We start from the raw sequence: 72,089 nt of genomic DNA, 5'->3' as shown, positions 1-72,089 counted from the left end.
TCTGCTGTGTCCATTCCCATTTTGATGTCGTCTAAATTACTGAAACGTAATATCTTTTTACGGATTAAACAGATACATGTTTCATTTTTTAAATAACTTTCCTACATGTTTATAGTATTTTTCCATAATAATTCAGTATCTGTCAGAAACACATTTCAAACTCTTTCTTCAATAAATAGATGTATTATAAATGTAATGTATGTCAGTACTTATTAGTGAATTTCTCATGGGGAAAATGAGTTCGTGTGTTTGCGCTATATATGTGGATATGTGTGTCCATTCTGATATTAACAGTAACATGTTAGGTTCACTAAGTTAGGATAAATTCTCTAAGTTAAGCTCCCAAAGCCTGTTAGATAAAGGTGGATTTTTCATTTATGCAATAATACAGTTATTTATAAATTTTATATTGGAGAGTTTGCTCAATGCTATACTCAAGGAATTTCCCTCTTCATAAGATCTTATCGTGTCTCAAATGTTATTAAACAGAGAATCAATGTATGTATAATTTTAAAAATAATTTAATTTTAAAGCAATTAAAATTCATTTTTGGTTCCTTGATGTGAAATTTGTAAACACATGTTGAGGGTTTTTTATAATAATTTACTCCCAAAGGAATTCTATAAATCTGTTGGATTTTTTTTACTTCCTTGAAAACCTGTGAATAAGTGAGAAAGTGACACTTTCATCTTCTTCAGTTTTCAACTAGTGGTGAGGATTTAACAAATAAAATTTATCAAACAAAAAACTTAAATATTTAATTCCTGTTGGGCAATGTTCTCACTCATATTACAAAGTAAAACTGTAAACGCTTTAGGAATAGTCAATACAAGTTATTTTTCTCTTCCCTCTTATTTAATAATAGCATAATATGACTCACCGAGATGAATATCTTTGCTTAATAATTCATGGAAAACAATTATTTTAATTCTAATTTTCTGTACAAGTACAAATATTGTCAGTCCAGAGAGCCGGGTTTATAAAGGATTAATGTCACCTACTCAAGTGCACCCTCACGCGCACCTACTAACGGTCAGACCTCTCTGTATTCCCGTTCTGTATGCAACAACCTTTTTATGTATACCTATTTAATTTATTATTATTACATATCCTATTGTATTACAAACTAATTATGTTGGTATGCCAATTATTTTTGTGGATTTGGAAATTCTTATGATAAAATAAAGCAAACATTCAAATGTAAATCCACTTGACTCCAATCGTAACTGGTACCAGGCTTATCAACCATATAATCTAAGTATACTGACATCAGAGTCACAGCTGCCATTTATGTTAATGTGTACACCATGCGTTGATAACTCCTACTGTGTTGTGGTATGTACGGGTTCTGTCATCCTTAAAGAGCTAACGGTTTAGCGTTTGTCTCAGAATAACAGTGTTATTTAACCCTAGATGGTTCTCATTCTGAAAAATGAGCAAGATATGAGTATAATGATTGGATGCATTGACACCCATAACTTATGTTTCATTTTTAATTTGTCTTTTGTCAACAACATTCCTTCGAACAGAAGTTTCAGAACTTTTAATGGGTACTAAAGCACCTGTTTTTACATTAAACAGGCAGAGTATGACAGTTGTTTTTGTTGATTTAGTAAGTAAGGAAGCGAAGATGCTCCAGTAAAGTGGTCAATGCTCATTACGAGATTGGGAAGTTTTAAAACATAGACGGTTAAGATCCAATCGTGACTTACAGACTTTACTCAAAAGTCTCCCTGTCACATTTCTTACATATAAGTTTGTAACCATGACACTCCGCATGTTTTTAGAGGCTTGACATAGAAGAACAACTGACTTGTTAAGAATAACAATTGTTGCCAAATGCTTATTAATGTGTCTGGAGCTCAAACCAATCGTAATTTTCCGTCTGATACTAATAGAATAATCTTAATCTGAATTTGAAATTTATTTATTTTACAGTGTTGTTTACTAAAATATTCCAATTAAGTTTGCACCAATTTTAACCGCGATAGCTCTCAAAGCAACCATCAAAAAATGGTACTTCAAAATCAAAGATCGTTTGTATTGAATCAAAAATCCAGTTATCTTTCTGATTCATCACAAATATTATGATTTTTACATTTTTAACCGTTAAATGGCCTATTGTACTCCTTCCATTTTTATAAACATTGACGGGTCAACTGGTTTCGGCACACGAGTATCGGAATGTCTTGAGAGTATTCATTGACTACTTTGTTCAGTGTGGCTAGCTCTGAAATGTACTTGTAAACGTACCTAATTAATTAGTGAAACGTAGTTTAACTTCTTTAGTTGTTGTGTCTGTAGAGCACCTCTCCACAAAGTTTGTAAATGTCTGGCTCCAACTTAACTTATGTACTGCTCTTCTGTGTTTACATCTTCAGGATTAACATTAACATGATTTGGCTCGAAAAGATTATTAATAAGCTAAACAAATTATACATAGCTTCAGGATTAATATTATCAAACACAAAACCAAATACAAACAATAAGTTTGCTCTATAAAACATAATGTAAAACATACAAAAAATTTATATTTTGTTAATATAATTTGTGACATTGATAATAGTGAGGAAAATATTAATACACGATATGAATGCAACAATGATTTTGTCAATACTAACTGTCAAGCCCCTACGCATATGTCTGGTGTTTGGTGGAATGTTAAAACGAACAATTCTAAATTTAACCATTAACAATTTATACAACCTCATAATATTATAGCAAGGCTACATTCCTTAATATTATTGACCTTTCTCCCAGCTGTGCCAGAATTAATGTTTCAAAAATTGATTTGCTTCTATTCATTATGTTGTTTACTACATATCAAATTTAAAGGAGAATATTTTTTTTATTTTAAGTGAGGCTCCACTCATACCTACACGGGCTAATAGCTCCTGGATGCAATATAATAAATGGACACAAAATCTATCACATCACTTAGCCAAATTATTGATTGTAAATACCTCAATTATCGAATACAAAAACATTATAATTACTATAGTATATTTGCTACTTGTTTTAACTTCTTAAATAACAATATTGTTTAAAATTAATAAATAAAGTAAACATTGGTGTGGTATTTGAGTAATAGCTGTAAGTACAATTACTATGAATCATGCATTATTTTGTGTCACACGATCCTAGACACGTATACTTTTCAAAATAGTAAAAAGTAAGTAAGTTGTAAAAAGCTTTTTTTTATTTATAATTACATATAGTTATTGTTTAATTCATCATTCAATTTTAATTTCCTTAGACATAAAACCATCGCTAAACTACACTACTAAATTGAAATATCTATAAAGTAATTTGGTTCGACATTTTGGTTTTTAATGTCCGGTAATTTTTATAATCGATCGTGGTCGCCGTTTATTTATACTGCACCCTAGCTCCGACTAATTAAACTTTCGAATAATAAAGTGCCAAAATATGCCATCCAAAAATGGTTCTTCAAGTACACGAGTGTCTGAATGTCTTGAGAGCATTTATGAAACAAAGAGCAAATTAAACACACCTGTGTTTCATACAAAACTGTAGGTGTGTATATAAGTTTCTTGTGTATACCTGTTCCTTTAAAATTTCATTCAAGGTTTTGTAATTTACTAAATTGTAACTGTAAACCTTTAGAAAAAGTAAGCAATATTAAATACTTAGGAATTATATTGGATGAAAAATTTACATGTGAATCTCATATTACGAATCTGCATAGTAAAATAAGATTGTCAATTAGAAAGTTTTATTTTTTAAGAAATTTTTGTAGCATTGGTCTTCTGAGAGCACTTTACTTTGCACTTTTAAACTCAAGACTGCAGTATGGGCTGGTATGTTGGGGAGGTACTTATAAATACTTAATAGAAAAATCACGAACAACTCAAAACTATTACTTAAGAATAATTTTAAACAAACGTAAAATAGAAAGTTCCTTCCCCCTTTTTCAACAACTGCACATTTTACCAATTCAACATCTTTTCATTTTTAAAGTTCTTAGGATTTTCTTTATCAGAAGTGGAAATATGGGAACTGACAACTTGTATTATAACACTCGATATGTTTTAAATAAGAATTTTCGGCTTCCTAAGGTAAATAAGTCAATTTTTCGTCACTGTTTTCTTTATTTAGGCCCTAAATTATACAATCAACTTCCACCCAGTGTAAAGAATAGCTGTTCCGTAAGCGCATTCTGCAGGAATACAATTACCTGGCTTTCTTCTATTCATGATGTTAACTTCCTATTTAACGTTATTGCATAAATGTATCCTTTCTGTAACTTCTAGTAATAATTTAAGTATTTTATTATTTGCTCTTCATGGCCATCTTTTGTTCTACTTTTTTTGCTTATGTTATGTAATTGTCCTTAGTTGTTTTTATTGTCTTTTACTGTCCATGATTTGTCCTTATATAGAAGCCTACATAGAATAAAAAATAATCAGTTTTCGCTTATTACTTTATATAAATAACCATAGATGTAAGTTTATACAGATACTGCAGCTGTAAGCGACATGCATTTTTTCTTGAGACGCTAGACTCAACGTTTTAGTTTTGTTATTCAGTTGTATTTTATTTTTATTATAGCTGGTCACATTACTTGTAAAAGTGACCAGTAATATTTCCAAACGATTTACAAGTATTGTATTATTATATAAAAAAAACTGGAAATAAATCATTTATTCATTTATTCAGTTTCTTAATGTGACATTCGTTCGAAAATGTTGTAAGTTTCTTATTTTAATTTTAATTTTTTAGCTGCGATAAAAAAAGCAACTCGATTTTAATACAATATTTTCGCAGTATATGTTACCTGTTTATTAAATTCATAATCATGCCCAACGTAACTTTATAGTTCATAATATATAATTTCATTTTCAAGCAATACGAAATAATAGAATGATTTTTTCATATAACATCAACTATTAGCATCAACAATAATGAAATGACGCATATAGTGAAACGTACGGTCTGCTAAAATCAGAATCAGTACACAGATAAAAAGTCTAGTATTAACCCCCAGAGGTAGAAAGAATATATCGGTGTAGGAAAATATATCTACAAGTGTATTGAATGTTGATATTGATCTCCTGCATGAATGTTAAGGGAGAGAAATTGGAAGCCACTAAATCACTTCTGGGAGGAAAGGAATGCACTGTATCACCTGTCACAGGCAGGCGTTCATAGCCGACACACGAGCTGGTACTGGACAGTTAATTTGTCTTGTTTGCATTTGGACATTCTCATCTCTCCATCTCTTTTCAACCGTTAGTTAGTTAATAGTTGATAGTTAATAGTTAGTTGATTTACTTTTACGTTCTTACGTAGTCACTATTCCGTCAAATATATGGGATATGCTTGTGGATAGCAATAGCAATAACTGTAATACACAATATATTCCACGATAAAAACCAGTCAATATGCTTATTCCATATAAAATTCCCTGTTTTAACAAAATTTGGTTCTGTAAGTACTCTTAGAAATAAAAACACAAGACTTTGAAAAGGATTATGTTTTTTAAGACATAAGGTGTCTGAATGAGGAAAAATATGATTAACCCTATTGTTCCACATTCCACTACACTGCATATCGAGACACATAAGCTCTGTACAGAATTGTCAAAGTAATATATAACATACTGTTTATGACCATTATCATCTTCAATATGTGACTGGATAAGGAGGGTGTAATATTATGCCAACTGTACCACTACAATTCACAACTCTGAATATCTATCCACATGAGCTCCGTAAACAAAATCCACTTTAGTAATGACAACAGCATTATCGAAAAATAATAAATTTGAGACTCATAGCTAAAGATAATGCAGTCTTGTGTGTGTGTGTGTGTGTGTTTTTTTTTTTTATATAGAGGTACGAAAAAGATCTTCCAAAGACACCGCCATCGCTAAACTCCACCGCCCATCTTTACGGCAGATATACGATGTCGGTAGTGTGGGATTTCTACCCACTAAAAGAACATTCCTCTCCCCTCTCCCCGTAGATGGTACGGAGAGGACTGGATTGGAACCGCGTTAGCATTACTTCAATCCAGTCCGTGCTGCGTCTCACGACGCCTACTCCTGGCTACTGGTCCCTTTCTGCAATTTTGTCTCTTAGAAGCTGCTGCGCGTAGGCTGCAACGGCTGACCAGTTTTCCTCTTTTGCAATCATATAGGTCACCAGGCTTGAGGGGGACAGCCTGGTGCCTATGATCTCTTCGATGCTGCTCCTATAGCCCTTCCACCGAACACACTCGAAGAACGTGTGTTCGGCATCGTCGATCTTGTCTGGGCAGTATTTACACGTTTGCGTGGTGCACAAACCCATCGTAAAAAGATAGGCATTAAACTGTCCGTGTCCCGTCAGTAGCTGGGCCAGGAAGAAATCCGTATCCCCGTGTTTTCGAGAGATCCAGACATTGATGTTAGGAATCAGGCGCTCCGTCCATCTGCCCGTCTCCCCCAGCGTCCATCTGTCCTGCCACTCACGTAGCGTTTCCTTTTTTGCTGCCGTTCTTGCCTCCTCAGAGTTGTCACCATTTACTTTGGCGTCGTAGAGCTTCGCCCTTTCGAATGCCAGCAAGTCGATTGGCGTGGTTCCCGCCAATACCAGTACAGCCGCCTCCGAAACCGTGCGGTAGGCACAGGTGACTTTGAGCGCACCTCGTGTGTGTGTGTGTGTGTGTGTGTGTGTGTGTGTGTGTGTGTGTGTGTGTGTGTGTGTGTGTGTCAACTGGTTTTACAGATTTTTTTATATTGTATTTCTATATGTTTTATTTACTACGCTGCTTACGTATCATTGTAATAATACAATTTTTTATTAATGCATGTTATTAAATTTTGTGTCATTAATTTTATTTTTTCTAAATAAGGGATATTTTGATATAAATTAGTATTTATAAACTTTTAAACTTTTTTATCTTAATTAAATTTTTTCAATGTACCGCGAATGAAGAAAGAAGAGGAAACCTCAACAGTATTAACGAGAGAAGTGTCAAAACAGTATTTTGATACGGTGATCTCAAATCCAGAATGACATCCCCAGAGCTCTAGTCTCTTCATTCTCTTATTCTTCCATACAATGGTTTTACAGATGGACTGTAGATAAAATCAGTGATCAGCATTGACCTTCAAAGACAATACTACAGGGTCTATATGTTTGTGTTTATTTTTTAAAACAAACTTTCTTGTATATGTTTGTGTGTATTTTTTAAAACAAACTTTCTTGTTCAGTGTCTATCTGTTTGTATGTTGTTTGTCAAACTTTTTCATATTTTATCTGTAAACAAATTTTAAATATTTTCAAAAACATTCTATTTGTGTATTTGTTTTTACTTTAATTTTCATATAAATATAAATAGGCAACAATTGAAAATTATATAGAGTAAAATATAAAATATATTTCATAACATGAACTCTATGTGGATATAAAGGACTGGATATAAAGGATATAAAGAACTGTCAGCTTTTTACCTTAAATTAACTACTGGAACCTGCCAAAGCTGCCCAATTTTTATCTTTGACCTATTCTATATCATACTTAACCCCAATTTGAGCCAACTTTTTCTTCTGTATTGCATTATGTCTAAGAATCCATGTGGTGTATGCAGTATAGGAGTCAAGTACTCTTCGGTAGCTTGCACAGGACACTGTAAACTTTGGTTCCATGCAAAATGCGCTGGACTTTCAAATGGTGATCTGAGGAAACTATTGAAGGCTGGCCATACTACATGGAAATGCAATCAATGCAAAATGCTTCCACTTACAGAGCAACCCAGCCCTCGTTTTAACACAGAAAACATTCTAGCTGACTATTTAGATGATGTAAGTAATGACAGTTTTTCTCTAAGCACATCTGTTAACTCAAATAGTTTGGAAAATGAAATTCTCAATAGTTCCATTAAAACTTTGGAAAACAGCCTTGTGGATAACAATCTCCTACAACAGAATGCACATGAAGATGATAAGCTGACGATGGCTGCTAAAATAGGTTCGGCACTGCTTGAAGAGAATAAGCTATTAAAAGAGCATCTAGCTGTTCTGGAAAACAAGTTGGCATGTGCTCAATGCCATCTGGCAAGCAGTGAAGCAAGGATCGAAGAATTTACCAGTAGAGAAGACAAATATCTTAGTAGGATTGAAGCCTTGACTCAAGAGTTATCAGACTTACAAAGTATTACACAAAAAGAAAAGCACAAGAATAAGGAAATTCAAAAAATCTTTGAAGACCACGATAAACAACAAGAAAAACTCAATGCAGATCAAATCACCAGAATTAAATACCTTGAAACACAAAATTCCCAGTTAAACAAAGAGTTATACCTAAAAGAAAGTGAGCAACTCGAAACTAAAACAACCATAGAAAATGAGACTCAAACTACAACAAGTTTTACACCAATGGAAACAAAATTTCAAAGTCTGCCAAACATTATATTAGAGTTGGCCGAAATGAAATCTAGACAAGACAACATGGAAATAACAATTAAAAGCCTAAATGATCAGCTCAACAGCAGGTCTACTTATCCATACACACCAATCCTTCATGAACAGAGCACTCAAAGTGCGATGATTCCAACACAAACAGCTTCAAGATCCAGAGAGTTCACTTCAAAATTATTTGTCAACAGGAGCTCATCCAATACTATGAGGAAAAATAAAGAAAAACAAACAAACCATATGAGTATATCCCTTCAAACTGCTAAATTTGTTGCCAATCAAATCAATAGCCAGCCCATTTCTTTTAAAAACTCTCAGACATCAAACATACTTGGTTTGGACAAGGTGGACTTAGAAACTAAAACTGTCGAGAGCAACTTATTATCTTTAAACAAAGGGACATTCTCCTTGAAGAAAGGGCCACCCTTCACTGCAACAAAATTAGAACCATCAGAAACAATAGAAGAATTTTACAACAGAAACATTGAAACATTTAAGGCTAATAGTTCAAGGAACCACCCCAATAACAACACTTCTTCTTTTTTAGTACGTGTCTGCCACAGACTGAAGAGAACGTAACCTCTGGCAAAGTTGCTACCAGAAAGACAAACTTGACTATACTGCACCAGAATGTTGATAGACTTAAAAATAAAATAGACATAGTAAACCATCTCTTGCAAACGACAGAACCTGACTTTCTGATTTTAACAGAACATGGATTAAAGAAAAACCAGCTACACAATACTAACCTCCTTAATTACACCTTAATTACAGAATTCAGTCGACTACATCACATAAAAGGTGGGGTTGCGATTTTCTGTAAAGATTCTTTAAAAACATTCGTTGAACCTGTTTCTATTGAAGACATAAGTGTGGAAATGGTCTGTGAAATAACCATGATGGTAGTAAAAATACAAAAACAACGTATCTATATAGTTGGCACTTACAGAAACAAAGGTAATTTGGAAGAATCCCTTGAAATAATTTCACAAGCTCTGGAAGTGATACCAACATGGAGTTGCCCAGTCGTAGTTATGGGGGACATAAATATTAACTGTCTAATTCCTGAACGGGATGGCATCAAGCTTGAAGAAATGTTGAGAAGCCACAATATGACCAGAATGTCACTTCCTCCTACGCGAATAACACCAACATCACAGACATCTATCGACTGTGTTTGCACCAACTTGGAAGAGATGAAGATATCTGTTCAAGTGCTAGATGTAGGTATCTCTGACCACACAGCTCAGTTCTGTAAAGTAGTTTGCCAACAATTTGAAACAAGAACACCCGTTTCTGTAAGGCGAAATTTCTCCGAAAATAATTTGTTAGCAATCAAGGCAAGGTTAGGTCAGGAATCATGGGATAATGTACTTGAAGCCCCAGATATTGACTCTGCCTACAACCTTTTCAGTAACACAGTAACTATGATAATAAGCCATGTCTGTCCTCTAAAACGATCAAGAGTGAAGAAAAAAAAGAAGAATGAAATTACAGATGAAGAGGCAGAGAGACTGAGGAAGGACTTCCAAAGAGCCCAGACACTCTACAACACTACTGGAAATTTAGAGCATAAGCAACAAACCGCCTGCAAAAAGAAAGCTTATGATTTAAGGCTTAAAGAATTAAGGCGTCAAGAAATATCTTCCCAAATTGCTCGCTCTGATAACAAGACCAAGACCTTATGGGAAATAGTGAATGGTGAAAGGAAAGCAAAAACACACCAAAATCCAAAGCAACTTATAATTCCAGATAGAGAGAAAATCACTGACCCAAAAACCATTGCAGATTATTTTAATTTAACATTCACCACTGCAGCTAAAAATGCTTTGGCTACAAATCCAAGACAATGCTTCACTACAATTACACACAACTACGGTGCTCCACCTCTGACACTTAATCATTCCACAGTAGAAGAAGTGAAAAAAGTAATTTCCTCCTTTAAAACCAAAACATCATCTGGAATTGATGAAGTGTCTTCAAAGCTAATAAAGGTGTGCAGTGAGGAACTTGCTGGACCACTAACCCAACTTATTAATAAGTCATTTGAAGAAGGAAAGTTCCCAACTAGACTAAAATTGGCCAAAGTAATACCTCTTTTCAAACATGGCATTACCACAGAGGCAAGCAATTACCGCCCTATTTCCCTGATTTCAACGTTTTCTAAGGTGTTTGAAAAAGCAGTACTCTCTCGCCTCATGAATCATGTTGTAGAACATGGCATGCTTACAAATCATCAACATGGTTTTATAAAGGGCCGATCCACAACAACTGCTATTACTAGTTTGGTGGAGTTTATTGTGGATCAACTTGAAGCTGGCAACACAACAACTGCAGTACTATTAGACTTCACCAAAGCTTTCGATTGTCTTGACCACAACCAACTCCTTAAGAAGCTGGAAGCATTTGGGATTTTTGGAACAGCAGCAAGATGGTTTAAAAGTTATCTGACAGACAGGCAACAGGTGGTTGACTTGGTGTGCACAGACAGAGGAACGTCCCGTTCAATAAGATCTAGCCCTTTACTAATACCAAGTGGCGTACCCCAAGGTTCAGTTCTGGGGCCTGTCTTATTTGTTCTTTTTACTAACGATCTCCCGGGTTACTTGGAAGAATTTTCAAAAACCATTATGTATGCAGATGATACGGTTCTACTTTTAGGTAATAAACATCCTGAATTGCTGGAAGTCTCTTCATACACAGCAACAAACATGGCTGTTCAGTATTGCCATAGTAACAACTTGGTAGTCAATGAAGCCAAGACGCAACAACTGGTCTTTGGAAGAGGAAAGAACGATTTTGGACCATTGCCAAACATTGACACTGTGGAAGAAGCCAAGTATCTGGGGATCGTAATGGACAATGGAATGAAATGGACACCTCATGTGGACAACCTCTGTAGCAAACTAAGCTCTGGACTTTATGTTGTTCGTCGAATAAAATCGATAAGTGATGTCACAGTTGCAATTACTGCATACTATGCACTCTTTGAAGCACACCTCCGATATGGTCTCACTGTTTGGGGAAAATCAAGTGTAGCCAACTTACAAAGACCCTTGACTCTACAGAAAAAATGTATCAGGATACTGGCAGGCCTGCAGCCTAGAGACAGTTGTAGAACATCTTTTGTTGAGCTGTCAATCCTCACTGTGGTTTCATTGAACATCTTAGAAACAGTAATGTATGCTCATGAAAATGGCTTGACCAGAGGCATTGATTTACATTCTTACAACACTCGTCGAGCAGCAGATTTTACACTACCAGAACACCATTCAGCATTATTTGAAGAGAAGCCTTCATATATGGGTGCAAAGCTGTTCAACTCCCTACCTACCGACATTAAGACAGAACAAAACCCCAAGAAAATGCTGAAAAGATGGCTCCTCCAACATCCTTTCTACTCAATTGACGAGTTTTTAAACTGGAGAGCTTTGAACATCAACCAGTGACTGGACTATCATTTACAAAGCTTTGATTTGTAAATTGTTTTATAAAATGTTGATTTGTATAATTACCTTTTTTATGACTCTCTTACTGTTCTCAAAGAATATGTAAAATAAAGTATATTGTCTATTGTCTATTGTCAATGTTTAGTTAAATAGCCTGTAAGTACAGATATTCCATCAATTAACCGTAATAAACTATTAAGAATTGAAAAAGAATTATTTTTAAATTTAATATTTTTAGTTTCTAATATGATAACCTTATAAACTCCACCTTGGAGTTCAAGACTCCAAGATAAGTACATATTTTAAATTTAATATAACGCAGGATATAATGAGGGATTTAAATTCTTACGCTATTACTGTATGTAACTGTATAACCATTTAATCTAATTACCTGTCAATCTGATTACTTACCTGTAAAAACGTGTCATCATAAGACGCTGATACCAGTTGTGATGAAAATTTTATTTGCTAAATAATCTTTTATCTGAAGGCATAACCTAATTTTCAAGGAGACTAATATTTAAAAAAAAATCTAATATACCAGGAAACTCCACAAACCCGAAGCTATAACATAACCAAATCTTCTAGAGATTTGAAAGTCAAGAAATTTTCAAATGTGCGTAAACCTAGGGACTGCGATTATCCAGAAGTCTGGAACTTTCAGAGTTCAAAAGCCTCTAGGGGCCGAAATATGCCATATATCAAAAGCCAGAAAATGAACGCATTATAATTTCTGCAGAAACCAAACTGGTACAGATAGTCCTAGTCAAGTTTCCTACAAGTAGAGATCTATGGTTCTTAGAAGCAGGGTGATTCATGCCATAAACCGCTAAAAATGTGTAGAATCTTAATGGAGAAATATCAAGATTCGTCAGAACTGACCTTCAAAACACCGATAACCTTTTGACTTGGCCATCGCGTGAAGTTTTCAATATTTGTATAAAGTCTGATTTCAGTAAAAATTATAGTAATTGATTCTAGAAATGTAGGTAGTATAGAGCGTGAATTTACAGAGGTAGCTGTGAGCTCTGAGCACAGAGGTTTTCTAGATCAAGTGGTTTAGTATAAAAAAGATTCAAAACTGAATATGATTCATATAGTACACTAGGTCTTATTTTAAGATGTTATTTTTATTTACAATAATCTTATATCTAACCCTGATTTTAAGGTCATATGGTATAACATTTAAATTCAATGAATTTTATATAAAAAATTTTCTTATTCTTCAATTTAATTAATAACTATTTTTTACCCTACCCATGTGTTTCTCTAACTAAATTTTCTCGGTTATTATCATGAAATATAGTCTTATGTGTAAATAGTAATAAACACTTAAATAGTAATAAAAATGGATAACCACTTGTTTGAAAACAAACTATTTAATTATTTCAGTTATTTAAATGTATTAATAATAGTATATTAAATTCAATTTTAAATTGTATTCCTCCTATGTATATGTGATACGAATATAGATAATTATTCGCAAATTATTTACTTTCCGATGAAAATTTACAGTGGAGCAATTCCAATAGAATATTTCATTGGTCAAAGCAGAACGACAAAATAGATTAAACGGTCAAGCCTTGATTAGGAAATAAATTATTCGTGGTTTTCTATTGTTTATGAGTTACTGCAGGTTCATAGATGTTGCAGTTTGTAAACAGCTTGACCAATAATACAAACAGATATTTCACAATATATTTTATAATTCATAATTCTCAATCTTATAGGTAGAATTAACTCGGTGGTTACTTCAACTCTTTGACTTTTCTAGTTTTATTAGTAATGAGAATTTAATTTAAATTGGTAAAGGTTTTAGTACTGGTATCTCTTCTAGATAGTTTTCCAGATATTGGGACGGAACGATTATATTTCAAATAATATGATATTCTATTAAATTATTATTCAGCATTATGCCATGTGGTGTTTTAACAAAGAGTTAAGATTACGTGTTTCTAGGCAATAATTCAGAATTAATATTTAATTCCAAAGTCATGGCTTGTTTCCCCCGATGATGGTGGGGGAAGGCGATGTATACTGTGTTTCTTTATTACAAATGAACAAGAATAACACATAAATGTATGACTATGTTGCCAAAGTTTATCTAACTCGTTCATAAAAGCATCCGAATAGGTATGCAGTATACAGGAATTCACATGTATTTAGTATCAAGGTGTTTGAACTTAATCATGTTCAAGACAAAATTTCCATAGCTTAGAATTGTTATCCAATCAAAACTTTGGTTAACAATCTCTTCAGACTTAAGTTAACTTAATTGAAAGATTCGTAAAATCAACCATTTATATTTGAATTACGAAACTATTTTAATCCCATTCCTCATATTTACGAAATCACTCTTACAATGACTCAAATTATAGGCTACATGTATTAAACGAAAATTGATATATTCATTATTGTCCTTTTCAAATAACATTAAATGTCAGTTGTATTAAAAACCACAGCATTTGCGGGTCTGCAAAAAAACTGTATTATATAACTACTAACGTTTATATTTAAGGAGAACAAATTTTTTTTAACATCACATACAATGCCTAGTGATGTTTTTTTAATATTTAAAAATAGATCTCTCTTTACCAAAGATACATTAACACACCATATTATTTCATATAATTTTTAATGACCTTTTTAGTGTTTATGAAAACTTAAGGGTACAGTAAAACATTCTTGCTGACTCAATTACTTAACTCAACAATAACTATTTTCTGTTCAGCAATTCCTAAGCAAAAATATGTGTTCCAAATCATGTATCATATTGTCTTTTTTTAGTTTGTTTTTGACGATGGAACGATTTTAATGGGAACAGGATTTTCCTGAGATTTACCATCGTTCAGTGATACAATATAATCAGTAACATTGCGTTTAGAGATCTGCTCATTTTTTCAGGTAAATTACTAAACTAATGCATGACTACAACCTAGGTTAAAGTAAACCAAATATACCACAGCGATTGACACGCATAAGCCAGGAACCACAACTTGTAATATAATCAACAGAAACTCTATTTTTCCAATCGTTCCAAGGTCTTATTAAATCACGTATCTCATTTCACCAATAAAATGTAATTTATATTGTATATATTCTTTATTTTTCCTATAGTTCTTATATATTCAAATACTGTGATTATTATGTTTTATTTTATGAAACATATTGAGTTATTAACTTGTAAAATTATAAGTTTGACAATATAAATATTTAAATCAAAATGTTCAAGTTCTTCAAAGTGCTATGGGAATCATTAATATCCACTAAATTTAATTTTTTTAACAAAGATAATTAAATTAAAAAATAATATTTTCTATGTAAAACATTATTATATAAGCGACTAAAAACAATTTAGTTATTGGTTTAAGTAAACATTTTGCGTTCGTGGTGTTCTGATTGTGGACATTTTAATTAAGCTATAATTAACTAAATCTTCTGGTCTATTCTCTAACTTCTCGTCGATATTGCCAGATTGAAATTTTACTCGTTACAAACTTTAATTACTATGTAGTTAACAACACCCGAATATATTCAATTAAATAAGCCTTACATCTTCCTATCCACTAAAAATATAACACAGGTTGAACGCTAAAAATATAAAATATTTTAGGAAATACTCTGATATCAAGCTGTGTGTGGCGGAATGTAGATAAATTACGTACGTGGAAAAGTGAAATCGTTTTCAAACGAACAACATTATAATGAGCGGCCATTAATATCTGTGGTGGGTGTTGCTTTGTTCGTGATCTCTCACTCTCTAATTTAACGTAACATTTATCTTCATGGTGTCTAGTTTTATATTATTCCGCAGAGATAAGTGAGTTACATTATTATGGTGGCGCCATATGTTACCTCCGGAATGGCTCAGTTACTCGCAACGGTGTTGAATATCTCTTCTAACTTTGAAACATTTCTATGCGAGAACTGGTCCTAAAAATCTATTATTCAATTGTATACACAGTTCTTTAAATTTAACTTAATTTATAATAGTATTCTCCACGATAGCCGATTTTCGTCTCTATTAATCTTTTCATGGTCGTATTTCTTAATTTTTCTGAGATCACTATGCATTCCTAAAATGTCTTCAGTTCTGCAGATCTCAGACACAAAAAGATACTACGATATCTTTTAGACAAACGTTCGCTACTTGGCTTACTGTTTTCTTATTGTCATAGGTAATATTTTGAAGAGTTCCGAGTTGTCACCAATGAATGCTCAAATGTAGAATGGACGCTTTTTTCATCGGTTATTGAACCGGACCAGTAAAAATGTATGACAGCACTTTGTCCGATGTAACAGCCCAGGATATGCTGCAGGCATTTGCGACATGTCTTAAGATTAATTGTAATCTATGTCAAGAAGAAATCACCCGCAGATATTGGACATCTTTGATTTATCTTTTTATATTTAACTTTGACTGTTTGCAGTACTATCCCCAGATATCTCATTTCCCAAACATCTCCTGATTATACAGTACTTAATACAGATGGAGATTGAAGTTCTTTACTTTCACACATGTCGTAAATATAAAAAAAGGTTTAGTTTGTTCTACGTGTAACAAACTTCTGGTGTGATGATGAATTTTGGCGGATTAATGAATTTTTTATCGAAACCAACACTATTTTGATAAATAAAAACGTGTTTTTTATATTTTAATATTTGGCATGATTTTCCTGAGCATTTTGATAATGTTAGATTTTGTAATGTTTTGTTTATCGGATTCTGAATCACAATACTATATTTTTTTTATTTGGCAATAATTTTAGATTTAGTTTTAAAGCTTATAGTACGTCTGTTAAAAGAGTTCTTAAATATTACGTTTACAAGTATGATTTGTAACTGAATATGGACAAATGGGAAATATTTATGTCCCCTAAAGATTATACATTACGCTAAAATTTCACGTAGGTGATCGAATTAATTAATTTTTAAAACATTTTCTCTGGGATATTTGTTTCTCAAAATATACAATTAATATATTTAATTAAAAAAATTGGTATCAATGTTCGCAGAACATATTATCTAGATTGCCTTCACTTATAAAAAATAATGCATTACACATTCACTATATTTTTAATAATTGCTATCTATTTATCTTATAACTATTTCAAGATGGTCATCTAGTTTGGAAATACAGGGCCTGAATAGTAGGCTTAATCCCAAGCATTATAAGTCTATATTCTGCACATGAAATTATTAACTTTAAGTTTATAAATTACTGAGTTTCAAACCATTAGAAACTCCTTATGAACCATCTTGAATTATATTGACCAAGCAATAATTGACTATTATATTTTTCATGTGTTGTATAATCGTAATAAAGTATAAAGTAAATTTTCTACAAATTAATAATCAAAACTATAAATGTATCTTTAATTTAATATTTTTACATTATGGCAAAAAGTTATATTTAACAAATTAAAACATGTTGAAATTATAATACTACAATACCACATTAAAGTTTCATAAAAAAGGTTTTAAATAATTCTAATGTTTAATTTTTAATTCTAGTGTAGCATTTAATTCATTAATAAACTAAATTAGTCTTAAAGTTGTTAGAGCGGCCTTTTTTAATAGTTCCTTAGAGAGTAATAAATATTTATTTTGCTTGTAAGCGTTCTTGTAAAATATGTTTTTAAAATCTCTACAACAGGTATTCAAAATTATATACGGCCATCTCGTGGTTTATAACCCACCCCCATGCTGTGTTACGCCTCTGGTAAGGTGTCCATGTCTGACCTCATATTGTTTAATTATTAAGAGATCTGTCCCCTTTGTATGTTCCCTTCGCAAACTTCCCCTTCCAGCCTATCCTCTGTCCACTTCTGTCTGTCCTTTCTCACATTTGCATCTTTTTATACCTCTACTATTGTTTTGTTACCAATTTATAAAAAATATGAGTGGAACCTCTGTATTTTGAATTGTGGTAAAATCATGAGTATTATAATCAATAGTTAGTGACGGTTTATTAGTACTTGCAAAGGAGTTTCTCGTCCATATATTTCATTCATAAGCCTTAACTAAAACTTCTTGAAATATATTAATAAATATGTTACATGAAATACCCCAGCTTAAAACTGGGGTTATGTAGTTGGATAACAGAAAGTAAAAATAGCCCCCTACGTTTATTGACGATCTTCGTAAATCACTTGTATAACCCATAACATAGCAGAAGTGATACTTACACTACACAAATCAACATAATTATGTCATTATTTAATTTTTTCTTCTCATAAAAATGATTTATAAGTACTCCATGTATTCAAATTTTAGTGTAAAAAGTTAAAAGGATTCTAACAATCATTGACCGTTATTATTGAAATTTGTATAAACTTGTTAAAATAATTTTTATAAACAAGTATTTAGCCTTGTGTTTTATAATTCAGCGTGAAGAATATTATATTGAATCTTATAACTGCTTTAACTCATTTTGGTCATTTCCTATATAAAACCATGACACACCATCGAAGTAATAGGTAATTTAAAGTTTATTTTTTAATTATTTATGGGAGAAAAGATATACGATAATATTTTAGAATTTAAGTAGTGTTGTCAAAATATAGGTAAAATAAATAATATAATATCTCAAGAAAAGGCCCGCGGGTGTAGGAATAACACAATAAGACAGCGGGGTTTTTAGTAGTCGACCTTTATAACAGGATTACAATAGGTATAAATTTTAGTTGACAATGAATCTCTCTGGTCTTTTGATTGGATAGTCGAAGGCCAATCAAATTGTTAGCTAATAAGGGAAACGGTTGGTATAAAACCTTCCGACAGGCTCATTCAGTGTCTTTTGAGTATATTTCTAAGGTCTAATTGTTGGTTTTTTCGCATTAAAAAGTTGCCATCTATAAGTCTGCACGAGTTTTTTCGTAAGTAGCTCTTTTATAGTCGAATTGCGATTTTCATATGAAAAAATTTTTTGTCAACTAATTTTAGCATTCCTTTTCAGGGATTATTTTATTTTTTTATACAAAAGGAAATAAGAAATTTTTTAATTCGTTTAACAATTAACGCAAGTTTTAAGAGAGTACATTTTACTGCAACTATTGTTATAGTAAATTCATACAACTTTAAAATAAGCTAAAGTTACTTGCAATATAGATTCAGTATACAACAGTTGGATTAATTGTTATACAACAAGATATAAATTGTAGTAAATCGTTTGGGTGAAACATAATTAATTTTACATTTTAAACTGTGAGTCTGTACCAACGGTAAAAGGTTGTGACGCACGTAGTACAAAGAAGTTTTCAGCAAGTTTTTCCTTTGAATTGTATGAGAAAGTTAAATTTTTAGTTCGGTTATATTTTGGAAACAAGAAATTAAGTTTTACTTTAATAGATAAAGGTGGGTTTTTAATTTATGTAGTTTTGCAGTTATTTATAAATATTGCAGGTTTTGTTCCTCTACTTAACGATTTTCCCTCCTCATAATATTTTTTGTCTTAAATTTTATCAAACATAGAATCAAAGTACATACAATTATAAAAGAAATTTAATTTTAAGACGATAAAACTTAATTTTGAGCCTCTTGATGTAGAATTTGTAAACACCTGTTGAGGAAAGTTTAAAAAAATCATTTTCTCCCAAAGGATTCTACAAATCTGTTAGAATTGCCACATCCTTCAAAAGCTATACGTACACATATTTATATTTTTCAGATTTTAGCTAGTGGTAATAATTTAAAAAATTAGATTGATCAAGCCAAATACTTGTTTTTAATTCCTGTTTATCAATTTTCTTAATCTAGGCAATTAGTAAATCATCTTACAAAGTAAAACGGTCAACGCTTTAGGAATAAAATACAAACGGTCAGGCCACTTCGGTATTCCCGTTCTGTATGCACCAACCTTTTTATGTATTCCTATTTAATAGACTGATTTATTACATATTCTATTATACTAAAAACTAAGAATATTGTTATGATATAATAAATCTAACATTCAAATGTAAATTCACTTGACTCCAACTGTAACTAGTACCTGTTTTATCAACCATATAATCTAAGTAGATAGGTATCAAAGATGCAGCGGCTATTTACGTTAATGTGTGTACCATGTGTTGATAACTCCTACTGTGTTGTGGTATGTACGGGTTCTGCTATCCTTAAAGAGGCCACGGTTTAGCGTTTTTCTCAGAATAATAGTGTTATTTAACCCTAAATGTTTCACATTCAGAAACATTATTATTAACATATGAGTATAATGCGTGGATTCATTAACAACCTTAACTGTTGTTGGATTTTCGATTTTTCTTTTGTCAACAACACTCCTACGAACAGAAGTTTCAGAACTTTCAACATATATAAAGGCACCTGTTTGTATAGTATGTAGTTGGCATGCCAGTTATTTTTGTGGATTAAGAAATTAAGGAAATTACCATCACGAGATATAGAAATTTTAAAACAAAAACGTCTATGATTCAATCGTGACCTACAAACTTTACTCAAAAGTCTCCCTTTTTCACATTTTGTACTTTGTATTTAACTTTGTAACCATGACACTCCGCATGTTTTACAGACTAGAAATAATACTGATAAGAATAACAATTGACACCATATGCGTATTAGTGTGTCTGGAGCTCAATCCAGTCTGTCTGATATTACTAGCCCACCCTTAAACTGAGTGCGCAATTATTATATGTTATTTATTGAGTATTGTTTACTAAAACATTCCAATTGGGTTTGTACAAATTTTAAACACGTTTCAAAGCCCTCATCCAAAAATGGTGTGTCACAATATAAAATGTTTGGTCTTGAATCAAAAATCCAGTCTTCTTTCGGATGTATCTCAAATATTATCATTTTTAAATTTTTTACCGTTACATAGCTTATTGTATTTCTTCCATTATTTTTAGTATGGGTACAAAGTAACCGAACGTCTCGAGAGCAAACATTGACTACTTTATTCAGCGTGGCTAGCTATGAAATGTACTTGTATACGAAAGACAAAATGCGATGAATTACTAATATGTAGTTTTACTCCTTCATCAGTTGTGTCTGTTGAGCACCTCTTCACTGAGTTTGTAAATATTGGCACCAACTTAACTACTTATCTTCTGTGTTTATATCTTCAGGATTATATTAACATGATTTGGCTTGAAAAGATTATTAATAACCTAAACAACTTATGCATACCTTAAGGATTAATATAATCAATGAAAACACCAAATATAAACATTACATATCAATTTAAACAATTAGTATGGTTAATAAAACATCATGTACAATATCCAGTTAATGGTAGGTAGAATATGTTTGCTAGTTTATTATTAAAAATTAGTGACAGTAAATACATATAACATAACATAAATACATATATTAATTAATATTTGTTAATATTTGGTAACATCGTTTGAGGCATTGTTAATAGTGAGTAAAATATTAATACACATATCATCACAAAAATGATTTTGTCTAAAATATCTAAAACTCATATAGTCATATAGGTGTACTTTGAGCTCCGCCTGAATTCTATCTAAATACTTACCACAAGCAGATTTGTGAAGAGAGAGCTTGTTAAACTTTCTTCTTGGTGACATGGACCTGTTATTTACTCGGAAGGTCGTCATAAAACTGCTGGTATTCAAACAAACTAAAAAAACTATGTCAACTATACATGAATATCAGAATAAACAAGCACTCCATGTTGTTGTTTTTGTTACGTTTTCTACTTGCAAGAAAGACATTTACTACTCACTCCTACACTGAATTGTTGCAATTTCACGACATACTGAGTCCTTTACTTATATTGCCCAATCCAATGAAGACAAAATGGATCCTTTATAGTCTGCGGTATTCTGATTTAGATTTAATGAATCACTATAAGAAACCAGAACAAAATAATACACAATTTAAACTTAATAGGATATCTCCTTTTCCTATCCCATAGCGACACAGATAGCAGTAAAACATCTATCTTAACACAAAAATTAGTGACAGATGGAAGTAGTCAAACCACCTCAAATAAAAAATTAAAAACTACTATGACCACAGGTGGAAACAGCCAAACTACCTCCAATAAAAAACAACAGAAAACTACTATGACTACAGATGGAAACAGCCAAACCACCTGAAATAAAAAATCTGAAAACAAGATGCACTCTGGTTGAAACAGCCAAACCACCTTAAATATAACTTAATAACTATAATATAACTATAAAAAACTTAAATATAAAGAAAACGCTCCGTCCAGACTCATTTTTTAGACAGCGGTCAAAAACAAATTTTAAACCTTTGAGAAGTTTTCTCCAAAATACAGAAAGAGTTGGTAATTAAATGACAGTTTAAATGACCTAATAAGCTCAATTCCACATAATATTTTGATTTTAACCCAACAGGGCTAAGATGGAGATAAAATAAATTATGCCCAACTGGTTGATTATTCCTTAACCTTAACATTTAGTAAAAAAAACATTAAGAAAGGAGGAGTTTCCATATTTAAAGATATTAGAATTTAGAATGTAATTAACAGTGTGATTATTGAAAGTCTGACTGTTAAAAGATCACTTAATATCCTTGAAGAGTTTATCGTCCTCCTGACAAACATTTAGAGACTATTGATCAAGGGCTATATTAGAGGAAATGCTCAACACAATACCAACCATAAAAAAATAACACTATTATGATTGGAGATGCGTATATTGGCAATCTGGTTCACTCTATAGAGAAACAACTTTTTAACGAGGTTATATGCGATCACGTTTTTACAAGAATGGATCCCTCACCGACCAGGATCTCCAGAGACTCTGCCTCCTCAATAGACGCTGTCTGCAACAATACAGAGATGTGTAATATAAAATTGCAAGTGCTCTGGAATATTGGAATTTCATCTAGTAGACTGTAACAACTAACAATTTAACCATTAAAGAGTGTTTATAGCAACACATGTGTTGATTTCGAAACGATGAATGTATCTATTCTATTCTATTATTTTAAGGCTTCATTCACTTATATTATTGACCTTTCCCCTAGCTATATCAGAAGTAATGTTTCAAGTTTAAAATATAATATAAGTTTAAAATAATAGCCAAACGAGATTTTTCTATTCATTATAGTATTTATTACATATCCAAATTTAGAGAATAACATTTTTGTTTCATTTTTAGAGAGGCTCCACTCGTACCTACCTAACCCCCGGGCTAACAGCTCCTGACAGCAGTATAATAAACAGTCACCAAATCACTTGCATCAGCTAACTAAATTATTGATTAGAAATGCCTCAACTATCCAATACAACAACATTATTATTGTAGTTTATTTGCAATTTTATTGTTTAAAATTAACAAATAAAGTAATAATTTTTGTGGTATTTAAGTAATAGCTACAAGTACAACTGGTATCAATCATGCGTTACTTTGTGTCACACGCTCTCAGACACGTTTACCCTTCGAAATAGTATAAGTTATACTCTGTTTTGTTATTGTTACACATAATAAATTCATTCAAGAACTCGTTATTATATTATTATTTTTAGACACAGAATTATCGCTGAACTATACTGCAATTTTTAATACGTATAACATAAATCGGTTCGATATTTTGGTTGTATTTTTTAGTAATTTAGATAATCAGTAATATCAATGATTCAATTGTGATGGCTGCTTTTAATACTGCACCGTGCTTCCAACCACTAAAACTTTCGAAAAACTAAGTACCAAAATAATTCTTCGGCATAAAAATTCAACACATGAATATTAGGCCTTACTATAAAAAAGCTGATTGCTGCGGTATGTTATAATATGACGTAATAATTAGGATATTAATATTGTTAGGTTAAACCCTAAAATTAACAACAGATTTACATTAAGGATAACATTTAAGTAACTATATGGTGAAAGATATTGAGTGGCATTGTTAATTATAACTTTAACTCATCGGGATAATTGATACGAAATGTGTGTGACGTCATAGATTCTCCCTCCCCCACACTTGCCTGCTTACCTATTCCATTGCTCGTACAAGGCGGTATATCTGCCCAAACATTTGTTTCATACAAAACTGTAGGTGTATACAAGTATCATAATGTGAGATGCGTTTAACGAAAATGTTGCAAGTTTCTTATTCAAATTTAAATGTAATAGGTGCAATACATTAAACAACTCAATATTACTCATAAAATATGTTGGGAGTACTTGTTTACTGAGTTCATAATCATACTAAACTTAACTTTAAATTTCATAATATTTAAATCCATTTTCAAAATATTCGAAATAATAGAACGTTTTTTATTTAACATTAACTATTAGCGTCAAGAATAATGAAATGACGCATATAGTGATGCGTAAGGTCTGCTGAAGCAGAATCAGTACAAAGATGAAAAGGCTAGTATTTACTCTCAGAGGTAGAAAAAAGATATTGGCGTAGAACAATATATCTACAAATGTATATTGATCTCCTGCATGAATATTATAAGGGAGAGACATTTGAACCAACTAAATCACTTCTGAGAGGAAAGGAATGCACTGTATCACCTGTCACAGGCAGGCGTTCATAGCCGACACACGAGCTGGTACTGGACAGTTAATTTGTCTTGTTTGCATTTGGACATTCTCATCTCTCCATCTCTTTTCAACCGTTAATTAATAATTTATTTACTTTTACGTTCTTTTGTAGTCGCTATTTCGTCAACATGTTATGAGGTATAATGTATACGAAAACAGCTTATGGATAAGAATAACAATAACTGTAGTAGAAATATATTCCACGATAAAAACCAGTTCAAATACTTATTCAATAGACGGTCCTCCTTTCTAACTGAATTTAGTTTTGTTAATTCGCCTGAAACGAAAAACACAAGGATTTGAAAACAATCATGTTTATTAATACATAAGGTTTCTGGATGAGGAAAATTAACCCTATTGTTCCACCACTTACTACACTGCGTATCGATACACATAAGCTCTGTAACAAACAAGCTGTGTTAAGGCAATAACATACTGTTTATGACCGTTATCGTCTTCAATAGGTGACTGGATGAGGAGAGGGTAATATGAACCTATTGTTCCACCACTTACTACACTGCGTATCGATACACATAAGCTCTGTAACAAACAAGCTGTGTTAAGGTAATAACATTCTGTTTATGACCGTTATCGTTTTCAATAGGTGACTGGATGAGGAGAGGGTAATATGATCCTATTGTTCCACCGCAACTTACTACACTGCGTATCGATACACATACGCTCTGTAACACATAAGCTGTGTTAAGGCAATAACATACTGTTTATGACCGTTATCGTCTTAAATAGGTGACTGGATGAGGAGAGGTTAATATGAACCTATTGTTCCACCACAACTTACTACACTGCGTATCGATACACATAAGCTCTGTAACACATAAGCTGTGTTAAGGCAATAACATACTGTTTATGACCGTTATCGTCTTCAATAGGTGATTAGATGAAGAGAGGGTAATATGATCCTATTGTTCCACCGCAACTTACTACACTGCGTATCGATACAATACGCGTATCGATACACATACGCTCTGTAACACATAAGCTGTGTTAAGGCAATAACATACTGTTTATGACCGTTATCGTCTTCAATAGGTGATTAGATGAAGAGAGGGTAATATGATCCTATTGTTCCACCGCAACTTACTACACTGCGTATCGATACACATAAGCTCTGTAACACATAAGCTGTGTTAAGGCAATAACATACTGTTTATGACCGTTATCGTCTTCAATAGGTGATTAGATGAAGAGAGGGTAATATGATCCTATTGTTCCACCGCAACTTACTACACTGCGTATCGATACACATAAGCTCTGTAACACATAAGCTGTGTTAAGGCAATAACATACTGTTTATGACCGTTATCGTCTTCAATAGGTGATTAGATGAAGAGAGGGTAATATGATCCTATTGTTCCACCGCAACTTACTACACTGCGTATCGATACACATACGCTCTGTAACACATAAGCTGTGTTAAGGCAATAACATACTGTTTATGACCGCTATCGTCTTCAATAGGTGATTAGATGAAGAGAGGGTAATATGATCCTATTGTTCCACCGCAACTTACTACACTGCGTATCGATACACATACGCTCTGTAACACATAAGCTGTGTTAAGGCAATAACATACTGTTTATGACCGTTATCGTCTTCAATAGGTGACTGGATGAGGAGAGGGTAATATGAACCTATTGTTCCACCACTTACTACACTGCGTATTGATACACATAAGCTCTGTAACAAATAAGCTGTGTTAAGGCAATAACATACTGTTTATGACCGTTATCGTCTTAAATAGGTGACTGGATGAGGAGAGGGTAATATGAACCTATTGTTCCACCACAACTTACTACACTGCGTATCGATACACATAAGCTCTGTAACACATAAGCTGTGTTAAGGCAATAACATACTGTTTATGACCGTTATCGTCTTCAATAGGTGACTAGATGAAGAGAGGGTAATATGATCCTATTGTTCCACCGCAACTTACTACACTGCGTATCGATTCACATACGCTCTGTAACACATAAGCTGTGTTAAGGTAATAACATACTGTTTATGACCGTTATCGTCTTCAATAGGTGACTAGATGAAGAGAGGGTAATATGATCCTATTGTTCCACCGCAACTTACTACACTGCGTATCGATACACATACGCTCTGTAACACATAAGCTGTGTTAAGACAATAACATACTGTTTATGACCGTTATCTTCTTCAATAGGTGACTGGATGAGGAGAGGGTAATATGAAACTATTGTTCCACCACAACTTACTACACTGCGTATCGATACACATAAGCTCTGTAACACATAAGCTGTGTTAAGGCAATAACATACTGTTTATGACCGTTATCGTCTTCAATAGGTGACTAGATGAAGAGAGGGTAATATGATCCTATTGTTCCACCGCAACTTACTACACTGCGTATCGATACACATACGCTCTGTAACACATAAGCTGTGTTAAGACAATAACATACTGTTTATGACCGTTATCGTCTTCAATAGGTGACTGGATGAGGAGAGGGTAAAATGAACCTATTGTTCCACCACAACTTACTACACTGCGTATAGACCTATGTACACTACACTCAATAGCTCTGTACAAAAAGTCCACTTTCTCAATGAGACAACTGCATTGTCATTAGCTGTGAGTCTCATCATCATTGTTCTACATAGTGGTACATATTTCAACCGGTTTGACTCTAGTTTTTATAATACATTTCTATATATTTTATCTTCTACACTTTCATTACTTATCAATGTAAAAATAAAGTTTCTAAACCATGCATACCTATTATTAAATTTTGTGTAATTAAATTTATTTTTTCTAAAAAATTATTCAATAAGAATAATTATTTTGAAATTTCAATTATTTTCTTTACTCAACTCAATTGACTGCGTATGAAAAAAGGGAAAACCTAAACAGTTTTAACGAAAGAACTGCAAAACAATACCTGAAGCGATGTTTTCAAATCCAGAACGACTTTCCCAGAGCTCTAGTCTCTTCGATATCTTATTAAGGTAAACATATATTAAACATCTATCTCTAAACATTATTCATTATTTAGGTAAACAGCCCTTTTAGTATGGACATTCTGCCAATTTATTAAATATTTTGAATAGGGTGTATAGTAAAACTATTAAGAAATGGCAGAAAATCATTTTCAATTTGGATTCTTTCAGTTTATAGCCTCCCCTTAAACATTTCACTTTTCAGTTAGAGGTCTCCTCCATTAATTAATATTTTAACGACTTAATTTTAATACATATATTAAGTATACGAGTTTTTAATAGAATGTAATGAAGAATATTATTATTATTAATTTAAATTTCTACTCTTTCACTAGAAGTAACAACCAAAGCCACCCAATCAATTATTGAAAATTCATATGACAATTGAACCATGAGGATTCCGGTAGACATAGTATATTCAACGCAATATACCGTATTGCATCACTAAGATGACCTAAGAATTTCTATAAAGGTTCTTGTAAATCCACACGCACGGCAAGGTCACACACAAAATCCGCTTCCCACACTAGGTGTCGCGTAACAAGCCTCGCTGAAGTTACATGTAAAACTTCAGTCTATAGATTATTTCATTCTTGAATATCTTGCGTACATTTTGATATATAGATTATTATCAATAGAAGAACTGTTTAAAACCTCCCGGCAGGCAAGAGAGAAACTATGCCAGCCTTCTTAGTAATAAGTTTCAATGATACTCAACCAAATCTCATGAATGAACATGCACCGTCAGAGAACGAAACATTTTTTATGTTGAATGCAAAATTTAAGTTCTACAAATGATATATTTTTTTATTCATTTAGTTTTCATAGCATTGTTTAAGCAATCAAAGTTTAGATTTTTTTTATTTTTAACATTGACTTTCCACTATTATTTTTTTTCTGTTAACTCTCTGTATAAATATGTTACATGTTGAAATCTTATAAATGACTGTTCCTGGTTTTTTACCAATTTATTTATTCTACTACTTATCGTTACCATCATGCTTACCCATAAGACCAAGGAAAAATGTTCGCTAACGTTCGGCCAAAACATGCACCACTATCAAACTTGGTCTTACCTTAATAGAAATGAAGCTCCATTCAATTTTCTGACAAAGTTAGATCGTTCTCTAGACATCAGGTGGATAGACAGACAGAGATGGACAGACTCTTCGTGATAAACCCCGCTAGCGATCAGCCAAAACATGCACCACTATCAAACTTGGTCTTACCTTAATAGAAATGAAGCTCCATTCAATTTTCTGTCAAAGTTAGATCGTTCTCTAGACATCAGGTGGATAGACAGACAGAGATGGACAGACTCTTCGTGATAAACCCCGCTAGCGATCAGCCAAAACATGCACCACTATCAAACTTGGTCTTACCTTAATAGAAATGAAGCTCCATTCAATTTTCTGTCAAAGTTAGATCGTTCTCTAGACATCAGGCGGATAGACAGACAGAGATGGACAGACTCTTCGTGATAAACCCCGCTAGCGATCAGCCAAAACATGCACCACTATCAAACTTGGTCTCACCTTAATAGAAATGAAGCTCCATTCAATTTTCTGTCAAAGTTAGATCGTTCTCTAGACATCAGGCGGATAGACAGACAGAGATGGACAGACTCTTCGTGATAAACCCCGCTAGCGATCAGCCAAAACATGCACCACTATCAAACTTGGTCTTACCTTAATAGAAATGAAGCTCCATTCAATTTTCTGTCAAAGTTAGATCATTCTCTAGACATCAGGCGGATAGACAGACAGAGATGGACAGACTCTTAGTGATAAACCCCGCTAGCGATCAGCCAAAACATGCACCACTATCAAACTTGGTCTTACCTTAATAGAAATGAAGCTCCATTCAATTTTCTGTAAAAGTTAGATCGTTCTCTAGACATCAGGCGGATAGACAGACAGAGATGGACAGACTCTTCGTGATAAACCCCGCTAGCGATCAGCCAATGAGTTATACAGGTCCAATCGCAACATAATGTCACTAAATTTGACAGTCTATGAATGAAAAATTGCGTATTCACTCACTAATGAGAAGAATTCGCTTGATCCTTCCCGTAAAGGATTTTTGTTATAACGGACAGAAGCCATAGAGGAAAATAGTATTTAATAAATAAGTGTGAAGAAAATGGATAGACAGGGTCCTGTCTACGCAACGCCAAGTCGTTTCTAACTTAATTCTGTGATAATCGGCTACTCTTTAGAGTTTTATCGCTAGTCAACATATTTAGCAATAAAAATTAATAACAATATTGCACTTCTGCTAATAGAGGTGTGTGAAATGTATGGTGTTATCTCGTGATTGGTTCAACCAATCAACCATCAACACAAACGCATGATCTTTAGCACAGGCTACCAACTTCTTCATTACCTAATGGTGGTTTTATAAGTTATTTTCTTTTTTTGTTGTTTCCTTTGGTAACAGTAAGGATGCTTTGTAAATACAATGGAGTTTTTCTAATTCTATTGCATTTTTTGTTTTATATTTTTTTATTGGCGATATTGTATTTTCCTTATGTTCGAGGGTGTCCTCGTATTGTGTGCATAATGTATTCATTAACTCGTGTAGACATTAACCAAATTTTCTTCCAGTAGAAAATGAGCCACAAATATTTTGCATTGAATTTCGTAGACTCCATTGCACAGTTATATAGTATACTTTACTGGTTCAAGCATTTAATCAATTTCCATAAATTATCAAGATAATATATGTGATCAAACTATTAGAGGCATCAAAAAATTTGGAGGATAGGTTTTATAGTATTCTACCAGTTCCACCATTCACAAAAACTAGTTTAAATGAGATTTATATTTATTTAAAAGGATTATATTGAGTAGCTAAAAGTGAGCACTAGTTAGATCCATATAAGCAGTCGATATAACATAATTTATCAATTATACAGCAAAGTTCTTGTCAAAATACTAGCTTATTTTTTAGACAAAGGAAAAAAATAATACTGTTGTTTCAATAGATGAAAAAGTGGATAGCATCCATCACGGAACGCGTTCACTCTACCATTTCAATGTCAGTGACACGGGGCGTCACCTCTTTTGCATAACGTATGATTTACTAGCGTCCCATGTAATATTTTCTGTCATTTTCTAAAATTATTTTCCAGAGCATTGTTTTTGTTTTAGGTCGATTTCATAGAGCTATTAAGGAAACCACACCCACTCCAACACACATTCCCGCAGTAAACCAGATATATCAACCATCTTTTTTGCACAATATCTCGACATTTTCAATTTGTGCATTCCTGAACATCATTTGGGTGCCAGACTGAAGGGACACCTGAGGTTTTCCCTTACCCAGTATTGGTTCTACTGTCAGAAAGATATACATTCAGACGTTGACATGTATAGCGTATTACTTATCACTCACTGGGCATTTCTATTTTTAAGTACATTAAACGTAACTTAAACTTTGTTTTAGGTTGAACAGGTTTTAAAGGTATTTAGAATATTTTCTATTGTTAATAAGGTACAAAAACACTACGCTTTGAGGACAGGAATCTATCCTCTTCTTCAAGTGTCAAAAATCTATTACCTATAATTAGTGAAAAACAAAAGGAAATATACGTTGATAAACTCGAAAAACTTTTAAAAGTCATCAGATGTAATTAAAAAGCAATGATATACCTGATAATTTAGTGTCGAAATAAGCACAAACCATATCACTGCATAGCACAGGCGGCAGAAGGTGAAAGATTAGAGGAATACAATATCGGTATATCTGGTAGCGTGGCAGCACATCATCCAAAACAAGACAGGCCCCAAGACGGAGGGCTTGAGAATTAGCAACAGTCAGAATGTTAGAGCGTTGGGAATAACGTTATTTCACCAATGTTGCAGGTAGCTCAAGCAGGATGTGCTAGGCCCCAGGACGGAGGGCTTGAGAAGCGCGTTGGCCCGGCTGAGGCAGCGCACTAGCAACAGCCAGAACTCGCCCGACCATTCAACTGGGCTATCCGTGAGTGTAAGTACTTCTTTTAATCCATTCATATTTAGTTACACTAGATGGTTATTTGTCTACCTAAGAGCTCATTTAAAGTATCAACGTGCATTGAGAAATATATATTAAAATTATAATCAAATATAAAGTTGCCTTTACAGTTTTTCATTACAACCTTTAAAATATACTTTAGTGGCCTATACTTTAATTAAATAAATTATACATAGGTACTTCATTAGAGTGATATTAAAAGTAAGGAAACAGTTTAAATAAGCCTTCAAAATCATTTTTGAGTACTCCATAATGTTATTGCACAGGGTTTGGGACGACTGTCTCTGGGAGGGGTCGCCAAGCAGCGGACGGCAGTGTTGCTGCAACGGTCGGGTCAACCCATCACGACAACAACCCACTCGGCCCCGGGCTCTCCATGTCTGTCAGTGTCCAGTGCCGAGTCGACCACCGACCTCATCTCCACAGCCTCCAGTGCTCTGCGGCGCCTTCACTTCAAGTCGGCGGGTGGTTACCGGCGGAAGCCCGCTCCCTCCACTCAAGGTCTCCCCAAAGTTGTAATTATGGGAAGCGGCTCCGTCTCCGTAGAGAGCGTCACAAACTACAACAACACCAGCACGGACTCCTCCAACACCGTGATCACCATGGTGACCGTCACCGATAGCGGAGAAACGGAGGACAGTTTTGACCAGCCGCCCGAGGATACGATGAGAATAACCACTAACCTACTGGAGGATATGCTGGGCAACACTCCCGGCTCCTCGCTCGAGAAGGAGGACGAGTTCTTTTCCGCGTCCAGCACCGAGGAGCAGCCCAGGCCGTGCGATGACGTCAAGATGATCTTCCATGGTGTCGAAGAGGAGGAGGATACGAACACGATACTTCTACAGCACACCAAGATACCGACCGAGGACACTAAAACTATAGTAGAAGAGACGACCCTACCTGGCATGACGTCATCAGACCCAGCGCTGGAGTGGTATAACATTAAGATGCGCCAGTCGTCTCTGCCTCAGAACAAGAACAATATGTCGACCAACAAAAGGCTCAAACTGTTGTCTAAGAGGTACGCCAAGAATAACTTTGAAGATGAGGGGAGAGGAAGGAAGCACGGAAGAAATTCATCGGGATTTGCAGCTGAACAGATGACGATAGAGAGTGAGGAAGACCCTGCGGCAAACAACGCGTCCCCACCAGTACCTGACTCGCCCACTGCCATAATGCCTACCTACGAGCCCTCTAAATCTCCACCGCCAAAAACAGAGACTGTTTTCACCTTCCCCGAAATACTCCACGAAGAAGAAAAGAGGAATGACAAGTCACCTTCTGTCAGCAAGAAGTTAAAAACTGAAAAGGACGCCTCCAATGACTCTTGCAGATCGGCACCCCCCGTGAGAGTGAACGCCACGGCAACAATAGTAGTGCAACAGGCGTCCGTAACAGGAAACTCTCCGGAGTTCTCGGGTTCAGAGAGCATCAGCCAGGAATTCCCGGATGGGGAGAAGAGGCCGTCCAAGAGGAAAGAGGACCAGTTTAAACAACTTCTGGATGTTACAAACAACATTACGATACAGCAAATGCACGAGTCCGGGTACAAGTAAGTGCTACATTATTGTATTTCATAACGGTTGTCATGTTATTATAGCAGTCATGCACGAGAATACGAGCATTGATGATTGCCATAAACTTCAACAAAGCACATTATAGTACATAACATGCTAGTTGTGTACACAACTGTATTTATATTACACTTTCTGTGGAGGTGAGATTTAGATTTTCACATTTGTTATCACTATACTGGAATATGTTACTGACCTTTAAATACAATTTAAGCTTGTTTAGTGCTTTTGGATTTATCATAAAAACCTTCTGGAAATGTGGTAAATTACTTAAATCAAACATATATTGCTTCTCTGTTATAGAACCTAATAGGGTTTCTTGAAAGTCTGTATTTATAGTAAAAACTGTATAAATCTTTCCTTTTTAATATTGGATTTAAAAAATAGTATACCGATGTCAAGAAATGAAATAATGAAATGAAATGAAATGAAATATGCCTTTATTCAAGAGGCGGAGTTAGGGCTATTTAGCCCTCTCTACCACTCAACCTCAAACAACCAACCACAAACACACCACAAAGAAAGTGTTAAGAAAGAAAGTGTTTATATTTCATTTTAATAGTTCTAGACTATTTTATTCATTACAGAATCTGAATTATTATTTTACTGCCTATGTGCTATTTTGAAAACTGTTAATAGTTTTTTGTAAATTTGATACTTCATCTACTTTCTATGATCAGTATAATTGAAAATAGTTTTCCGTAACTTAAAATCTCCATTTTTCAACATAATTTAATGCAAGCTATAATTAACTGATGAAGAACAAATGTGTTAATTCTTCAACCTTAAAAAGACTCTAAATAGTTGAATGTTGTGGATAGCTCCGTCTAAGAATATAAAATTTAAATCAAGATTAGTATTCTGGACGTTTAATTAGTTTGAACGCAACATAACTGAGACAGTTTATATACATTCAACTGAATGTACGTTGTTGGAGGGTTCTTAAAACTCGAATGGAACTGTGACAAAGAGTTTCCTGTTCGTTGAGTCAGACATTATACGACAGCGAGTCTGTTGTGATCGTTGAGTTCTCGTCTGTATACCGTTCACAAGCTGGATGAAATTGAATAAAACAATTGTATCAGAAGAATTACGCTTCAATTTCGCTGTTTTTCAGGAACTTATGACATTCGCTATAAAACTTGTAGTTTATCTTGCAATGTATGACTAGAGAAAATACAGTTATACTGGTAGTTTATTTCAAAAGTGATGTTGGTATACTAATAAACAATCTATTAAAATTACATTTTTGGGGATCTAATTTTGTGACTTACAATGTGAAAAATTGAACCTATGACCTCTGGAAGGGAGTCGGATTTTTCTATCTGGAGGAGATTCAGAAAAATTGTGTAGTCATTTCTCAATATGCTTGGACTCCTAACATAAAGTGTGGAATTTTCGAAACATCAGTTATGTGGCTTTCTACTATACAATGTGATCTGTTTCTAAGGAAGACAATCGGATTTACTTACTTTTTTAATCCACGTTAATTAGATTTAGATACTTACCACTAGTTATTACTCACCAATATTTAAAATGTACATTTAAGATTATTACATGCAACTGTGAAGCAAATAATACCAAAACTACTAATGTCCAACCGGGTTTTTATTGACGTTTTTTCAATCTCCAGTACCGTTGGGTTGACTGAAGATATCGGATATGTTGGGAAAACCATAAAAGACTAATTTTACATTGAAATATGTTAAATAATATAGGTTTTATTTGTCCTAAACTTGTTTTGTCAGATTAAAAAATATATATGTTGAACCCAATTTTAAATTTCTTTAAAATGCGGTGGCTTCTATATTGTAAACTAAAATATTAAACTGTACTAATGAATGTTAAATAAGTTTTGGGCAAGGTATTTATGAATATCTTTTCCCCTTACAAGTACTCGATTATTATTGAGTCAATAAATGTGAACTTACCATACTAAAATGTGAATCTAACCCTAAGATGTGATTTTTCTGCATTTCAACTTCCAACAAGGTAAATGATAATAAGTTTATTTTTTCAACATATGTTCTATAACATTTGTAATAATCAAAAACCACAATGTAATCCACAGTTTTGTTGTATATAGCAGGCTTTAGAGTGAAGGAACATAAATATGTGCCAAATATATGATTGTAATAGTGAGATATTGAAAGATCCAGATTACAACGACCAGGCTTGCTAAACTGAGCCTTAAAGTTTCGAACTTCGAAACAAGATCCAAGGAATCGCTTACACGAAAAAGGCATCATAAAGTATTCTCAATTTCTGGAGATCCATAAATTTAAAAATCGTACCATCTCACTATGCCAGGTCTACAAGTCCTCAATCTCCATATGACATCGACATCCTGACAACCTGTTGACAGATGTGTTAGTGATATCGGAATAGAGTCACCGCCGGCACATTTACCTGGATCCAGCTACATTTGCAGGAGATTTTATATATAACATCCGTGAGATTCAAATTTCGAAATCGTAAAACCAATTAACTATTGTAACTATAACACTTGCCTTAGCGCATTTCACTGAATACTTTGTAAGTTCAAAGTGCCGCAAAATCACAAATCGGATGGCTACTTCATATAGCCTAAGCTTGATGTAAGAAGTAAAAATGTGGTTTGTCCCCTTTGTCTATATTATTAATTAAATACGATATATTATTTCAAAAAATCGTTAGCTGAACATCTTAACACAATTGTGTATCCGGGAATAAAATCAATAATTTTAGTTTAAAATCTACAACCAATTTATTTTCAGATTTACAGTACTAGCTTTAAATATGAAATGAACCTAGAAAAGAACGCCGAGAACAGATAACTCTAAACTATCACAAGTATACGAGGTTACCACGTTGGCAGGAGTCTTCCCTAGTTATGCGAAATTAGTGTCTCTAAAAGCAGTTTATCTGGGTTATAGGATATTTCTACATACAAATGATAAACGAATATTGTCAATAGTTGGTGATTTTAAGAATTTTAATTGTATTTTTATCCAAAAACCAAATTTAATATTTTAAATTGTCACGGTAATTAGTTTTTGTTTCTTAAGTTAAGTTTCTGTTTAAGTTTTGTTCTCAGCATCCAATGGATTACCGATGGTGGGCGTTTAATTAAAATGCTTACAATCACTTTTGAGATAAGTTGTTTTTTTACAAAATGGTGGTCTGTGGATCAACTATGTTAAAAGCGAGGAGAAACAAGTAGATTGATCGGTTTATTGACAAGGACGTCGGCGTCACAATTTGACATTGATGGATATTAACATTTTTTCATTCTTGTGTTTGGACATAACAAAGGGACAAACATCCATAGCACACACTAAATACTAAATCATTAGTTAAAGAAATTTAAAAAAAAAATTAAAACTAAGATTTTGTATATTACTCAACCAAAGGATGCATTCAAGTATAAAGTAAATCTCCGGTACAAAAAAAGGAAATTTCTTTGTTCAACATGATTTACAACAATATTATTATTTTCCCTTTTTGAATAAGAAGAGGGTTAAATGATGCCGTAGCTACAGTTTTTGTGCCTTTGTGTTTAGTTTTTCAATTAAGACCAGGTTAACAACAGCAATAGCTGGAGATTCGTGAGATTTGTGTCATTGCATACTCCGCCTCACGACTGTAATTGCTAACATTAATTAACCCGAAGCATTAGTGCTCCAGTGCTCACTCGACGTGTTCTGCAACGATGCTTACAATATATTTTACGTTTTGCAGCCGAAAGGTAATTACTGTCTGATAAAAATTTCATTTGTTTGTAAAATACCGACTTCACTCATCACAAATTTCAGGAGAGGTTTAACAAGAAACAAGCTGATGAGAGTTTTCAATATAATAGTAGAAAATATCAGAAATTACACTGAAGGTCAGCTTATTAACTTATCCAAAAAATGTAGACAAACATATTAACTGAATATAAAACTATATAATTTTATGTTCTTAAAATTTGGGAGACTTAACAAAGTTTTTCATAGAAATTTTTAAGGGGATTCTATGAAAACTGTTTATAATTATATGATGCTAAATATTACATTGGAAAATAAATTTAAAATTTACCTTCCTGAGAGTCGAACCCAATTCTTCCACGTTACAGATCTACAGCTTTAACCTAACTAACAAACTATCGAATCAAAAACTTAATCTAACCAAACTTCGTCCCTTGCTTTTTTTTCTTTTTTCTGTGTCGCTGTACGTTTTGGGTTCGATACTCTAAATTTCAACCTTATAATTGTATTATAAACATTATTTCTCGTGTCGATTTAAAAATATTTTATAGCAACAAATTTGTCATCACTTTGTCTTCTGTTTGTATGTCCTTTTTGCAAAAAAATCCTTTTAAAAGTACATACATTTTAAAAGGCTTATAGCCCTACTTTAATATATGCTATTACGATTGTCCTTATGATGTAATTGGTTCATTTTATTTCAAAGTTTTTATGTAACATTTTACAAAAAACTACAAAGCAAAATTATATGAGTTTATTATTACGACTTCGTAATTATTTTCCCCCTTTCTAGTCTGTTTTCATTGAATTTGCAACTAAAGGTTCAATTCCACCATAGTAAAAATATAATTTCTTCATATACACTAAGCTAGGCCTTACGAAAACAAATAGAGTTAATTACATTTTATAAGAGCATCTAAAAACCCTTTACGATATTTGAATGTTTCGATAAAAATAAGTTCGAACAGGCAACGAACCATCATGCGTAGAATACAAATTTCTGAAGTACTTCTCTTACGAGTAAGAGCGTTAAGAAATAAAATTCACAAAGTGACACTGCATCCCTAGTTGACTAGTTTATTTGAGTTAAGTTTAAAAAACCTGACATAATCACAATTTATTATAAATGTATTATACAACAGTTAATCCCTCTTTTCATAGCAATCTCAGTTTTTATAGATTGATTCTATATGTCCATACTGGTTAGCAAATGCTAATTCGGAGATAATATGATCTTTCCATTAGTTTGTCAACTTTCCAAAAATTCTAATAATGAGCTCAACAAAAATAAATTTGATTCTACTCGCCTAATAGTATATACTAATAAAGATGATTTTTCTTGTTAAAGCTTAGTTGTTTCACAGAAAATCGCTGCCCTTGGATTTATGTTTGTAATGGTTTCCATCGTTATACACACAATTTATTAGTAAATTCTTATAAAATGGTGTTCAGATTAAATATAAACTTTAAGCAATAAATAGTTAAAAATCGAAAATCGTTTTTAACAAGGTTAATTCCAAAGTTAATTTCACAGGTAGTAATTTCGTAGTTTCGATACAATTTTGTTTTGACGACCTCCCTATTATTTACTACACACACATCGTTCCGGATCAGTTTTTTATATATTTGGATTTATAACTTATAACTATTTGACGTATAACTTTTTTACTGTCAACTATGACTTACGTGAATTCTAGTCATAATAAATATTGATTAGTTTTTCATTTTCTTATGATTGAAAAGGTATGCTTAACCTTATGATTTTCAGTGTTTGACACCTAAAAATAAACGGATAAGTTTAAGACTTTGGAATGGAGCGTAATGTTTTGTAACAATGATATTTTGATGTGCTCGTTACTACAATGTTTTGAACATTTAGAACCTAATGGAGAGAACATGGCGCCCCCAGAGGAGCATTAGCTAATCAGTATCAACAGCAACATAGACAGAAACAGTCTCTGGAGACTGAGACAGAGTTGTGTAGAGGGACAAATATAATTAATTGTCTCTAGAAGGGGGAAACACACTCACTATAGACTTTAATGTCATTCAAGTTAACTTTTATAATTTATTCCTCTAGAACATATTCCAAAAAAGTTTATATATATATATATATATATATATATATCAGATTTTATATGTGGGCATATGGTAATTTCATATTTTCTCGTAGAAATAACAACGTTGGTTTTTATTAAAATCATCCAGTCCTCACCAAACTATGAAATTTAATCTAGAGTTGAAATTAAATATATTACTTGTTTATGATTGTCATATTGGCACAGCCGTGATTTTTAAAACATACTAGAGTTGGAGAGATACCAAAGATGAGCAGAACCCTGATTAATGTATTAATTATTTTTGAATCCCTCAAAGTTATACCAAACGATAGCCATGTTTCCCTGTGATAGTGATCTCTTTCTGACATTTCAAGTTTTATTATCCTGGTGGGAATGTTTGATAGAATATATTTCAGGTGTTTAAAGGTGAGTTATTAAGGTTGCCTTTTAAAGAGTTCAACCCTTGGCTTTGTCAGGTACTGCAGTCCTCACCACAGCCGTTCCCAGTCAGTGAAGACACCCGGCTCCCGCTCTAACATCCAGCATCCTGGCGCTTCCAGACACAGGCCCAACTACTTGTGCCTGCCCCAGCAGCGGTCGCGGGTCGCCAGCATGCCTAACACTGGCGTGGAGGAGGAGTACTACCGACTGCGGCATTTCAGCATCACCGGTAAAGGCGTGGTCAACCGCGGTGATTCGCTCAAGAGTCGACGGTCTAGAAGTAACAACAGCGTAGCCAGCAGCAACTCCAGCCACAGGTAGTCCTGTGGTTCCATTATGCTAAAACAGATTTCATCTCCATTGTTCCCGCACGTGTTCATAGTAGAAACGAATCTGAATGCTAGGCTGATACTGATCAATCTATTCTAATTGTTTGGTTGTTTATAAATTTGTATTATAAGAGGCCTAACGCACCGACAATTGCCTTTAGTACTGTTCCTTCAAAGCAACGTACCTTTTCCACGAGGATTGTCTGAAAACCTACTAATATACGATTTTGTGTATAAACCGTTTAACTGGCTTTAGAAGGTTAAGTTTCCGGGTTTTTTATTTCCTGAATTTATAAAATTATTTAAAACGAAATGTGCAACTCAATCGCTCATTCAGTTAAATCAAACAACACTAACTAATATCAAATGTTATGGTCTCAATTTGTATGGTGTCTCACTGATGATCAAAGATAAGTAGAACACGTATGAGTAATAATCAAATACTTTACTGCTTAAGAATAAAATTTTGTTTATTTTTTGGAGCATTTATCCACAACAGTACACGCTCTATTTTTAGGTTTGTGACTTGTGATGGACTATTTTAAAGGTTAATATAATTTAGAGAATTGCATCATGATAAGTAAAAAAAATAGATAATTTCCTTTGTTAAATTATGTTCTACGCTCTTTTTTGTATGTCTAAAATCCTTAGGTCAAAAGATACGACTGAAGGAAACAGGATTTTTCCGGACATTTGCCATCGTTCAGTGAAACAAGAAATCAGTAACACTACGTTTCGAGATCTGCAATCTGATCTCTTCTTCAGGTAATGAACTAACCTAATACATAATCAGTCGTAGGTGGTTAGTAGACGAATGAAGACGTATTGTGACCTGTATTACGTAGTTGTTTTAATGATTAGTGTTGTGTATAGTTTTTTATTAAGTGCATGTTTATAGAGTTAGTGAAGTTGACAAACAATATGGTGGTTGTGATTCCTGACTTAGGCGTGCCACAACGCTTTGATAAGATTTGTTTATTTTAACCTAGTTTGTAATTATGTATTAGGTTAGTTCATTACCTGAAGAAGAGATCAGATTGCAGATCTCGAAACGTAGTGTTATTGATTTTTTTTGTTTCACTGAACGATGGCAAATGTCCGGAAAAATCCTGTTTCCTTCATTTACTGGTAGTTGGCTTTTTATACCATGATTTTTATTTAGTTTAGAACAATAAAATCCAAATAATTCCATGGCCACTCATAAATAAATTCATTTAATAGTTGATGATATTGTCAAACTCTATCGGTTATTGCAGATAAAGGCAAAATAGAAGTTAAATTATCTCAATAATATTGTGTAATCAGACTTAACTGTCGAGGTAATTACACAAGAAGTACTTATAACAGTAGATGTGAGCATGCTGATTACACTGCAGTGTAGTTGAACTATACGACTACAGGTTTATACTGCCGTTAGGTAATAAAGTTAGGAAAGTTTGCGGTTCAAACTGTACACCACAATTTCTGTACTCGAATTATCACCACCCGCAAGGTTTACTAAAGACTAAGTTTAACCGGTTTGAAATTAATTTATTTACTTTCATTATATTTTGTTACTAAGTAACCATACAATAACTAATTACATGAATGATGATGCTTTCTTTCGAAACTCTCCTAACATTAGGTTCCTGATAAGTAAAAGTAGTACATTTTAACGTAAGTAACACGTGTACTAGTGCTATACATGTCGCGGTTTGCTCTAAACATCTCTGTACATTAATTGGAATAAAATTAAGTTAACTAATTAACGGGCTTTGAAATATTAAAGGACCTCATGTCTCGTTAAAAAAAATTTTCGCTACAACTCATGAGAACGCTCGTCACGCAATACATCGGTAAGATTTATTATGTTTAAATGGTTGCTTTTACCTACGTATTTATAGCCATTAAATGGGATTATGCTGTTTCGTCAAGGAATAACCTGAAAATAATGGGATTGTGATAAAATTCCTGTTAACAAACACATTTAAAATATTTCTTCTAGTTGGTTGCAGAAAGTATTTCGTTTGTGGCTGTCATCTGGAAATATATATTAATTAGTTCCGAGGATTGTCTAACACTAATGGCAGACATCACAATAAATTGTAACATTTTCAATAATTTAATTAAAATAAATAATTCACGAATTTAAAATTAAATTCCATTAAAATAATTAGAATGATATTTTACCTTAGCAGAGGTATATACCATTTACATAGACTGGAATATGTCTCTGATTAAATTTATACCAACTTGAAACTTTATATAGGTAACATACATTTTTATAAGGATGTAAAAAAGTTTCTGGAAACATACCTACCGTAGTTTAAGCTAACCTCAGCTAGCATAACCTAAGTTAACCAAATCTAAATTTACCTAAACCAAACTTCACTAACCCAACATAAATTAAGGTATCGCAACCTTACCTACCATATCTTAATCTTCGACATATCTGGTTCATTTATTTTATTTTTGAGGAAAATATATTAGTTAATACTTAAACCATTTGGCGTTTAACTTCAAGTTTAAATACGGAAACTTTTTCTTCTTGCTTATTTCACATAATATTTCTATTTGTAACATAAATTTCATAACCAATAATAACAAATCATTAAACTAGCTTGGAAAAAACTATTAATTCTCTTTATGAAAATAGCTAATATTAATTGTCACAGTCCGTTGTGTTCTTTGGTACATGCTCAATGTCATAACTATGCACTAAAGAGTTTTCCTTCTACTCTGCCATATCATTTAAACGTATTTCCAGCTAAACAGATATTCTGCTATTACAATGTGTATCTTTGTATCTGTGAATCTTAAAATTGCTCCGTAAAGAACACGTTATAGAAGGTTCATTCTGAACTAATCCCAAGATTTTACTACAAAACCCCTAATTAAGCAATTGAAGAAAATCACAATTAAAATTTTGGAAATAGGGAAGTGGATTGAAGTATCTCTTTGTGGATCAAATATCTTTACAAGACTGTATCGAGGAGATCAATTTATATTGCAATATTTCAGAGAACAATTCATATTCGTATTATTTTTAATTCAACAATAGATATTAATAGTTCGCACAAAAATTGTAATTAGTGTTTAGTCGAAAAATGTGCCCATCTTAAGCGAGAAATATCTTATATAAGAGTTTGCTACAAATCTGTTAACAAACACATCAACTCGTCCTATTGTATAACATATTTATGTTTTAAGGCGAAATACATGTAATTAAAGTTACACTAAAAATGAGTCTTAAAATTGCCCCAACAAATTTTGTTGTTGTAATACGTTGTTTGTGTGCTAGTATAAGCATACGTATAAGTTTCAGAAAAAGAATTTCAATCTACTTACTTTAACATATCTGGAAGTTTGGATTTTTTCAAACACATATAGACCGTTGTAAAGATGTATTGTAGTCACTCTAAATGCTGTCACTTTTGCTATTCTTATCTTACATTAATTTAATTTTAAACTAAAAATTATTTTTATTTCCATGAACATTTTTTTCTCTCAAAGTAGGTGCCACACACCATTTAAAGTAAGGAACTTCTAATCAGTATGGACCGACCCACTCAGGTATTGGTGAGACGATATTGACTAACTGACAACGTCGAACATCAATCATCTATCACTTCTGGTGAGGCCGGAGTGGTGCTACCTATTCAACCTCGACCAAACAGGAGTGTCAAACTGTGTCCATGTCCAGTGAGAATACCATAATATTATACAATTAGTAGTGCAGACAGTATTGGGGTTTTTTCACAATATTTCTGAATTAACTCTGAATTATGAAATAATTGCTACAATTTGAATTACCATGGTTTTAGACAAATCTGTAATTAGATATGCAATTAGAGAGTTTTGGGGGCATAACACAAAACCAAAGGAATTCAGTAATAACAAATACACCTTTACTGAAATCTAAACTCAAACAGAAAATCCTTGAAAATAAGTACATAGAAGAATCCGAATGTTTGTTTATCCTTCCTGTTGCTATTATTTCAAGAACATAATATATTGTACCTATATGCAGCCATGAGAACTTGTTATCTGTGCACAGCACTGAACACCTGACGACAGGTTGTGCCGTGGTGGGGGGAGGCTCCTACCCCGGCTCTGCCCGCACCTCGGCCACCACATCTCTCGCTTCCTCCCGGGAGTCATCCTGCGCTTCCTGCCCCGGTATCACCGCTCCATACCGCGTGGTCATGCTGGGATCCGCAGGGGTCGGCAAATCCTCCCTTATCTCCCAGTTCATGACCTCGGAGTATTTACATGCCTACGACACCTCCATTGGTAAGCCATATGATAAGGGAATCTTCTTTTCTTGTGCTTCAATGCTGGTTTATACGGTTTTTATACATTTCAGTTATCCTCCTTATGTGATGATAGATTAATAGAAGTACTAATGCATGCAAATTTAAAGAGCTATGCAACACATTTTTTGCGTTAAGGAAAAATTACGGACTACCTAGACAAATCTCGTCTGAATTGGCAATTAGTATTGTATTTATGTTTTCGCCAATGTAATAGTAGAATGTTGGGCCCACTGTTCCAGACGACGAGTACGGAGAGAAGTCTGTCTCTGTGCTGCTGGATGGGGAGGAGTCGGAGCTGACCTTCATTGACCACCCATCGTCCGAGATGTCGGTCAGTGTGTATTTATGTATAAGCCTAGTTATTATCAGGCGTATCCTCATTTATTTTTGATCAAACATCACGGATACATTTTATAATTCTTTCATTTTATATAATTGATCTCTGTTTATTGTTTCATTTATAATTTAAATAATAACGTTTCTTAGTTACATATATTATTATTTCGAGTGTAAAAGTTTGAATTCGAATTCTACGTAACAATACTGATGATATTTCCTTATGTAGACTTCACTGTGCTAGTAGGTATCGTGATCGCGTTCATAAAAAAGGATGCCAGGACAGTCCAGTCTAGCATTTATATCATGTAAAGGAGAACAAGATCAGCAGTTTTAAGTTTCAAGATACTGAAGATTGAGCTGTTAAAAGAAGTTCTGTATTTAATTTACTCGTACAGGATACCATACTCGATGTCCACCATGCGGATATTAAAGGGATTACTTTTATTAGTTCTGCTGCATTGAGAATTTAAATTCAACACTTAATGATTGTGTCTGAATAACGCCAAGATTCTTCACGACAGGCACTTTTGTTGCTACTCTACCTTATACTTGTACTAAAGTATTTGGTAGTGTCATTGATAAAGCGTTTTTTTTTTTTTTTTTTTTAACATTTTATTGTGTAGTTTCATACTTTTAGTAGAGCATTAGCTCAACAAGACATCTGAACATCAACATAATGATTTAATCCAATGACTGAATCACCCTTATCTCTTGTAATTATTGAAAACACCTTAACATTGTCAGCAAATTACAAACACTCCTTTTGGATAGCTTTTGATATATTAATAATAAAACGGATAAACTGTGGGTGTTAATCAAAGAGCCTTTTGAGAGTCTAGTCGTAGAGATACACTTGAATTACAGTGGTTGTATTACTTAATGATCTGGTAATCTGGTTTGTGAATATTTTGGCTAGTTAACATTGCAGCGCTAACAAACCCCTGTTCCACCATATGTCAGAGGAGCATACAAGTTTTGCTATGTTAAAAGCGTGTAAAGAACCCTAGTGACAACTTAAGTACTAACTAACTATTAGTAGGAAATCCTTTCTGAATGTTGGAGATCGAAGATACAAAATCTAACACAGTAAACATAGCAGTAGATCAAATTGTATTATGCATGTAATTGTGAAATAGGGTTTCAGAAATGTTCTGCACTATGAAAGAATTGAACTGGGTCTGCTTCTGACTTCAATATTTGAGGAAAACGTCCAGGCAATATATTAGATCGGTTACTTATTGAGGCATTAATATACTTCTTTAAGTTCAGCAAGTGGATTTTAAACCTAGCTCCTTCAATATCTCAAATATCTTGTAAAGAGTCCATTTTAAGATTAAATAACTACTGAAATAAATGGAAGGGTAACGGGATTTTAATAAATTATTATCATTGTATGTTATGTAAAATAATTTGCAGGAAACTAAGCTGGATAAATAATCAAAAATTTAAGTGGTCACATATCTTAAGGGGTTATTGTGGTATTTTTCCATTGAAAACAAAATAAACGGGTATTTCAGAAGTAAATATTCACTTAACATATTTACGTGGATTAGAAAATTAAAAAATTATTAGGGACATCTGCCTGCAATCGCCGCATACGGTGGGTATCCCTTACCGCTGTGACTTTGCTGGAAACTGTAGTTTTGGCAAATCTGAAATAGCTGGAAGTTGTTTGTATGCTTGTAGAGGTTTTTAATAATATTTTTATAATAGGTATTTTCATGAAATTAGTTAAGAAACTCATCCCAAAAATAAAGTGTTGCCAAGTCTTTTAAAGAATTAGTTTTGACAATACCCGTGATCATATAATCAAACTTCGAGAAATCAATGCATGAAAAGGAGATTACAAAGTTTCAAATCTTATACGTAGCGTTTGGAATGATATTATTTTAAATAGCTAAAACAAGATGAGACACAACCTCATTTTAATCTTGAGCACATAACGATAACACTATGTTTTTTTTTATATATATATATTTTTAACTTTTCGATGCTGAAACGAATCAGTTAAAGAAAATACCACTCTTGAGTTTAATGTATAACCACAGTTGAGACGATCATCCCAGTTAACGCCAGGAGGCATAAAACCTCATCCTGCAGACATTCTCTTTTCATTTTTAAAAGCATAAGGCTGCTTTATCTGGGAACTGGGTGGCATAATAATGATACTTTATTGTTTGACACAACCCTATAGTCAATAAAACTTTTACTAATTTATTCTAGACAACAAAGGACTGATATCTCTACAAATGATTATAAGTATGGGAACGATTTATTTGATTATTTGATAGATGAGATTAATACGACACACGGAGCCGTGTAATTCTCTCACAGGGTTTAATCTCAATAAGGAGGAGCTCAACACCGATGATTGAAGAAAAGAAACGTGACACAATGATTAACATCTACCGTTGCTACCATTATCCGCCTTCTCTGGATTTAGTGCAACTTATTGTTTGTCACATGCGGATAATACAATCATTCTTTGGAGGTATTTCTGCACCATTGATATCATTAAACAATTTAGTTTCGATCCGGATGAAACATTCGGCACTGTAATATTTGGTTTTAGTTAATTGGGTTCACTATTAAAATTTTAGTATTTAAAAAATATAAATCCATAGTGAAATGCCGCTGTTTCAAAGGCCATAACAGCAGCGAACTGTGTATAATGGTTAATTACTAGCATTATGACACAGCGAACTGACATAGATAAGCAATCAAGTTGCTATGCCACCCTAATTACAATATGTTCTCTATTGTCATTCATGTACCGTATACATTCAGAACTTGGCATTACTAAACGATAAATCAGAAATTCTGGTATTGCGCAAAATGAACGTGTTGGTATAATTTTTATGTTATAAAACGTGATTTGTAAAAGGACGCTACGATTTTAATGTAGATACTTCGAAATTGCTGAAACTTTTAACATTTAACAAGAAACGGTGGCAGACTTCAGAAGCAATAAAAAAAACATTTTCCAGGTTTATAATCTTATAGACGAACTTCTTTTGGAAACCTTTGTAAACTAGCAAAGGAAGGCAGATTCTGCTTAAGATTTTTAAGCATAAAACATAAGTTATGCATGTTTGAAAATATATATAAGATACAGCTATATAACGTTTCTATATAATTTTGTATATTTTGTAAAAACATTTAGACGATAGTTTTCTAATATTTTTTCAAACATTTCTAAAATGGAGTACAATTTAAAAACTGCGTCAAAAATTACCAAAATAATTAATTATAAACTTGATATATTTCAGTCTTCCTGTTGATATATCAATACACAGATATGTATATTTTCAGTCTATAGATGATAACTGAAATTTCAGTAGATAGCAGGAAAAATCTTATATATTTTATACAGTTAGTACTGTATGTGTGTGTGTGTTTTATATATATGCAGTAAACTAGTGTTGGTTTTTTTCAAGCAGTATAACAAATAATCACCACCTACCAGTATTAAATCACTTCGATACTCGTCTTCATGACACTAAAATGTCATCGTCATCACTCAATTCAATGTTGATATTATTCAGAAATACTGTTAGCCTCTTTCTAATAATCCTACTAAATCTGTTAAAAAGGAGGAACGTTAAAAAAGAATCAAAGGCGTTGTTGATGAATTTTTACATTTCTGTAATTAGGAGGTACATTGACACTTGGAGAATTTGGTATTTGTAGATTGGTCAACTGAGATTATTCATAATAAGCAACTATCATTCTAGTCTAAATACAGTATATGATTTTTATTGTACTCTAAAAACTGATAACAGTGGACAAAAGAATATGAACTCAAGAATATTGTTTTGAATATAGATAACTGAGTGATTGTATTTAGAATTTTTAACGATTAATAACAGTAATTTCCATTCAAAAATTGAACTATCTGAGTTTTGCATTACACATAAGAACAAAAGAGTCCTGTGCAATTCTTCCGATTCCTTCACGCTCCATTGTATCGATATGCACGTCATTCCTGATAGACGAAAAAGATTTATGAAGTTTAAGGAAAGTTTCATGTTTAAGGAACCCCATGTTTTTTTTAATGACTTTAACAATAACTGACAACACTTAACGTACTGTACCTGTGTTAACTGAGTAGCTAATGATAACATCACCATTTTCCACTAGTGATAATTTACCTGGAAGAAGTTTACATATATTGTGTCTTTTGAAACATCTTTTAAATTGGCCTAATGTTTTCTACGATAATTATATCTTCTGGTATAAAAATAATACTTGTTTTAGAAAATTATATATTTTTGAAGATATATCAGAGGTTTCTTAGGAACGCCATCTAATTTAACATAATCTCTCTGGTGTTCAGAAATGTCACAATACATTTATATTAAAACAAGAGGTGAACATAGGCAGTATTTAGAAATTGTTACTAATCTTGGTATAAAGTTCTCTAATATAACCTAAAGAATGATATAGTGTTTACCTTCCGAGTATGTAAATACCCCATAAGATACTGAACACAATGGATTCGTCATTTACAATGTGTGTTTACATTGTTACGAAGAATTTAATGAAAATCTAACTACAAAAATAACAAATAAACTTGTATTTCGTTTGTCTGCCTGCATTTTATGGGCACCACATTTGTTCATCTTAAATTATAGATTTTTTATAGCTATTTTAGTAATATGCTTAACTTAAAACGGAATATTACAATATTTCTGCTTTAAAAAATTACAAGTGTTATCAAATCAACTAGCAGTAAACACCAACCGCACTTTAAAATTATAATATATAATAAATAGTAAATAAACTTATTTATATAGCAATATCACAATTTATAATTCAAATAAATTAGTAAATGGATTTTCAAAAGTATATTCAGGAAAGTTTGTATGTTTTAAATTCTGATTTAAACTGTTAATGAAGTTAGTTTATTTTAGGATAATTTGTCATCTAACTCAAATAGTTTATCTATTTTCAAATGTCTTTTATTTAAGACTTAAGTTATATTTTTTAATAAACATTGCTGATCATGCAAAATTAGAATGCAGTTTTCACGCAATGCAGTGAAGAGCGATAGAATAAAGCTCTGCTTACAAATACAATTCTACGTTAGTTTTTTATTTGTGTCACGATCTGTAAATGGGGTTTACTACGGTTAACTTCATATTTAAATTGTTTTTTTTATGTTGTTAATGACAATTTAATGATAGAATAGCTACTTAATTGCATTACAGTACAATTTTAATTGGCTGAGTGTCTGAGAATCCTATCACTCTTGGTTCTGGAACAATTGTATTTCTGTCTGCCTCTCTGACTGTTCGCACGATATATCAAAAACGAACTGACATTTACACTTTAAATTTAGCAAAAGACTTCATTTCTACATAGAAAAGAATTATTTTTATGATGATGTACGTCCAACCATGCAAATTGGCTGAGCGTCATTGATGTGTAACACTTACTGGGGTGACGCAATTTCATGATGTTTCGGTCGGGGACGTGACAATGCCTTTTCTGTAGTATGTCTGCCTGTCTTACCCCAGGACATCTCGAGAATGAAATGACCTGTAGACTTAAAATTTGCACGCACCTTAGCGAAGCCTGTTACGCGACAAGTTGTATGTCGTACTCCTACCTTATTTACCAAGGTGAAATATTTTTTAAATTCATATTAGTATTTAAATTGAGTGGAGTGTCAGAAGATATTTTCCAAATTTGGAAATCGCTAATTTAATAGAACAACATGATCTTTAGTCAACATTCCTAACTAGTTTCTAAATGGCTTGTGTAACACTTTTTATAGCCCGGAAACGGTTGCATGTCATTCATTTAGCATTTTTGTTCATTAAAGAACAGGTTGTGGCTAAGTCGTCATCCTCGCCAGAACTGTGTTGGAGATTTTCAAAAATCTGTTCAACTTGGAGCGACTTTAAATAGTTAACAAATACAATGTCGTAATTTTGGTTTAAATAGCGCAGTCATTGTTGTGACATTTAGGGTTCATTTGACAGAATGCGTCTAACAATGCGTATCGATTTATTATTTTAGTGCTTAATGGTCTTTGCGAGATCGATCGAAATTCAGTAAAGAAGAACAAAGAAAAGTAAGATTTCCAGGTCTTCCGCAATTTACGTGAGTGCAATACAAACAATAGCCTATAAACAAGCACTTTCGAGGAGCTTGTAAAATTGAAGTTTTATAATTCGCTTGAAGCTGAGAGAGGAAATGTATTATTGAAAACTCGGTATCCAATTTCGTCGGTGACCGGTGAATTGTAATATTACATGTAACAAGGAGCGGCAATGTGGCGCGCGTGATCAGACTATCCTCGGGGAGTGAGGAGGGAGACGGTCACGTGCACTGCACCTCATCCCTATTTCGTTTACGTAAGCGGTCGGTTTAAGGAGATTTAACCCCTTTAGGCCATTTAATTTATGAGCTATAAATATTAGAATTAAAAATGCATTATTAACAATGAATTACTCTAAAAACGAACAGGAATGATAATTTCCATTGTTAGTTGTTGCAAAAACCCCTAAAAAGAAGCACAACCCTAACCAAACATAACGTTAATGGTTTGTTAATGTAATATTCCCTTTACATCGAGCGTGTCTGCTCCTTGCATGGGTAACTGCTATACGATCCCGTCCTTGAAAACAATCAGCTTTTCCGGCCATTGGTTGTAGATCGTCCACCTTTAAGCGTTGATTCCTAGGTGTTAGAGATAGCCTCATATCCCAAACTTCACCTAGTAAAATAAGATACTTTTTACATTTTTAAAGCGTTAGACGTTTTTAAAATGGTTCTAAATGTATTTCCAACTATTTAAAATCACTTTCTTGAATTAAATGTTTCCACAATGTCTTGTTACATGTAATAATTGTTCTTTATTTAGATTTTCATCTACATGTGCAACTAGTACTATACACCTTGTAGACTACTTTTCTATTTAAAAAATACTGCACATTTTCTTGCCCAGACTAATTTATAATGTGACACATCTTAGATTGATGGGCTTGGAATGGTCAGAAAGACTATTAAGCTCGTCTCTCGGGTGAGTTATTGTAGTGACCGGATAGTAAATTCGGTACCAGCTGTTAGGAACTGAGAAAATGGGACAAACTGCAGTAGGGAAGGTCTGCAGATTAATGGAATAGCAACGAATGTCACCTACACTCTCGGCTATGTCTGCCAGTCCAGACTGAATTCCACCTATGTCTTTTCAGTTTACTATACAAATAGGTTGACACATAATTTCAATATGTATTATATTGTATAGTATTGAACTGAAGCTTTCGGAATTTATCTCAAGATATTTGTTCTTGTATTGCTGATTGTAGTATCTTCACGTTCTACACCAAATACAGTTTTATGCGCTCAGTTAATGGTGAATTAAATTTAATCAAGTATTATAAATTTACTTCTAGAACTAATGTAAATTACTTTTGTATTCGGGAGTGGAATTTAGAAAAGCATATAATCCAATAATCCGATTCCCCAATGTATAATATATTGCACTTTTCAAACAGTTAAAAATAAATTGGGTATATATAACTAGCGGTTACCCACGGCTTCGCACGCAATTTCGTAGGTTTTGCACTTGTACAATTATTTGTTAAATAGGTCAAAAAAACTTTTTACAGAGAAATTTTTAGAAAATGTAATCATGAAGAAAATTATGTACAATAAGGCAATTACAATGAAATAATAGTTTTAAAATCAAATTTTACCACCAATACTTTACCGTGCAAGAAATGACCATTTTGTATACGTTCAGTAATTCCGTTCAGTTAATAAACGATCAGTTAATTCCGCAATTTAATAACAGTCTGTACTGGTAAATTAAATTAAGTTTGAAATAATCTAAATTTCAACATTTAAAACCTAATAGTTAAACTATACGATAATTACTGTTGTTCATGATTATCCAAACAGTTACAGCATTTACCTACACATCTTTGTCTCTTAACATTCAAACAAGGTAAATTCAAAATTAAATCAAATTTATTTCAAAATTTACAAACAAGCATAGTACACGAATATACATGAAATTAGTCCCACATGGACCATAGGGGCTTGTGCGTGGTGACGAGTCTGTTTCTTGTTGCTGTGCACAAAAATAAATATAAATATAAATTATGTATAAATTAAATATAAATTATGATTTGGTAAGTTGGTATCAAAAATCAGCTAATCGATCATGTAATTTTGTGTGAAGTGGATATTATTTGTTACCTAGTCTGTAATAGTTCCAAAGCGTGCAGTGCATACAATCCAAATAACTGGATATTTGTTTATTAGGTAGTGTAGGTTAATTTAAAATTGTAGCATAATATTACGACTGCAATGCCTTTGTATTTACAACGTAAGAATATGTTGACATGGTATTTACCTTTGGCGTGTGTGACGGAAATGCAACCGCTGCTATTGCAGAATACCAAAGACGTTTTCCTAACCGCAGAGTTCCAAACCTGAAAACATTTCGTACCTTAAAAGAAACTGGTAACCTTCCAAATATTATTAATCTCCGCGATCGTCCTGCCCAGAACAATGTCATTATTGAAGAAGTTATTATCGCGGCTACTCAACTCAGTCCGGGTGTTAGTACACGACGCCTTTCCAGGCGATTTGCAGTGTCTCAGTCAGTATGATATGGAGGACTTTGCGTAACAATAACATGTTTCCTTACCATAAGCAAAAAGTGTTAAATATTCAACCAACCGATCCTCGTCTTGGTTTACAATTTTGCAACTGGTTAAATATGAATCGCCAACATCACAAATACATTTTATTCACGGACGAAGCTCAATTTACTCGAGATGGCATCAATAACCTTCGCAATGAACACACTTGGGCAGAAGGCAATCTATATAGCACTATTGAATGTAACTTTCAATACAGACAGCGTAAATGTATGATGTGGCCTTCTTTAGATCAGTTAATAGGATCGTTCATTCTCCGTGGACATCTAAATTCCAACATTTATCTGGAATTCCTTACAGAACAATTACCGCAATTAGTAGAAGATGTTCCATTAGCAACTCGTGTTTATACCAGGAACCGTAAAATGTCCGTATAAAATTTCATTAAAATCGAGTGAATATTTTATCCGTGAAATCAAACCAAACAAACAAGGACTCTTTTGAATTTATAATATTGTTAAGATTAGGATTAAAATTGTGCTTTGAATCTCTCGCTATATATTATCTAGTGTGTGTTTTGGCTTAAGTAAGGGCCCATTCGACACTGATCTTTCTATGAATCCATCAGTCATTGATGTTTATTGTGGGTATTCCTAATTCCTGCGTCTAATCTTGTGACATTCTCCATATATTGATAATGACGACTCTCCACAGCGAGATTGAAATATCTGAAGATTTTTATTGCAGTAGCGATTTTTCGACACTGTGTAAATAGGAAAACTTACAAAATAGAAACTTCAATCGGTATAAAAAAAGTTTATTTGCGTTCCTTTGAGTAATACCTGAAATTTTATGTATTTATAACATTAGTACCAATAAAATAGGGGGTCGGAGAGCTTAACCGCTTCTAACCGAGTGGTATCAGTGGATGGGAGAACCCATTTTACTTTCAATAACAGCAAAACATAAGAGTAGAGTCGAATTTGTGTAAATAAAATCTAAATTTCATGTGTATTTAAGAGTTTCATGAGAAATGTAAATATTATTAGTTTGACATGCACTTTTCGATTGGGAGGGGCGCAATATACGTTTTTGTAATTTAGAATGATTATAGGAAGAGACGTGTGTATCCGGTGGGGAGAAAATGTGTAATGGCTTGACGAGGAAGGAAATTCCTGTTGTCATAGGAAATAGCATTTCAAAATATAAAGCGCCTTACAGCTTATTCTATTACATCTGCATAATATTCAGTTCGTTTCCGTCCGGATTATCCTTATCAGTAAAAACTTCCACGTAAGATAAACACTTTCACGGTTTGTGGCGGAGCTGAGATAAAGATACCTGGACCGGATGATCGCGGCGGGTGGCAGGCGGCGGGGCTAACTCTTTGAATCGTGACTGTGTGAATGGAAGAGTGAATGTAATATTGTGTTTTAGTTAATAAGCCTTATTTTGTACTATTAAGATTAATTTTGTTTAAGAGATTTAATGTAAGAAAGGACCATACGGTCCTAATTTCGCCTCAATAAAGAAGTGTTTCTATTCTATTCATAAGAAGAAGGTGACATTTGTGTCCCCACTTCTGAGCCTTTAACCATACATCAGCAGGAGTTACCGAGATCCATCGATCTCATGGTGGTATCATCAAATGTGATGATGTTGTATGTGACACTATATATGAATAGCTAGTTTTTTTCGATTCTGCTCGGAGATTTTTCATAGGAAAAGTTGTCCAGCATTGATGACGTCACACAATGGAACCGCATTCACGTTTTGTTAGCAAAAATCTCAATAACCAAAATTATAATGTAATACTTGGTATTTAAGTTTTTTGTGAAAATAATAATTTAATGACACACAACTAACTCCAATAAATATAAATGATGTAAAAACATGTTTAAACCGTTTTCGCTGATAGTTTCAGAGCTATTAACAGTTAAGTTAATAGTTTAACAATTACCAAGATTAAGTGTAATTAAATGTTATGCCTTATCTTATACAGGGTGAGTTTTTTAAAGTGATCCAATAGCTAACTTTTTAATTACACGACTTAGCACCACACTTTAAATTTGGAACTTGCTCAATTTTAAGTTTCACTCAGGGATACACTTTCAAATTTTTTGAAGATGGCCGCCATTTTCCAATATGGCGGTCAACTTTAAAATCTCTTATGGAACACCCTGTGTTTTATGTTGTTTTTAGATTTTACTCAACAAAATAATACATTTTTGCTTTTGAGAGTTTTTCAATATCTCTAATGGTTCAGGAGCTACGTGGACTGGAAGTTTTCGTAATTTTTGCCAATATGGCGGCCAACTTTAAAATATTTTATGGAACACCCTGTATTTTATGTTGTTTTTATATTCTACACTACAAAATAAGACATTTTTGCATTTTAGAGTTTTTCTATATCTCTAATGGTTCAGGAGCTACGTGGACTGCAAGTTTTCGGATTTTTTCGGACTGATGATAAAAACTTGCAATACCAAGATTTTAAACATCAAAATAAACTCCAATTGAAATCAAAATTGTAGTTGAGTATTTTAAAACGAAATCGGTATCATTATCTTGTATCATTATTTTGGTACAATATAATAATAATATGGAAATAATTGTGTTTCCCCAAAACTGTAAATACTACAGATTAAGTAGCAATGTTTAACTCAAGAAATCAATGTTTACAGCAATAAGTCACTCTCAATAAAGACTTAATATTTATAAAACAACTCAACTTCGTTATTAGTATTGAAATTATTTCATTTTTGCTCGTTAAATTGTAAGTATATAATGTTTTTTGACACAAAAATTAATCTTTATACACTTTTTATTGTTACTTACACATGTGCAAATAAAATACTGTACGATAAACAAATTTAATGTTGCCTTTCTTTTCACTTCGCTGCTCTTCTTTACTCATGAAATTAATCGTTCCATTAAGCCAAGTCTCTTCCATCTCCAGGAACTGTTAAGTACTCTTCTTGCGTTTCTGAAACGTATTTCTCACCTTCTTTCCATAAGCCTGAACCCAGAAACTCAACTTAAGTAAATATTCTCCATTAATCTGCCACTTCGTTTCTAAAGCTGCTGTAGTTCATTGTACGTGCATTGCCCAGTCATCCGAATGAAAACAAAGGAAATTAAAAAATAAGGAAAGGCTCACACCATGTTATATTTATAGTTTGAAGCAGTTGAATATGGTATAGTATTCTACCTACTTTCTAAATATTTTGTAAAATACTTGCAGGTTTTAACCATACACATCGCTGTACACGCGCAGGCTTGACTCCGTCGCATGGTAACATTGTAATGAGTTACAGTGTACAGTGCGGTGCCTAGTGGGTCGAGCTGTCTTATGGAATACCAAGTTAACATACCACCCTTCACCTTATATTCTGGTTTTGTTTTGTTATAATGTCTTATATTAATATATATTTTCTCCCATGATAATGTTTCAGACTCTCAAAAGGTCTGAAACAATCTCCCTATAATGCTGTAAAGCATATATGTAATTCCCCAATAATATATATTTAAACAAGTGTTTAAGAGTCAATCATTATGGTAAAAATGTCAATACAGAACAGCTTATTGATATTATAAATAACATTGCTACTAAATTTACACTTTAATTTATTATCTGTAAGAGTTAAGTGAAAAACATTCTCTCCGTATTTCTCTCAAATGGATATGCGCGCACAGATATTTTTACATCGTATTTTAAGCCCACGTGTTATTCTTTACACGAAACGACAAGTAAAATCACAAATATAAAAACCAGAATTTTGAGGTTTTTGCCTGCTAAATAAGTATTTGGTCCCACTGTGCGTCACAATTCCATAAAATATACAATGAAATTTGTGGTATTGCGGCTGTTTTAAGTGGTCTGTATCTTGATAAAGCAGCAACTATTGTCATCACCAGTTCACTTAGAAAGGTCCGTCTCAAAAATAAGATATTGAGACCAGTTATAAACCGTGTTTATATCGAACACAATCATTTTCTTCACAAAGTGGAGAGTTCTTAGTTACTTCAGGCCTAACATCTAGCCGTCAGAAAACTGCTTCTGTGGTTATTCGAGACAGCCAATCCTTCAGCGTGTAAAACATAAAGAATATCAGAGTTACCACGTTATTTGTTCTGTTCTGAAGTAAATATACATATTAGTTTCTTTATTCCAATTACCAAAACCTTGTTTGTTGTAATCAGGAGTGCCTTAAATTCGGGTCATTCAATCATCCGATTGGATGAAGTTCGGATCAATGTTGTTCCCCTATTTAATCGTACGACCACTTCGTATTTCTTCCAAGAAGAATTGTTCACTTCTATGCTGAATTCTTACGAATATAAAACGTTACCAACAGTATAATTCCCAAATAATTAATAACAATATATAATAGAAGACGTCTATACTACCCTGTCCTTATTACCACTGTCTTGAATCTATTGTAGTAGATTTTGTAAAGGAAGAGGAGAATTAACCATAATATGTTTAAGGATATAAACAATTACAAAACACGGTTACACAAAACATTGGCTTTTGAGCGTCTAAACAGCTGCTATCACTAATTGGGGTAAGGATTATCGGCGGCTCCCGGGGAAACAAAAAACTACCGGTTTAACCTAGTTGAAAGCTCCTCTCTTACTTTGTACATGAAAGCATTTTCCTTGGTGTAAAGCTATTCATTATTTGATGTTTACTGTGATCTTTCGTTTTAGTTCACTATTATTTTTAATCATTTTTCACGATTATTCATCGACGTTTTTAGTAGAATAGGAGTCTTTTAAGCTTTTAATTTCTTATTCCATTTATACTTTGAAAACTTCAAATAGTTTTTTTAATGAAGTTAAGGTGAAAATCACGTGTAACTCTGTAAATTGTATTGTTTTTCCTACTGGAGACGGAGCTGACTCAAATAACTAAAATATTCATTCAAGTGAGAGATTGGCCCAAACTGACCAATAATTTCACACTCAGAAAAAAATAAAATGTTTTTTCAAGTTGAGAAAGTGATTTAATATTGTTATTTTTTTTATTACATTTGTATGGTCTGAAATTGTTTAGAGACGAAACCAGTCGAAGTAACTGTTTATCACAATAATTTGCTACCTCTGTAACTAATAGACCACCTAGCATATGTACTTTCTTATCATCCAATTGTAAACCTTACTTCGTCAAAAACAAACTGTAACCAAACAATCCTTTATTGGTCGATGACTTAATTCATAGAACGGGCGTTTCGTTTCGATTTGACTCCAATTTTCTATATTTTATCAGTTACCCCGTCTTGCACAAGTAAAAAGACAATTATTAGAACACTTATTCATTCTTTATTTTTAATACTTTTTGTTTGAGAACTTAAAATATCCTATTTAAAATCATTTAACTTTTTACTGTCGTTAACTTTTCGCCTGGCTAATTTTATAGTTCAATTACTTATAAAAGTTTGTTTTTTAATTTAAAGGACCTTTGATGAACAATTATTTATTAAATGACTAAGCTAAGATTACAAAAGTTACTTTGCTTAACAAAAGTTGAATTAACAAAACTGTGAGTACTCTCTTATAATTAACTACATAGAATCTCGAAAAAAATAATGTTTTACTACGTAGAACAAACAATGTACATGACTTAATTTATTGGCTAAGCCTTAGCGAATCCCATCATTCGTAAACCGGAAAAAATATAATTCCTTTCTCTCTGTGTGCCTACCTGTTTGTCTGACTTTAAATGTTGTATGAAACTTAATTTATATATTAAGAACATTGCGTTCTGTGATGTGCATGTCTCTCCTTGGCGTTTGGCTGAGCGAATATTTTTACGTGTTTGATTGGAAACCATGAATAAAACAAACATAGTTGAAGAAATAAATGTTTAAATAAACTGTGTAAAGTCATATGAGGTTTTAACAAGTAGCACTTTTATGAATAAAAATAATAAATTATTAGAATACTTATTCTATGAATAGAGTAAGAGTAATAGACTGGAGCCAATGTTGAAATTCGGTGACAATATTTGACTTCAGTGCACTCTTAAGTTGTAGTACACTCGCTAGCTTACCATAACTGATATTTTAACACTGCTATAAAACAAAAATGTGAATGTTTCATGTGACAAGATATCTAAAAAATATTTAATTTGGACAATTTAAATTTTAAGATATACGAATGAAGTTCTATGATGGTGCATGTCCAACTACGGAATTAGGCTGAGTGTTATTGATGCCTATTACTCAGTAGGTTAACACAATTTTTCTTGTCTGCCGTGAGTATGTAAACATTTCTTTTCCGCGTGATTATTGTCTGTTTCTCTGTCCGCACGAAATCTAGAGATTGAAATGAGCTATATAGATTTGGAATTTCGCCATCAGCCTTGGCGAAGCCTGTTACGCAACACTTAGTGAGACGTTAACTAGTAGTAGTTTATTAATAGTTGTAAATTTCTTTGTGAGTGTCCTCCCTTGTGAGAACGAATGATATTTGTATCTAAATAATTTCTCCGTTGTTATTCACTGTTTCAGCCAGAAGACTGTCTGTCGACGTACTCCTCTCCCCACGCATTCTGCGTGGTGTACTCCACTTCTGACCGCAGCAGTTTCCAACAAGCTGAGCAATCATTGCAGTTTCTGTGGAAGACCGACGCCATCCGCTCAAAAGCCGTCATCCTCGTTGCCAATAAGACTGACTTGGTTCGCAGCAGAGTCGTCTCTACGCAAGGTACTATCATTTGGCTTCACCAAAGTTTTTTTAGCGATTACACATATCTTAGAGAATTTATTGGAGATATATCATTTTAAAGATACGAGTATAAAGAATGAATACTCATCCGAACGCTGATTTTTTTAGTTTTCTCGGTAAATTTACAGGTTATGTAGAAAGATTTTGTTATACTTTAAAGTTTAAATATTCAAAAATTATACACTTTAAAAAATAAACACCCTTACTGGTTATCAAACTAAATAAATAGATATGAAGAGGCTAAGATACGTATAAGTAAACTTAAAACATAAAGGAGCAAATTTTCCGAAATATAGCATTACTCTTATGGGAGAATAACCAATATGGCTGCTAGTACAATAGACTCTTAAAATAACAAAGTCGATCACAAAGTTTTTAGTGGGCGCTCACAAAAGATGGATTCCTTATATTTTATCTTTCTAAAGAAGTTCCCTGATTTAGCCGGGTCCTGGTGACCTGTAACCCGGTAAACACCCCACTTAAAACGTCTTCTACATTAAACTATACACCTATATTACCTCAGAAATCATTTCCTACTATTTGTGTAGTATAAAACCATGTACCTATTTAAGTAAAAGAAAATATTTTGTGTGTTTAAATGGAATGTTATAACCAAACTTATGGAGAAAACATAGTACTCTGTTTAAAATTTAAGCTTTCTTAACTCTTAACAATTTAACTTATCATTATTATAAAAATAATGGCAGTAAACAATTCTTATACAGCATTTCTTGTATGTCTCTGAAAGAGTGACGTACTTAAAGTTAAGAGTTCTAAATTTATTTATAATTAAAGGCGTAATTACTTCTTCTAACCCTTGCGAAATTGGTTATTAGCCATTATTTTGAGACTTAAAAAATACTGTATTATACTGTACGTACTGGTTGAGATATATATATATATATATATATTATATATATATATATATATATATATATATATATATATATATATATATAATTTCAATAAACATTGAATCACAGAAAGTACTGTGTGTGTGTGTGTGTGTGTGTGTGTGTGTGTGTGTGTGTGTGTGTGTGTGTGTGTGTGTGTGTGTGTCACAAAATGTATATACGAGATACATTTATTAAATTTGTATAAGTGGCAATAGCCAAATTTAATTTTTTCAATAAACATTTGATCATAAAAAGTACTTGCTCCGCTGGGACTCGAACCCGGAACTGTCACTTGCCGGGTGAATGTGCTATATTTGGGGAAAGATAAAATAAAACATCGTATTTTTAGATATTTTTATCGCCATCTTTAACAGGATCAAGATAAAAACGTAAAACAAATTATGTCATCTGTTGAACCGAAAGAAAACCGAAAGTTTTATAAAAATATTGTATCACTCGATCTATGTAACTATCGAGGTTTGAGCTCATGACCCTATATTTAAGAAACACTGAAACAATCAAAACTAGCTCTACAATTCATTTCTTAGCTGTAGCTAGTACCGTTATCCTTATTTAAATAGTGGTAATCTGGGACACCCTGTATAACACGCAATCACAATTAATTTGTTTGCTATAAATGGTATACAATTTATTATAACAGTCACGTTGCCCTAAATTCACACATACATTCATTGTTTCCATAAAGTGGTAATGTGAGACTATTTAATAGATATATTTTAGACTTCAGTATAAGAACAATTATAAAACTATTGTAAAATATTGCAGTAATTGTTTCTTTATCTGTCTGATATGATGGTAAAATATTAGTTTTTTATTACTACTATAATTCTTTATTAATGTATATGTTGCATTACATCTGAACCACGAGAGGATGATAAACAATAATAGTGAGAGGTAGGTGGGGGAGGGGAATATCGTATTTCGTGTTATCACATTCATTATAATTGACATTTGACTTTGACCTTAGCTCTAGAGGTGTCTTTCCTAATAGAATTGGCAACAAATTAACTGAATATCGTTAGTAAAATTTGAATTAAAAATTAAAGATTTTGTGTCCCTTCATTGTCTCTTTACATAAAATAAGTTATTGATAAACTAATTAGCTTACTGTAACCCAATAAGGTACGAGTATTATTTGATCTTGAAGTAAAAAAGACACATATTAATTATTACTATCAATTCAGATGGTCCTTTGATTTAAATATAACCATATAACATAATGGTAACATTCGTCACTCACATGGAAGAGAACATACCGAAATGGGCAACACCGCAATAATTTACGCTAACTGAGATGGATGTGACTATGTCAGAATAGATCGATATCGCAGGTGTTTAACCTGTGCTGTTTGTTGCAGATGGGAAATTGATGGCCACCGCCTATGACTACAAGTAAATCGAGACCTTGTTGGGTTATCAACCGCAACATGGCAACACCACATTTCACGCTAGCTGAGATGGACGCGATTGTAGTCAGACTCGGTCGATGTCGCAGGTGTTTAACCTGTACTGTTGTTGCAGATGGGAAATTGATGGCCACCGCCTATGACTACAAGTAAATCGAGACCTTGTTGGGTATCAACCGCAACATGGCAACACCACATTTCACGCTAGCTGAGATGGACGCGATTGTAGTCAGACTCGGTCGATATTGCAGGTGTTTAACCTGTACTGTTGTTGCAGATGGGAAATTGATGGCCACCGCCTATGACTACAAGTAAATCGAGACCTTGTTAGGTATCAACTGCAACATGGCAACACCACATTTCACGCTAGCTGAGATGGACGCGATTGTAGTCAGACTCGGTCGATATTGCAGGTGTTTTAACCTGTACTGTTGTTGCAGATGGGAAATTCATGGCCACCGCCTATGACTACAAGTAAATCGAGACCTTGTTAGGTATCAACTGCAACATGGCAACACCACATTTCACGCTAGCTGAGATGGACGCGATTGTAGTCAGACTCGGTCGATATCGCAGGTGTTTAACCTGTACTGTTGTTGCAGATGGGAAATTGATGGCCACCGCCTATGACTACAAGTAAATCGAGACCTTGTTAGGTATCAACTGCAACATGGCAACACCACATTTCACGCTAGCTGAGATGGACGCGATTGTAGTCAGACTCGGTCGATATTGCGGGTGTTTAACCTGTACTGTTGTTGCAGATGGGAAATTGATGGCCACCGCATATGACTACAAGTAAATCGAGACCTTGTTAGGTATCAACCGCAACATGGCAACACCACATTTCACGCTAGCTCAGATGGACGCGATTGTAGTCAGACTCGGTCGATATTGCAGGTGTTTAACCTGTACTGTTGTTGCAGATGGGAAATTGATGGCCACCGCCTACGACTGCAAGTTCATCGAGACCTCGGTGGGTATCAACCACAACGTGGACGAGTTGTTGGTGGGAATACTCACCCAGATCAGACTGAAGTTGGACAACCCGGCGGACGGTGGGCAGCAGTACGGATCGAGGCGGCGCAGTCGATCTCCCATGGGCGTGGGACCGGGCTTTCGCAAGTACCGAGGTCAGCGTACATCAGCCAGTCTGAAGGTCAAGGGCCTCCTCAGCAAAGTTTGGGCGAGAGATTCCAAGTCCAAGTCTTGCGAGAACTTGCACGTTCTTTAGGTATAGCTCTGCAATGCTAAAGAAATACAACAATACACGTTTCAAGATTTTGATGTACTAAAATAATTATGTAAACTTCAAAAACTGAATTAATCATTTTTACTGTTGTTAGATACGTATATATTAATTACAAAATTGAATTTATAGCATCGGTATATACAAAATTTTGTTGGAGAAGAAACATATCTTTATTTCTTTAACTTTAACTACAACAGGTTTAAAGGAGTTGAAATTATTTTTTTAGTCCTAAATTTATTTTCAATCTAAATATAAATACCCTAAATATAGTACTGCAATTAGGGCCAGAGAAACTAATCAAAGTTTAGTTTTTGACGTGCATAATTGAGGTGCCATAACCTAGACAAGGTTTGTTGCAAACACGCGAAACGAACACACGAGTTAAGAACAAACACACAACACCGCACACAATGAGTTTCACACATGACCTTAATCAAGCCATATTAATTTGTGTTCGTTTCAGATGTTTATAAAACCTTCTTTGTTTTGGCATTTTAATGATCTTCTAACTTATATTACTCATTTAACTTTGATTGTAGATCCATATTTCAGGGTTCGTAGCATATAAAGACGTCACTTTATAGATCTTGAACTGTCGGGATTTTATATGTTTAACGATAATAAATTCTATTGCGTAGGAAATCAATAATTCATTACAACTATAGGGTCTAATACGTGAAAATAGAATGTGGAAACGAAGCAAGGTACTGAAGCAATATTTTATGCAGTTTTCCACTTTGCTTACTTGCAGCTGACAGGCAACTCATGATTAATAACTAATTAATTTTGCTTGATGCCAAGAACTAATAAAAATATACAAATCGTTGTGTTACTGTATGACTAACGAAATACAAATATTGTATGTTCCTGGGAGAGGACCGACAAGGGCGTCTTGTATATCTCATCTCCTGCCAAACGATTGTCTATGCAATAAACTGGTGCTACTGCGACACAATTCACTGACGTATCGATGTAAATAGTAGAGGTAATATGTCTTACCGGCCCTTTAGAACATTTCATAGCGATTGCATCCTCATTTGATAGGATTCAAATTATTGAAACTGAATAAGAGCTTTAATAGTGGATTATACATAATGGTTAGAAAAGTACAAGAGCCATATCATTATTAAAAATATGTCTTTATATGAACTTAGTAATTTTGTGTTTACTTTTAGTATACTCGAGTGATTTTCGAGATGATTTTTCATTAACAAGAATGAATGCAAAATTATAAGGACAGATTCTATGATAGAGGTTCTGTCACTTTTTTCTTATACGTGCTGAAATATGGTTTTTCAGGGCACATTTTATAGATTACGTGTGATGCTGTTCGAAATAGATAAGAGATAAAGCGATGTAAAAAAGTACAACACAATGAGACAGAGAAATTTTAGATAGACTAGTATAGAAAGTTATCTTATAAAATTGGCAGTACGAAATACAAAGACTGGTCGAAAATATTATAAGATAGGTTATAGTAAAACGTTAAAGACGGAAGACCAAGAAAGATTAAGAAAAGCTCCAATATATAATATCGGCAAAATAGAGATGGAGACACACCAAAAGACATTGAGAGAGAGCATCTATATATAATAATGGCATGCTAGGCATGACGGACCAATTGGTCAAAGCGCCAATATACTCCTATAATAGCGATAGGTTACACTGTCGAAGAGTAAGAAGTATCGTTAGTGGCTTTAAGCGGATATAAATATACAATATAAATTCGCTATAACACACGGAGTAAAAGGGGGAAGAAACCGAGCTGCGCGGAATGATTGAAACAAGTGATGGGTCTGAGTAAAGAGTGAGAGACCTCATCTCAAGAAGTTTGATCAAAAGTAATAGTTTTAAGAACAAGGGAGAGTTCATAGTTTCAAAGTTTGATTCAAGTGATAGTTCTGAATAAGAAGAAAAAGTTTTGTTAGTCTCAAGTGCGTGATGTTTGATACAAGTGAGAGTACCTAAATACCTTCTTGTTTACCCTTGGCCAGCACTGCTGGATTAGCTGCCTCAAAACTAAGCAAAAACTCATTTTTATTGACTCTTCTCTTCTCAGTGATGGAGTATAATGGATCCTCCTTAATTCAGGACTAGTCTCCGCTTGAAGTTGCAACACTCTTATTCATTTACCCCAACCCTGAAGAGCATTGTATAGCCTAATCACGAGAGCCGGAAATAAATCTTTCCTCTTGCTTAGCCTACAGTGCGGAACATCTATATTGCGGAACATCTCTCTGCGGGTGTTGCTTATGTGTATGTCTTCTCTTTTTACAAATTGTCTTAAATTTGCCTTAACTTTTAGCAGACTATTTAAAATGTACTGATGGAAGATTCTAGGACTACCTATCTCAACAAAAGTAGGCCTACAATGGTCACAAATACGCAGAGCCTTCTTCTGGAGGACCAAGGATTTCTTCACACCCTAAGGCATGGCCCCAGACTTTCAGGTTGTATATGATGTGGTTGTAAAATAGTGCTTAGTACACCGATATCAGATACTCTTTAGAAAGCACCGGTATCAGCCTGTGCAACAAAGAAGTGACCCGTGCCAATTTTGACCAGACGTTTTTAATACGTCCTTTCCATGCTATTTTCCCATCCTAGGTCAAATCTAGCAATTAGATCTGCTTAAGAGCATAGTGTTCCCTGTATTTCAGATTACCAATTATCTCCTGTGTTCTTCGTTTAAACAGCCTATTTACCGTTATCTAATCTTTCATAGGTTGAAACAAAATCAGAACAGATGCTTATGCAAAACGAGGTGTATTTCCTTATGAACAAAAACAAAGTATAAAGTATCGTCTGAAAAAACAAAATCCTTATCAGTCATTTATCATGACAAGAAAATAGAGATCTGCAGGACACCATGTTTTCTGGTAGCGGCTGCTAATTTGCTCCATTAACAGTCATCACTTACTTTTTGCTTTGTAAGTAAGAACGGATTGACGACAGAATTTCACCACGAACTCCATAGTTCACTAATTTGTCGATAAGAATGTCGTGTGGCACACAATCTGAGGCATTACTTAGATCACCCAAATTAAGGCCATCGATTTCTTCTCCGCAAAAGAATTCCAAACTTCGTGAACAAAGGGCTCATAGCAGAGGCGGAGGCCCTACTACTTGTAAATCTATGCTATCGTATGCTGGAGGCCCTATACTTGTAAATCTATGCTGTATTTTAGAGAATAGGCTATTTCCCCCGAAAGTAGGTCAGGAGCTGTTGCTTCATATCAACATTTCTTCATCAGTTCTGAATAAGAAGGGATGGCGTTTGAAGTCTCAAGCGCGGGATGTTATAACAATTGACAGTTCTGGTTAAGAAGGAAGAGTATTTGTAATATCAAGCGCGGGATGTTATAACAATTGACAGTTCTGATTAAGAAGGAAGAGTATTTTTAATATCAAGCACGGGATGTTATAACAATTGACAGTTCTGATTAAAAAAGGAAGAGTATTTGTAATATAAAGCGCGGGATGTTATAACGATTGACAGTCCTGATTAAGAAGGAAGAGTATTTGTAATATCAAGCGCGGGATGTTATAACAATTGACAGTTCTGATTAAGAAGGAAGCGTATCTGTAATATCAAGCACGGGATGTTATAACAATTGACAGTTCTGATTAAGAAGGAAGAGTATTTGTAATATCAAGCACGGGATGTTTAAATTGTGTGACAGAATCTGTTTCATAGATCGTCTGCACCTTAAAGTGTTGAATTCATTATTAACGGGTTTTCTTCATAAATAGAAACATGAATGCAACCTGAAACTCCAATTTACGCTAACCCATTGTGCCTTTAGATAATCGCTTCTAGGTTTGTTAGAGAACATGTTCGAGAAAACGTATTGTTCTAAAGGGCTCAACAGGAAAATCTGTGCTTGTTTAAATGTTATTATTTCAATGTAAAGCATTGTAAAACTATTATTATTGATTTATTACCACCTATCTGTACACACATTGTTTTAATATTACAAGTTCTTGCTCTAGATTAATTTTTCCTTCATTTAATCATTTGAAGTGTTTAGTTTGTCGTTCCACTAAACTGCAATGATTCATTTACTGTATATCTTACGATCTATAAATTATAGTAAAAAATAGGGAAAGCGACCTATAAGCTATTAGCCATAATAAATAATGTCAGTATATATATTTCTAACATAATATTTTGGTGTTTTAAGGATTGATGTAATAATTAAATGTAATTTTTAAGGTGTCATCTGGGTTTAAAAACATATTAAAAACTAAGAACTAAAATTCACAATCTATGCAAACTATCTATTTGTCAAAGTACATGTTTAAAATCTTCATGTATCGTCACGTCTTCTAATTTCGATACTTTGTGTGTTGAAACAGAAAATGTATTTGTAGTGTCCAACATATTTACTATAATCGCAATAGATAGATTTATTATACTGTAAAGCTAGTCGTTTGTTTATGTACTAATACTTATAAATTGTATGTAGTGTACGGCATAGTTGATTTACAATTAGATTCGTAGACGTTTCTACTTTGCTGCACATATTGAATTGAAGTTCTGAAAATAAGTAAATAAGTGTTACACGTAACCGGGTCCATGTACACGTGCATGCTCCACTGTGTATCCCGAATACCCCGAGAATGGAATTTGTTTAATGTGCCTTTTGTAATCCAAAACCATTGAGTTCGACCAATGACAAGTGTAGTGATACTTGTAAACCATCCAATTCTAAGTACTGTAAAGTGTTGTGAGAAGAAGCACAATTTGCAACACGCCCCGGAATAGTTGGTTATGTGGGTGACGGTGGGCTGTGAGGTGACTATCTTGAATGAGGAAATATTATTAATCTTGTTAGATTTGAAGTTATTCGAGTATTGTTGAAAATTGTGGTTTCTATTTTTAACAAAAATCTATGTTTTCTACTTTGTAACTGTTGAAGTCTTGTCCGTTTAAAGTGTTCGTTTTGCAGGCTTAGTTTTCCCTTCAAATAGAGGGGCTTGTGTTAACAAGACTTTCTACAAGTATAACGCGTACAAGAGAATTCAAATTATTGCTCTTATATTTATTTAATAAATTAAGCTAAATAACGACAAAATAATTTTTGATCATTTTAATGCACAATCTTATACGAAGAAATTAACTACAATAACAAGTTGATAAATTCAGATTATCATACACATTTTCTTAATCTATCTTTGAATATTTTTAATTAAATCTGGTGCACTGCATGTCCGAGGAAAAATCTAAAAAATACTATGTAATTTGGTGGATGCTTACAAATGAGTCAAGTCCTTTTTCTTAGACGAGAACGATGAGTATTTGAACTTATGCTTTGTTATTCACAAAACCCAGTTCAGATAGTCTTCAAGACACAATTCTTACAATTTCTACAACCAATACAAATGGACAAGTCCCAGCTTATAATTATTTTGTATTTAAAGTTCGTTGTCTATTTTAAGACATAGAACCTAATCTCTCCTGCACGTTATGAATACCAAAAATTAACAAAACTCATTAAAATATAAAAAACTTGTATGGGTGGTTAACCTGTATTAGGATTGGCTTAGAAGAAATAAATTGCTAATTCTGAGGTGTCGTGTTTATTTTATATTTTTGTGTGAAATAATGGAAAATACCCTTGTTTTCTGAAGAACGATCTCCGTTTATAGCGATGTGTACATTTATTAATATTATAACACCGTGACGATATATTGTTAGCACAATTAAAATCTTCAGATATACTATCGTCCGGTGAATATTGTTACCATTTTCTCGACTCAGAAACCGTTTAATGTAGAAGACAGTCATCGTGCCGGTCGCTTAAACCTTATCACATAAGAAGTAAATATTTGTGACTGCGGTATACTCGTATGAATGTAAACATTTTGTCTCAGTAGGCGAGCTTGGCCAATTGTGCACTTCCCTTCCCCTCGCTGAAAGTGTTTGCAGTTGTACGTAGCCTAAAGTTATCTTCTACATTCTCCAGCCTAAAATAAGCATTTATAAAGTTCAACAAATGTTATCATTATTCTTAGTGCCAATATTCAAGACGGTCACCAGTACAGCCTACTCAGGCGTATCTGCTCAGGTCGAGATTTATTGCCGAACATGTTCCACGAGCAGTAAATGTTTGCCTTTGTTTCTACAACCTTAATAAACGTTTAATATTTGTATAAAATAAGGTATATTACACTACGTTCATGAAATAATAAATAATTTAATACGGCAGGAACTGTTTTATATATGACAGGGGATTCCTTCATGGGTAATATACTAATGTAAAAATTGCATACCTTATATTCTGGTTAGTTTTTTACATTTTTTTTATAAAAAAAATGCAAAACAACCTATTGGGTGAGTGAAAGGCCGGTTACCACATTAAACCTGATTGTCGGCAACATATGATCCAGCAACATGTAGGGATACTTAAACTTTTTTTACTATTGTGAAATTATTCAGAAATTTTCCCTGAATATTATTTAATATATTCTATTTCGGCTTTTTGGAAATAGCAGAAGTAAATGTTTTCACACCGATAACAACAGAAGCAGAATTCAAAGAAATAAACAAGACAAAATTTAAATCTACTAATTTTTTGTTACAAGTTGCAATTTCAATGAACATGTTTGGTGATAAAATTTACGTAGTGTGGATCCGTCTATCTTGAAATGTTATTCATAAATATATAAGATGTATTCAGTCCCGTATTAAATTATCTTAAAGCCTGTATAAATTTATCACTTACTCTTTATTTGTTTTTCTTGTAGCAGTTCCATGTTTAAATTATGACTCATGTGAACTCTTTATTAGTAACTAATATTTTTTTGTATATTTATTTGGGGCTGATTGCAAATTATTCAGGTAGGTAAATGTATCAATACATGGATATGACCAATTTTTTATTCAATGTAATTTTATATGTTTGGTGTCATATCAATATTTGTATTGTAGTTAGAATTGTTTTGTATATTTGATAAGTATACATGGCCCATTTATAGTTTTTGGGGACAATCATGTCTAAAATCCCATTCGCAGGGAAAGAATTGTACCTAGTGTTTATTAGACTACATTAGGCACATGACTGTATCGCTGCAACAGATAAGGGTTATAAGGTCATTCTTCCATTAAGTATTCATAATACATAATACGGATTTGCTCTAATGTAAAATAATGTACATTTATCTTACATTAAAATTGTATACACTTTTTATAATTCCAAATGTGATTTCAACTCGATTTAAACGAAATTTTCAATCATATTTGTTGCACGTTTTTGAAACACGGTATGATTTTTAAAACTACGGGAAGGACATTTTTCAAATACATTATACAAGGTCATCAAAGATTTCGTATTTCCCCACTTACTTTTGCACGGATTTCCAAATTTCTCACCTCTTCCCAAGGTGGAGGGAAGGGAAACTCTTAATTTTGTTATGAAAAACTGTGAGTTGAAGTTTATAGATAAAACATTATCATTGAAGCTAAAGTAATACGTTTTATACCACCCTATCATAAGTCACAGCCGTTTTACTAACCAAACAATAATAATGAGAATGACATGATGTATTAAATTAATTGCTAAGAAATAAACATACGAAGAAAATTTTATTCGATTATCTTTCGATTACCGCTAAATCAAAAGAATTTTATCTGATCTCAAAACTCTGTATGCGATTATGGTGATTGTTACTTACGTAACTAAAAATGTCCCAACTTTTATATTTTTCATCTGATCAACTATAAGAATAGTGAGATGTTAGATCGTCCTGTGTAATAAGAAACTATTTTTTGAACGAATAATTAAATGAATTAAATGTATATATTGGAACCCAAGATAAAGCAACAACTAGATCAGCTTTTACAAAGGTAGGTAGGTCTTAAGGATTGTTAACAATAAATTTGTCCACTACTATAATGGAAATATTCAGAACAATGCAAAATATAAATTATAACGGAGCGAATCATACATTTAAATCATAGTTAATGTGCCATGTGCTTAATTAGTCTGGTAAAATAAAGGCGCTATGGAATATACTCTACATCAACATGCCTGAATTTGAGTTAAAGCAATTTTTGTGAAACTCATTTCTCGCTTATTCGAAAACACTGAAGCCCTCAGTCGCTTTTTGATCTTCAAAAGAATTCAAAAGTTGATGAAGGTAAAATTCCAGAACGTCTGAATTAACAAAGTCAACTCCACCTTTTTGACATTGTAAATATCCTTTGTACAAAGATCCTGTATAGTTACGCTAGGATAGAGCCCGTTCCGAACTACGTGCTTGGATTGGAAGCTTTAACTTAATTTTTGTAATTTGGATCACTTGGGAGTTCTGCTGCCTCAGAATCTTCATTATCAAAGTTGTGGCATCGATTCTTATATTTTTGAGTCTGCTGATGTTTGTGATGTATTTTCTGATTGATACTGAAATTCGAGGGTGGGCCAAGAACTTTCAAGAGACCAAATTCAATCGATCCCTTTTGATAAAGCGCGCACAATACATAAAGTGTTCGGCGCGCCTTGGGGCCTCCTTAGACATAGTATAGAGTTATAGCTTAGTTAGGACAGATACTGTAGTTAGGGTGGCGAGCTGGCAGAGGACTGTAGCTAATATTGGACCAATGTAGTTGTAGACATGTATTGTAATGTATTTATACTTCCATGATCGGCAAGCACCCCACTGTATTGACTGTCTTAGCTGTAATAATTACTTGTCGGTTTTGTCGTTTGTTCGAGTTAGATTTTACCTTTATTGCTGCTTTTTGTAACTTTTTTATTCTAAGATAAAAATTATATTTTAGTTTAAGATGATCATTTATTTTATCATAAATTTAAGCTGAAAATTTCAATGTTACTAAGTATCCTAACTTGAAAATAGGTTATAGTAAATGTATTAATTTTATTTGTTGTATGGAACTCTGGTCTAGAAAATACCTGTTGGATTGTATAGGTCCATGTGAATCTACATATTATTTATTCATAAGTAATAATAAATTATTGTTAGTTTAGTTCTGTTTAAGTTTTAAATGCGGG

The 72,089-nt window shown here is 33.3% G+C and overlaps 1 protein-coding gene across 1 annotated transcript; it reads left to right on the top strand.

Moving 5' to 3' along the window:
- The first annotated feature begins 22,591 nt into the window (after positions 1-22,591).
- Positions 22,592-66,207, top strand: LOC124352861. Its single transcript, XM_046802578.1, has 8 exons — positions 22,592-22,645; positions 31,235-31,354; positions 31,648-32,936; positions 39,223-39,504; positions 43,553-43,788; positions 44,051-44,142; positions 59,284-59,479; positions 62,750-66,207. Exons 1-8 carry the CDS (start codon positions 22,592-22,594, stop codon positions 63,055-63,057), a joined length of 2,577 nt encoding a protein of 858 aa, XP_046658534.1. The 3' UTR covers positions 63,058-66,207.
- The last annotated feature ends 5,882 nt before the right edge of the window (positions 66,208-72,089 follow it).

The sequence above is a fragment of the Homalodisca vitripennis genome, chromosome 1 (genome assembly GCF_021130785.1).
Source record: "Homalodisca vitripennis isolate AUS2020 chromosome 1, UT_GWSS_2.1, whole genome shotgun sequence".
In the NCBI taxonomy this organism is placed as follows: domain Eukaryota; kingdom Metazoa; phylum Arthropoda; class Insecta; order Hemiptera; family Cicadellidae; genus Homalodisca; species Homalodisca vitripennis.
Note: the sequence above shows the minus strand (reverse complement) of the source record. Positions and strands in the feature narration are given on the sequence as shown.

Coding starts and splice junctions, on each gene's coding strand:
- LOC124352861 (XM_046802578.1), top strand. CDS start 22,592: ATGGATCCCTCACCGACCAGGATCTCCAGAGACTCTGCCTCCTCAATA. Junction 32,937..39,222: donor ATGCACGAGTCCGGGTACAA/GTAAGTGCTACA, acceptor TGGCTTTGTCAG/GTACTGCAGTCCTCACCACA. Junction 44,143..59,283: donor ACCCATCGTCCGAGATGTCG/GTCAGTGTGTAT, acceptor TCACTGTTTCAG/CCAGAAGACTGTCTGTCGAC.